Raw genomic sequence first — 72,089 nt, forward strand, 5'->3', positions numbered from 1 at the left:
ATGGATTGAATTGTGTCCTCAAAAAATATATATTGGAATACTAACCCGTATACCTGTGGATGAAGCCCTGGTTGCACAGTGATTAAGAGCTCAGGCTACTAACCAAAAATTCGGCAGTTCAAATCCACCAGCCGCTCCTTGGAAACGCTATGGGACATTCTACTCTGTCCTGTAGGGTCTCTATGGGTTGGAATAGACTCGAGGGATGTGGGTTTTTTTGGGGGGAGGGGGTCATACCAGTGGATGTGATCCTATTTGGGAATAGAGTTTTGTTATGTTAATGGGGCCATATCAGTGTAGAGTATGTCCTAAATCTAATCACTTCTGAGTTATAAGGAGCAGCATAGACAGAAACAAACAACCACGAGTGGGGCAGGGGGAGACACATGCCACATGAAGATGGCCAAGGAACCAAGGAATGCCAGGGCAACAGAAGCTGGAAGATACAGAATGTTCCCCTATAGCCGGTGCCCTAAATTTGGGCTTTTATCCTATGAACTGTGAGGAAATAAATTTCTGTTCTTTACACCCACCGCACTTGTGGTGTATCTGTTACAGCAGCACTAAGAGACTAAGATAATTGGTCATCTGCAAACTTGCCTCTCTTTTTCTTATCAGTTTGCTTGAGTTTTAATGTATTCTCAACCTTAATCCTTTCTGTAATAGATGGTGCAATTATGCAACAACAATTATTTATTCTTACCTATGATTTTATGCCAAGATTTCTGGTATCTTGTCTTTCTTGGATTCAGGTCTGTTTTGTTACTGTATATTCTCGAGTGCTTGTTTTAGAGATAGTCTAAGGGACATAAACTCATTGAGTCCATGTATGTCCCAAAATGCCTTTCATTTGCCCTTGCACTTGAGTATTTGGGGACTGGGCAGAAAATTCTATACTCAAAATCAGAACTGTAAATACACAAATGGAGAATACATTGAAGTTGTCAAGGATTTCATCTTACTTGGATCCACAATCAATGCCCATGGAAGCAGCAGTCAAGAAATCAAACTACACATTGCATTGGGCAAATCTGCTGCAAAAGACTTCTTTAAAGTGTGGAAAAGCAAAGAGGTCACTTTAAGGACTAAGGTGCACCTGACCCAAGGCATGGTGTTTTCAATCGCCTCATATGCATATGAGGCTGGACTATGAATAAGGAAGACTGAAGAAGAATTGATGCCTTTGAATCATGGTGTTGGTGAAGAGTATGGAATACACCATGGACCGCCAGAAGAACAAATAAGTCTGTCTTGGGAGAAGTACAGCCAGAATGCTCCTTAGAAGGGAGATGGCAAGACTTTGTCTCACATACTTCTGACAAGTTATCAAGAGAGACCAGTGCCTAGAGAAAGACATCATGCTTGGTAAAGTAGAAGGTCAGCAAAAAACAGGAAGACCCTCAATGAAATGGATTGACACAGTGGCTGCAACAATGGGCTCAAACATAGCAACGATTCTGAGGATTGCTCAGGACTGGCAGAGTTTCGTTCGGTTGTACATAGGTTCGCTATGAGTTGGAACCCACTCGATGGCACCTAACAACAAATATCCAGTGTAATGGGTTGAATAGTGTCCCCAAAAAATTCATGTCCAACTTGGATATCAGAATGTGACCTTATTTGGAAATAGGGTTTTTGCTAATTTAATTAAGGAACTTAAGACAAAATCATCTAGCTTTAGGGTGAGACTTATAAGAAGAGAAGACGCCACAAAGACAGAGAGACTCAGAGGGAAGACAAAGTCAGCCACTGTCTACAAGTCAAGGAAAGTCAAGGATTGCCAGAAGCCACCAGAAGTTAAGAGAGAGGCATAGGACAGTTTTTTCCTCAGAACCTCCAGAAGGAACCAATCCTGCCCACACCTTGATTTTGGACTTCTGGCCTCCTGAACTGTGAAAGAAGAAACTCCTGATGTTTTAAGCCACCTAGATTGTGATGATTTGTTATAGCAGCCCTAGGAAACTGATACACTCAGGAAGAATATATTCTGGGTGACACTGGATGTAGGAACATAACAGAGCAAAGGTCTTCTTTATACTCAGTAGTGGGATCCGGACAGTGACATCACTAGGGTTGGTGTCACCCAGTAAGATAATTCATTCTATCACCCCTCCCCCATGCTAATAACCACAAAATTGCAGCTAAAACACTAGAAAATTTGACAAAATGAGCAACTATAAAAACACTGGCAGCAATGAAAACAACAGCGTGTGCTGGTCACAACGACGACATTCTAAGTGTCATTGTAATTGGGTAATAATGACAGCTCTGACCAGAGTTCATTAGAAGGTTCAAAAAGTAAGTTAGCATAGAGTTTTAGTTTTATAGGTATATTGATACATGTAAGCTAGCTTACGAAAAATGTTTTGTTGTTATAACTAACTACAGGGATATTTTTATTAAAAAAATAATAAATGTCTTACTAAATAGACAATAGATAAGTGATATCTTTGGTGAAGGGTGAGACAGTACACAATACTGGGGAAGCCAGCACAACTTGTACAAGAAAAGGTCATGGAAGCTCCACAGACACTTCCAAACTCCCTGAGGGACTGAATTGCTGGGCAGAGGGCTGTGGGAACCATGGTCTCGGGGAACATCTAGCTCAATTAGCATAACAGTTTATAGACAATGTTCTACATTCTGTCTTGGTGAGTAGTGTCTGGGGTCTTAAAACCCTGTGAGCATCCATCTAAGATACTCTACGGGTCTCACTCCTTTGGGAGCAAGGGAGAATGAAGAGAACAGGATACAAGGAAAAGATTAGTCCAAAGGACCAATAGACCACAGCTACCAAGGCCTCCACCAGACTGAGTCCAGTACAGCTAGATGGTGCCCGGCTACCACCACTGACTGCTCTGACCAGGATCACAACAGAGGGTTCTGGACAGAGCTGGAGAAGGATGTAGAACAAAATTCTAACACACAAAAAAGAGACCAGATTTACTGGCCTGAAAGAGACTGGAGAAACTCGGAGAGTATGGCCCCCAGACACCCTTTTAGCTCAGTGGTGAAGTCACTTCCAAAGTTCACCGTTCAGCCCCATAAAACAAAACAGGACTGATGAGGCACAACAGTTCAGGGACAAGGACTAGAAGGCAGAAGGGGACAGGAAAGCTGGTGATAGGGAACCCAAGGTTGAGTAAGGACAGTGTTGACATGTAGTGGGGTTGTTAAACATTGTCACAGGGCAACATGTACACTAACTGTTTAATGAGAAGCTATTTTGTTCTGTAAACCTTCATCTAAAGTAAGAATAGCAGCATAACTGGAAGAACATAATCAATGTCACTGAAGTGTGCATGTAGAAATTTTTGAAATGGTATATCTTTGGCTATGTATATTTTCACCAAAAAAAAAAAAGGTCGTGAAGGGAGAGTGTTGACATATCATGGGATTGTTAACCAATGTCATAAAACAATGTGTGTACCGACTGTTTAATGAGAAACTATTTATTCTGTAAACCTTCACCTAAAGTACAATAAAAAAAGGAATAATAATAATAAATTTCTGCTGAAAACACTGCACAAAAATTTTATAGACAGTTATTTTGGTGTCACCCCCTCTGACAGTATCATCCAGTGCCGTTCACACCCCCCTCCCACACCTGACGCTACTGGATCTGGAGTTAGTTCATGTACTGGTCTTTGCCTCTCTCCAGATCCACACCCCAGCGGGAGACCTCTCCAGGCAAGTTAGCTGGAAATTCTCAGGTTTTATCCCAGGAAATCCCCACTGCTACCTTGGGCTTGGAATAAAGGGGAGACTCCCGGTTGGCCAGCCCCTCTGCATGCAGCCCTTTGGCCAATTCCCTGGGCCTTTCCTGCTCTTGGGTCCTCTGGGCCATCTCTTCCTTTAGAGAAGCTTCTAGCTCAGGTGGTTCAAGCCATGGTTCATTCTGTTCTTTGCATTCCAATCCCATCTCCTTTCCATCTTGTCAGGATTCCTGACTGGTTCTGGTCTGTTGACGGTACCATGTTCTGTATAAGTATGTCATTGTTGTTAGCTGCACAATGGAAAAAATGCTGCCCAGTCTTGTGCCGTCCCCATGATTGGTTGTGGATAAAACCATTGTGACCCACGGGGTTTTCATTGGGTGATTTTCAGAAGCAGATCACCCGGCTTTTCTTCTTAGTCCATCTTAGTCTGGAAGCTCCACTGAAATCTGTTCAGAATCATAGCAACACACAAGCTTCCACGGACAGATGGTGGTGGCTGCACATGAGCTGCATTGGCTGGGAATCAAACCCAGGTCTTCCACATGGAAGGCAAGAATTCTACCACTGAACCATCAATGCCCTCTCTATAAGTATAGATCTTGCCACAGCTGTTGCATTGAGAAGCTTAGATTGAAAAAAAAAGAAGATGTTTGCCTATCACCTGTCTGCACTCTCATCCCATCATCACTTGCAGGGGAGGTTGGATGCCCACAGATGGACATTTAAAGTTCCCTTCTGTCTGTCCTGACTTCCAACCTCTCCCAGTTCATCCCACCTCTCCATCAGTTGTGCACGTGGCCCCCAGAGCTGCACACTCAGGCCTCTTCCTTCACCTTCATCTAGGTCCTTCTGCCTTGAGAGTGCTCCCCGACCCTCTTCCTGCAAAGCTTCTCCAGTACCCATCCCATCCCATGCTCTCATAGCACTGACAGGGTGCCCTGGGCAATGACATTCTTAGGACAACCTGTCAAGGGTCTGTCAGACTCAATCATCTGAGAACTCTTAAAGAATATGAGGAACTCACTCCCAAGGCCACCCCTGTCATACTTTTCTTACAAGTCTCTTAGGTGTGGGAGATGTTCTAGCATCATGAGGAGTGGTAGACCAGATGACCCTACCAGGCAGCCATCATTAGATCCAAGTGATAAATTCTGCTCAGACTAGCCTAGGGGAGCTAAGTAGCAGGGGCTTCATTGGAAGGACCTTGTGGTGATGGAGATGGCCAGAAAGCACTCACAGCCTTCACTCGGGATTGGTCTGCCTGAAATCCTGGGTACCATGACCTCCTTTCTTTGAGCAGCTCCTCCCTCTCCCTCCATGGGGTTCCTGTGGTCTTCCCCAGCCAAGGTGACTCACCTCGGGGGCACATGACTCCTGCCAGTCAAGCAGAGCTCTGTCCTTAAGGGGTGGGAGATGCTTCCTACAGCTGAGCTGACGGATCTAAATCCAGAGGGGTCTAAGCCCCCCTCCTGCTGTGAGGAGGAAAACCACAAGGGAGGGAAGAAAGTGGCAGAGGGAGCGTGAGAGAGTGAGTGGGTGGTTGTCAAGATCCCCAGTCCCTGTGGGCCTTTCCTTGTAACACAGCTCTGCCCCTCCCTGGCTCTGCCCTGACCCCCAAGGACTGCAGTTGGCACAGTCCGCACTTGCCACATGCATGCTTTGACAGATGAGCTCACTGATCTTTCAGAGTGCCAGCATTTTCTGACCCGGAGAACAGGATGACTGGGGCTTGTGAGAAACGGTGATCACAGCTCTGAAGGTGGGAGCCCTGGCAGCCTCCCCGGGGCACTGGTGGAACTGTGCCTGAGCACGGCCCTACCTCTGACGGCCCTATGTCGGGACCCCCACCTTTGGCAGGCTCTGGCATTTTTGAACTTGCTGAGGTTTGCTTCCAACTTCAAGGGAGCACTTTCCTCATGAGCCTTTTTGATGGGCTTTCATGGGAGGCAGGGAGCATCCAGAAAGCTCAGCCAGAAATTTGGGGAAAGAAGCTGGTCTGATTACCCAGTGGTGCCAGGCTACATCTAATCAGGGTGAGAAACAAAAAAGCAATGAGTCCCAGGCAGCCACCCCTACTCCCATGGAGGGCAGAAAAAGGTACAGGGTGTGGGGTGGGGCAGGGGGGTCCCTAGTTACAAAGACCACAGGGAGGGGGCTTAGGAGAATCCTTGCTGTGGGAGCCCGGGAGCAGCAGGGAGCCAAGCCAGCCCAAAGGAAAAACAACAAAGCCAGCAAAGGGCCCACCTGCAGCTTCCTTCCCCTCCCACCTCCCTGAAGCTGTCAGGGGCGCCAGGTCTACCCACCTCCTCCCTTTTATCTCCCACTCTGTGCAGAACCTGGAAGCTTCTCTCTTAGGGCAAAATGAGAAAAAACCAGAGGGAAGGGGAAAAAACTCTCTCATTACTGTTGGGAATGCAGAATTTAGAAAACAGTTTGGCAGTTTCTTACAAAGTTAAATATACATTTACCATCTGACCCAGAAATTCTATCTCCTAGGTACTTATCCAAGTGAACTGAAAACTTGTATTTACACAAAAACCTGTACATGAACGTTCATAGCAACCAAGATGCCCTTCACCGGGTGGGTGGATAAACAAACTGTGGTCCATCTATACCATGGAATAATGTGGTGGTTGTTGCTCGGTGCCCTCAAGCCAGTTCTGACTCATAGCGACCCTATGTACAACAGAGCGAAACACTGCCAGGTCCTGTGCCATCCTCACAAAACTTGTTATGCTTGATCCCATTGTTGCAACCGCTGTCTCAATCCATCTCATTGAGGGTTTCCTCTTTTTCACTGACCCTCTACTCTACCAAAGCATGATGTCCTTCTCCAGGAACTGATCCCTCCTGGTAACATGTCCAGAGTATGTGAGATGAAGTCTTGTCATCCTCACTTCTAAGGAGTATTCTGGCTGTATTTCTTCCAGGACAGACTTGTTTGTTCTTCTGGAAGTCCATGGTATATTCAATGTTCTCCATTAACACCATAATTCAAAGGCATCAGTTCTTCTTCGATCTTCCTTATTCATTGTCCAGCTTTCACATGCATATGAGGCAATTGAAAACACCATGGCTTGAGGCAGGCACACCTTAGTCCTTAGAGTGACATCTTTGCTTTTTAACACTTTCAAGAGATCTCTTGCAGCAGATTTGCCCAATGCAATGCGTCGTTTGATTTCTTGACTTCTGCTTCCATGGGCATTGATTGTGGACCCAAGTAAAATGAAATCCTTGACAACTTCAATATTTTCTCTGTTTATCGTGATGCTGCTTATTGGTCCAGCTGTGAGGACCATGGAATAGTTCTGAGCCGTAAGGAGGAACAAGCTACTGATTCACACAACAACATGAATAAATGTTAACTGCATTGTGCTGAGTGAAATAATTCAAATCCACAAGGCTACATAGTGTCGGATCCCATTTATGTGATATTCTGAAAGAGGAACAACTATAGGGAAAGAAAACAGATCAGTGGTCACCAGGTTTGGGGGAAGGGGACAGGATTGGCTAAAAAGGACATATAAAAGATAATATTTAGGGTGATGGAACTGCTGTCTGTATGGTACTGTGGTGGTGGTTGCACCAATCTGTACATTTGTCAAAACTCATAGAACAAAGTATACACTTTACTGTATGAGAATTAAAATAATCAACCAAGAAGTCAGAGATCCCAGGATGGAACATAAACTGTGACAAATGAATCTAACTAGGTTGAAGATGTATGACATAACCTTGCTGAAGTGGTGGAAAGGAAAGGAGCTGACCTAAGTAACTTTGGAAAATGGTGTTTAGGCTGGAAACTATAAAGCTAAAGACAAAATGAACTGTATATAAGCACTGTACTCTAGTTGATAAATTTGTTTCTCACAAAGGTACGGATTAGAAATTCTGTGACTACTTTGTGTGTGTACTAGGGTTGAACCAATAAGCAAATAAATTGTAGATAATGAGAACCAGGTTTTTCACTGTCAGAGAAAGAAATTACAATTAGTAACAATTAAGCAAAGGAGAAAAGGCTAGAATGACTACCCCTCAAGCTAGATTAGAGTTGGAGATATCAGTATGCACTCGTGTTTATTTTAATATGTACAGACATATGCATACAGAAATGAATTTATTATACAGACATATGTCTCCTGGCTCTGTCGTCAGAAAGGGCTTAGAAGCAGTGGCAGCCCAATAGCAGTGAGCACTCCTAGTCCCCAGATTTTGGTTTCTAAATACCATTCTCTAATAAAAGGAACCAGAGCTCCTTGGAGAAATGGATCCTTGTAGAGCTGGGGCAGGAAAAATAGAAGATGAACCTAGAGCATCTTGTTGCACCAAAAACTAAGAAATAGCTAAAAAAAAAAAAAAAAAAAAAATTAAGATCCAGAAAAACTTGGAGTGAAAAATGTCAAAAAATCATCTAGAAAAAAAAATAAAAAAAGAAACAAGGGATAGTGAGTGTCAAAGGGGCACAAAAGGACACAGGAGATCCCAATGGCCAAAGCTGGAACAATTTGAGCAATAAAGTAAATAGCTATTATATTACATTATAACCCAAAGTATAAAATAAATATGTATGACACCATGCTGATATAAGTGATTGAATAGATAAATAAATGCAGGAGAAGGGACAGCTCTTTCTTACAGAAGAATTCCAAATAATCAATGTACTAGAAGTGAGGAAAACAGACAATCACCATCAGAACACCACACAATAACTGCTGCGGCGAGACCCACTGACAAGTGCTAAAATTGGTGGGTAGGCAAAACTTTAAGCAGGAAGAAGATAGCTTCACAGCTTCAAAAGATCTATCCTAAAGTATTTATTAATTACTGTGGCAGTTTCAACAACTGCCCACAAATTCTTGGATGCTCTTCCTTCTGACACAAAAAAACCAAACCAAACCCCTTGCCACCGAGTCAATTCCTACCCATAACCACCCTATAGGACAGAGTAGAACTGCCTCATATGGTTTCCAAGGAGCTGCTGGAGGATTCAAACCGTCGACCTTTTGGTTAACAGATGAATGCTTAACCACCGCGTCGCCAGGGCTCCTCCTTCTGACAGATGAATATTAATTTCCCTCCCATTGAGCATGGGTCGTTATGAGTTCGAATCGACTTGACATCAATGGGTTTTTTGGGTTTTGAGTGTGGGTTGGACTGAGTGACTCACTTCCAAAAATAGAGTAGGAAACGGGAAAAATAGAAACTTTACATTAGACAAGCCTCCTAGATACCACCTTAACCGAGCCATCAAGGTTAACATTATCCATAATAGGTCATATTGATAGCATGTACCCTTGATATAGTGGGATAAGAAGGGCTCCTTACCACTGTGACCTTCTTCCCAAAAATCCATAATCTCAGTCTAATAATGAGAAAACATCAGAGAAACCAAAATGGAGGGACACTATACAAAACACCTGACCAATATTCTTCAAAAGTGCCAATTCATGGAAAGCAAAGGAGACTGAGAAACGGTAACAGACCAAAGAAGACTAAGGTGGCATAGCAACCGAATGCAACGTGGGATTCTGCATCAGTACAGAAACTGGAGAAATTCAAATAAAGCTTACAGTTGAGTTAATAGTAATGAGTAACAGTGTTAATTTCTTCTTTTTGATGAATGCACCGTGGTTATACAATATGTTAACATTGAGGGAAGCTGGCTGGGGGGTATACAGGAACTCTCTGTACTATCTTTTCCACTCTTCTATAAATCTAAGATTATTTTCTAAAATTATTTCAAAATAAAACGTTAAGGAAGGGGGATACTTGTGAAGTTGGCAAATGTCATGACATTGATTTTTTAATGACTACGCTTTCCTAAGCAGCATCTAACCAGATGTTCGAGTCTTGGAATATCCCAGTTGGATTCTCTTCAAAAATATGAACAAAGTCCTTTCATACAGAAATGAAAAACCAAACCAAACCTGTTGCCACTGAGTTGATTCAAACTCATACTGACCCTATAGGACAGAGTAGAACTGCCCCATAGGGTTTCCAAGGCTATAATCTTTACGGAAGCAGACCGCCACATCTTTCTCCCACGGAGCGGCTGGTGGGTTCGAACTGCCGACCTTTCAATTAGCAGTCAAGTGCTTTAACTACTTCACCATCAGGGCTCCTAAGAAATGAAAAAAGTACACAGAAATTTTAAAAATATAATTAATGAGCAAAAATCTTTAGGGAAGATTATAAAAGACATTTGAAAACCCTACAATTTATTTTACATTCCAGATCTTGGAAAACTCCATTTTCAAGAGAATGGTATCAAACCCAAATGGTTTCGTGAATCCCTGGCAAAATGATTGATGTCAGAAGCAACTGAGAAGTGAAGAGAAGTCAGCACTCCACAGGTTGTTCTACTGTGTCCCGTGACAGGAGGCAGCACCGACAAAACTAAAGTCCAATGTCACAAACTGCCTACCACGCAAGGAGGTGGCCTGCCTGTAAGACAGCAATGCATGCCAAAAATCAAAAGAGCTTCACCTCTTCCCAGAGAACTCATAGAAGTTCATCTTTCAGCTGAACCGCTAGTTGTCTTGAAAAGAGGAACGAAGTTTAAAACCACACAAATAGTGCTCATTTTCACAAATTACTAAGTTTTAGGAGCTATTGTTTTTATGTGCCGTTGAGTCAATTCCGACTCATAGCAACCCTATCAGACAGAGAAGAACTGCCCCACAGGGTTTCCTATGCTGTAATCTTTATAGAGCAGATCACCAGGTCTTTTCTCCCTCGGAGCCTCTGGTGGGTTCGAACCGCTGACCTTTCAGTTAACAGCCATGCACTTAACTGTTACACCACCAGAGCTAATGCAGCAAATCCTTTTTGATCCCATGCCACCAAGTTGGAGTTTGGGGTGATTCAGCCTGGAGGAGCCAAGCTTTCCAAAGCATCTAAAAACAGTAGGTCAAGCCAGCTTCAGATCAAGTTAAGGGCGTCCTGCTTCACAGTTGGCTCTGGAAACCACCTTCTGCACTCTCTGGATCCAGGGCCCCTCGTGCCTAAGGGGATGTGGCCTGCTGTGTCTTGGTAAGCTCTACAGGATGGGTGCACACCCTCACCCAGGCCTGCTGTTGGGTGCCTGGCAGTCAAGTACCCCTCCTCCAATCACCTGGTCTCACTGACCACCACCAATTGGTGCCGTTTGGGTGGTGTCAACAAAAAAGACAGAGTTTAAAGTAACATTCATTTCCTGCACAGTTATTCATTGACTGAGATTTGCCATTCAGTCAGCAATTTGAAAAAAAATCCTTCAGCCGCTCCTCCTCTTTTCCTGCATTTGTGACCTTTTGCCAGCAGGAGGCAGTCTTGTGGTCTGAACACAAAACGTCTTGTTTCTCTGAGCAGTGAATTCTAGATACACAGTGAATCCTGGAGAGCTGAAACTCAACAGAGCTGGCTTGTTTCTCCAGATGTTGCACGTTTTCTGCCTTTGACAGGATGCAGTCTTACCACTTTTCTATCGCTGGTTTTGGTGGAAAACATTTGAGTTTCCCCTCTCTGACAGGTTTCTGCCTTACAAAGTTTCCGGCTTCTGCAGGTTTTACTGTATTTATAACCCTGTAGTTTGTAATTAAACAGGTCACTGTTAAGTTGCAGAAGTGGCTGGAGATGGGCAGGAGCCTTTGGTTAACACGGATTGAAGCACCTCCTTCCTCGTCAGCTTTCTGTGGCCTCTGAGCTCTCAGCTCCAGACTGCTCACGCTTTAGAGATCAGAGCCAGCCCCCCACCCCACAATCCCAAAGTTTTATAGATGACCTCAGATTTAAAAAGAAAAACAAACAACTCTTCCCCAGTTATTTCTTTAAAGGGCTGATTTTCCTTACACAGCACGCTGTGAGAAAAATTTAAATGAGGTTTTTGAGTATAGATTCGAACTGGTTACAGGATAACTGCTAACAATGAAAACTTATAGTATTGCAGTCAGGTCATCAAATTCTAATTTTATTTATATATATAATTCCAGCTAGCACGTGTTGTCATTTTTATGTCTGCGAGACTTAGGCTTTTACCCCCAAAGTTGTTTTAATTCTGTCTGGGGAGAATGTTTAATATGAGTTCCACAAATGGCGCTTCTGTGGGCTCCTCTGGAGTTGATGTTTGTCAAGCTGGCATCTGAGAGGTAATTTGTGAAATTCACTGGGGTTCATTATTGCAGATATCAGCAATCAATATTTTTCCCTCAAAAAGGACATCAGTTGGTTCTTAGGAACACGCAGAAAGCTTTCTCCTCTGCTATAAACTTCCCTGGAGTGTTCACCGTGTGGGCTGCTGGTCACTCCTCAGGGGAGTCAGACAAAGCAAGGGACAGGTGAGAGAGTCCCTCAGAGAGACAGAGACAAAGACAGAGATAGAGAGAGACAGAGAGACAGACAGAGAGGGACAGAGACAGAGAGAGACAGTGAGACAGACACAGAGAGAGAGAGACACACACAGTCACAGAGAGAGAGGAACAGAGAGAGAGGACAGAGAGACAGACAGAGAGGGACAGAGACAGACAAAGAGAGACAGAGAGAGAGAGACAGCGAGGCAGAGTCACAGACAGAGAAAGAGAGACAGACAGAGAGAGACAGAATCACAGAGAGAGACAGGATCAGAGAGAAAGAGGACAGAGAGAGCCACACTAAACCATCCTCCCTGCTGAGGCTCCATGAAGAGGCTGAGAACTCACCAGGAAGGGAAATGAGCTCCCCACAAAGGCCATGCACATTGGGAAGCTAAGCGAGCTAGAAGCAGGCCTACCTGTGGGACCCTGAGGAGTCACAGAGGAAAGCTGCACTAGGAAAGTACCCAGAGTGAGGGCCGACGTCCTTCCCGGAGCAGCTTCCACACCAATCCTCGGTGGCACAGGAACATGGTCAGACCCAGAGGGAGCACCTGGCCACAAGGCTGTCCTGGAGCTAGGTAACAGTGACCAGGACTCAGCATGGGCAGAGGCAGCTGGGGTTCCTCTTCCCAGGAGCCACGGGAACCAGAGACATGGGGAGGCAGCATCTCTGTGTCTGTCATTCCAGCTCCAAGCCTAAAGGGCAGACACCATCGTGATTCTCAGCAGCTCTTCCCGTAAGGAGGTGGAGTCTTCTCCCCACCCCTTGGATCAGAACTGGCCTGACTTGCTTTGGCCAGCAGAACTTGGTGGAAACCACACTGCGAGTTCCCAGGCTGGGCCTCGGAGGCCTTGCATGCTTCCACTCTCACTGCAAGAACACTCGAGAGCAAGCCGAGGCACGTGGAGCAGAGACGAGCAGTCCCAGCTGAAGCTCTCCAAGCTCGCCAACCCCCAGCTATGCCAGCAGCTGGACACAGAGCGTCAGAGAGTCCAGCTAAGACCAGAAGATCCACCACTGAGCCCACCTAAATCTGCTGGCCCACAGCATTGTGGGATGGATAAATGGCTGTAGTTTAAAGCCATTGAGTTTTGGGGTCCTTTGTTATGCAGCAAAGACAACTGACACAGGGTACATGGGGTTTAGGTTCACATCATTATTTTATTAAATATTCAGTAGATTAAAAATTCAGTAGAAAAGAAGCCTACTTAGATTTTATGTAAGGTACAAATAGAGATGGATAGATGGCTACTGTCGAGTTGACTGACTCATGGCTACCCCAAGTACAACTGAACGAAATGTTGCCTGGTCCTGTGTCATCCTCACAATGGCCAGCATGTTCGAGTCTTTCACTGGGGCTGTTGTGCCAATCCATCTCACCGAGTCTTTGCTTGCTCTCACTGGCCATCTGTCTCACCAAACACGATGTTCTCCTCCAGCGATTGATCCCTTCTGATGTGTCCAAAGCAAATGAGTTGGACAATGTTCTGTTGTGATCCATAAGGTTTTCATGGGCTGATTTTCCAAAGTAGATCACCAGTTCTTTCCACTTAGTCTATCTTAGTCTGGAAACTCTGCTGGAACCTGTCCACCAAGGGTGACCCTGCTGGTATTTGCAATATGGGTGACAGAGCTTCCAGCATCACAGCAACATACAAGCCACAGCAGTATGACACTCTAACAGACGAGTGGTACAAATAGTAACCATAAAATGAACACCTGAATACCTACCTCCCCACCTGATTTAAGAAAAAAACCAGAATTCCTGAAGCCACCAAATCTATCCCTCCCTCATCCCCAGAGGGGAATACCATCTTGAATTTTGTATTTACCATTTCCTGGATTTCTAAATAATTTCATCAGCAAGTAGTGCCAAGCAACGCATTGTTTGGATTTGCCTGCTGCTGGACTTGGTATAATGGAACCACACTGCACCCATTCTGCCATGACCAGCTTTCTTACTCAACAGGAGGTCACTGAAAGCCCCGTACACTGGCCTTGGTTCCATCATACAGTGTATCCCACTGTATCAGCATATCACAGCCGATTGACCCAGCAGCCCACCACTGCCAGGTATGAGGGTTGTTTTCATTTTTTGCAAAATTACAAAAATCGCCGTGATGAACATCTTTGTACATCACCCCATAGGCCCAGTATAAGAGTTTCTACAGGGCTCCCCACAGGTGTGCTGGGGTACCTAGACGTCCATTCACTCGGCCCTTGGGGTGCCTGGGACAGTCTGGAGGAGTCTCCACTGTTCACTTCATGTTGTTGTTAGGTGCTGTCGAGTCAATTCTGACTCATAGTGACCCTGTGACAGAGTAGAACTGCCCCATAGGGTTTTTTAGGCTGTAATCTTTACAGGTCTTTGCACATTTCATTATAATGTTTTACTTTGTCTTCTCAAGCCACCCTTTGAAATCTTCTGTCCAGCTCTTTTACTTCATCATTTCTTCCATTCACTTTAGCTATTCTACATTCAAGAGCAAGTTTCCAAGTCTCTTTTGACATCCATTTTGGTCTTTTCTCTCCTTCCTATCTTTTTAATGACCTTTTGCTTTCTTCATGTATGATGTCATCCCACAACTTGTCTGGTCTTTGATCATTAGTGTTCAATGCATCAAATCTATTCAATTGTCTCATATGCATGTGAAGGCTGAACAATGAATAAGGAAAACTGAAGAAGAATTGATGCATTTGAATTATAGTGTTGGCAGAGAATATTTAATATGCCATGGACTGCCAGAATAACAAACAAATCTGTCTTGGAAGAAGTACAGCTAGAATGCTCATTAGAAGTGAGGATGGCAAGAGTACATCTCACATACTTTGGACATGTTATCAGGAGGGACCTGTTCCTAGAGAATGACATCATGCTTGGTAAAGTAGAGGGTCAGTGAAAAAGAGGAAGACTGTCTACGAGATGGATTGACACAGGGGCTGCAACAATGGGCTTAAACATAGCAAAGATTGTGAGGATGGTGCAGGACTGGACAGTGTTTCATTCCACTACACAGAGTCGCTATGAGTGGGAACCATCTCGACGGCACCTAACAACAACAATCTTTACAGGAGCAGGTTGCCAGGTCTTCAACCCGCAGAGCTGCTGGGTGGGTTGGAACTTCTGACCTTTTGATTAACAGCCAAGTGCTTGACTGTTGCACCACAAGGGCCCCTTTCACCTCGTGTCCTTTTCCATGTGCAGCCTTGTGGGAAAACACTGGAAACCGCTTGTAGGGAAGCACACCCTGCCATGACTATATTTCACCCAGTTGCTCTCCACAGTGATGGAAACCTACATCCCCTCCTGCAGCCCAGCCTCTCCACATTCTCGTCAATACAACATACTGTCAGACTGTTGAGTTTGGCCAATGTCTAAATGTAAAACGTTTCTAACTGTACTTTTAATCTGCTTTCACCTGAGTATTAGAAACATTTCTCCATTGGCCGGTCTGCCTGCTCCTCCATGCTCAAGTTCCTTATTTTTTTCTTGTTTGTCTATTTATTACTGATTTGTAGGAGTTATTTACACATCCTGGGTACTAACCCTTTGTCAGCTGAAAGCATGGCAAAAGTCTTCTCTCAATTGGTGACCTCTACTTTCCATTTATTTATGGTGTCTTTTGATGAATTTTAATGTAGAAGAATTTGTCAGTTCTTTTCCTTTAGTGTTTGCACTTCTGGTGTTTTAAGAAATTACTCCTTAGCCCATGGTCATAAGTCCGTTCTCCTGTGCTGTTTTACAAAAGCTTTACAAATATTTATATTCCCACTAAGTCCTTACTCCATTTGGAGCCCATTTTTATGTATGGAGTAAGTTGGGAATCCATTTCTTTATAGGTGTTAATATTAACCAATAGTCCCAGCATCAATTGTTGAACAACCTCTTTTTCCACATTAATCCATAATGCCAGCTCTATTAAAAATTTTATATATATATATATGTTGTTGTTCTTGTTAGGTGCTGTTGAGTTGATTCTGACTCATATGGACCCCATGTACAACAAAACAGAACACTGCCCGGTCCTGCACCATCCTCACAATAGTTATTATACTTGAGCCCATTGTTACAGCCACTGTGTCAATCCGTCTAATCAAGCTTCTTCCTCTTTTTTGCTGACTCGCTGCTAACTGGATGGTAAGACGAAAACCAAGCCCATTGCCTTCAAGTTGATTCTGATTCATAGCAACCCCGTACACATGAATGAATAGAACTACCCCGTAGGGTTTCCAAGGAGTAGCTAGTGGATTCAAACTGCCTACCTTTTGGTTAGCAGCTGAGCTCTTAACCACTGTGCCACCAGGGCTCCAACTCAACGGTAGCTAACAACAAATATATACTTAGTTCAATGACTATATTTTTATTCTTACAAATTCTATTTGCTTGTTTTTCTTTTGTTATAATCGGCCTCTTTTATTCACAGTGACCCATTCTTGCCTTACGGTTCTTATCTCTGTAAACATATTTACTTTACAACATCTAAGAATGCTTTATCATCTCTCGTCCTCAGAGTGCACGTTCTCTCATTTCTCTGCCCTCAGGGCCGAGCTTGCATGGTTTGTGTCTTTGACGTGAGCTCACCGCCTTCAGTGGTCGCCCTGATTTGTGGATGTGCCCCTACAGGACTCAGGGGTTTAGTGGGCCTGGACATATTTGCATTGTACTTTCTTTCTGGGTCTTCCCACAAGGCCAGGGGTGTGAATCCCACCTCCACACACAGGCAAAGGAGTCCTTGGTGGCGCGAAAAGTTAAGCGCTTAACTACTAGTCCAAAGTTGGTGGACTACTAGTCCAGAGGCACCTTGGAAAAAAGCCCTGGCGATCTGCTTCTGAAAGGTCACAGCCTTGAAAATCCTATAAAGCACAGTTCTACTCTGCACATGTGGGGTCACCATGAGTGGGAGTCGACTCAACAGCAACAACACACACACCATAATCCGGGCACTTGTTGCCCTCTTCATTCCATCGATGAGCGTCCAGTGGGCGCTGCCTGGTACCAGCCACCTCACTCCTCAGAGGATCTCTGCTCCCACCTGCCCCACAGTCGGCTGACGCACTCGCCCCTTCCCCACACCTGCCTGTGAGCTGTTAGGCTCTCTTTCACGCGGAGGGAGACCTGTGAGACTCCAGACCCTCCACAAGGAGTACATCTACCCAACCTCCTCTGCAAGCCTGGTCCCGTGGCTTCATCTCTGGTGCACCTGCACCCCCAGCCCAGACCCCAAGGCCCACACGTGTGTCTTCAGCAGCTTTTTACCAGCCCCTCCCCTGCTCTGAGCTCCTTCCTTTCAGTCTCCCCCACAGAGTCCTCTAAGGGCATCTCAGGGGGAGGAGGGCGTGTAAGTGAATCGGGCAGCTGAGCGTGTGACATAGACCAGGCCCTGCCCACCCCCACCTTCTCTCACAGCGACCCACCCCCACCCACTATCAAGCCCCTCTGCCCTGCACTCCCTCTTGACACCTCTTTCCCCTGACAGCCAGGTCCCCCTCTGGCAGCCCTCTGAGCCCCCTTAACCCTCCAAGTGTGTGTCAGTACACCTTCTAAGCTCTGATCAATGATAGCCCCGACTCACCCCACCAGCGTGCTGATTCTCTATCCACTCCTCAGCCAACCCCTTTCCTCCCCTCTCTGCACCCCAGCTTCTGGCAGTGTTGGGGACCCCAGTCCTCTCCTCTCTGCACCCCAGGTCCTGCCAGTGTCAGGGACCCCCTTCCTCCTCTCTCTGCACCCCAGTCCCTGGCAGTGTTGGGGACCCCTTCCTCCCCTCTCTGCACCCCAGTCCCTGGCAGTGTTGGGGACCCCTTCCTCCCCTCTCTGCACCCCAGCCCTTGGCAGTGTCTGGCAGAGGGCTGTGCTTGCAGTCATCATCAGTCTGTGATTGCGAGAATGACTTTTACCAGCCGATGCTCTGAGGCCCAGCAGGTCAGTGTTCAGGAAGCGGCACGGCCCAGCCCCCTGACCCCCAGCCTCGCTTTGTCCTTCAGGAGTGTCTGTTCTGCCCTACTGAGCCCTGAATTAGGTCACTGGAACCCCAGATCCTCAGCGGCCTGGGCACCTGTGTCGTCAGGAACATCCAGCACAGACACAAAAAGGAATGAGTCAAGGAGTTGGTGTGAAGCGGGGACTCCACGATCACTCCCCGACAGGGACGGGTTACCCAGTAAGCAAGGTACGCACAGGCTTACTTGTGCGTGATGTGGTGAAACTCATGTGAAATTGTGCACTACAGATGAGTAAGTAAGCACAAGTAAGCCAGTGAGTACCTTGCTTAATCCATCCCTGCTCCCTGACCACTGTGGGGAGTGCTCAGTGCACCCACTGGAGACGTGGTTCCAAGCTTGGCAGCTGCCCCTGTGCAGAAACCCTGGAGGGTCCCGGAGACCCCCCCCCCCAGCCGGAGGGAAGGACGCTCCCTCGTGAGGTCAGAGGGCACACGCTACCTTCCCTGGCACCCCAGGGCCTCCCTCGGGGCCGAGTGCAGTGGGAAGCCGGCACTTGGAGGATACACGTGGAAGCTCCAGCCTCCCCTTCCGGGGGCCACAGAAGTCCAGTGGCCCAACTGTCCATCCAGCGTAGATGGCGAGGCACAAAATTTGCCTTCCTCAAGCGTTTATGGAAATGGAGGAGGCCAGGTTCCGTTTGCGCACTGAGATTGATGCCTGTACCAGGCGGCGGTCCTTCCTCACCCAGATGTGTAGGAGTCTCCGCGTGCCCTACGGGTGTGTTCTCCACGACATCAGAGCAAAGCCACTAAACACGCCAAACCATCACAGACCATGCGCACCAGGTATGAGGAGCCACAGTGGCCAAGGGCTCCGGTGCAGTCCCCTGCCATAGACCCTGTGCAAGAGTAAGCCTCAGTTTCCCCACCTGTGCAATGGGCACAACTCTGCCTCCCAGGCCCCACTGTACATGAGACAGAGTGAACCAAGGTTCACTGCCACCGTGCAGGCCCCACACAGGGGTCGTTGTGTGCAGTCCAGGCCTTTCCGACTCCTGGTGGCCCCGTGTGACAGGGTAGAACTGCCCAATGGTGTTTCCTCGACTGTCATCTTTACAGAAGCAGATCACCAGGTCTTTCTCCCACGGAGCTGCTGGGTGGGCTCCAGCCACCAACCTTTCGGTTAGAAGCTGAGCATTTAACAATTGCACCACCAGGGCTCTCTGCACCTGGGATAAACCGTCACGTTTATAGATGAGGGGGCCGAGCCTCCAGGCAGTAAGCGTGGTAGAGGCGGGAGAGCAGGATCCAACCACGCCAGCCCCTCCCGCGCCAGCCCCTCCCACACCATCTTCCCCTGCACCAGCGCCGCCGGCACCGTCTCTGATGTGGGAAGAGCGCGCAGAAGGGAGATGAGTTGAAGGAAGAGACCCAACGAAGAAGAACTGGGGACCAAACAGTTGGGTCCTCAATTCGAGCTCACTGGAGGAGCCCCACCTACCCATCTCAACCTAGAGGCCCACCTCCCCTCCCTCCTGAGTAGAGCCGCCCACCTGCCCCGGCCCAGCCTCGCCCAGCCTGGGGTTCTGACCACCCCGTTCTCAGGCCCTGGTGTCTGCACTGGGCCAGCGGGACCACCTCCCTGAGTCCTCTGCCTGTGGAGGGCCGACCAGCTGGGGGTGGGGGAGGGGTGGGGAGGGGACCACAGTTCCCGCTGCCCTGCCTCAGGGCCCCCCACACTCTGTTCCCTCTGTCCACATGCCATTCCCTCCGTCCATGCACTGTTCCCTTCAGCTGGTACCTTTCCCCGCCATCCTGCCAGCCCTCTCAGGTCTGTCTCCCCTTTGAGGAGCCCCAACTCTTCCCAGAGCTGGTGTTAGGTGTCTGGTCCACCTGGGGCTGTGTGGTGAGCACTCAAGGTGGGCCTCCTTCGCTGTCACCATCATCACCACTCTGGGACCCCCAGTGTCTACAACTCAATCAGGAGGCTGACAACGGAAGAAGCGCTCTCCCCGGGCTCCTGGCGGAACGGGTCTGTCTGCTCCCGAGTCCCAGCCCCAGGAGAGAGCGGGCATGCACCCCGGTGGCACACGTGAGGAGTGACAACACCCCCCCTTTTTGCTGGCTAGGACACAGACTCTGAGGGGAGGGTGTGCCCGGTCACACAGCCAGAGAGCAGAGGGGCCCGTGTGTCAGCCTCCAAGGCCATGCTCTCTCCCTGAGCCATCCCCCCAGCTGGGGTAAGACCCCCACACCCGCATCCTTGTGGTGCACCATCCTTGGGGCACATGTGTGTGCAAGTGTTTGTGTGTGCATGCATTTGTGTGAGTGTGCCCGTGTGTGAGTGTGTTTGTGTAACTGTACATTAGTATGAATGGTCAGGTGTGTGTGCATGTGGGTGTTTACATGTTTGTGAGCGTGTGTGTATACAGGTGTGTGCCTGCGTTTTTGCAAGTGTGCAGGTGTGGTTTCTGCTTAAATGGACCCTGGGGACACGGTGACTGGTCACCCTCCTGGACTGGAGGACAAGTGGCCAGAATTGCCAGGGAGTAGGGCATTGGAAGACTGCCAACCCGGGGCTCTCAGGAAGGTGAGGGATGGGGCCCGGGCACCAGTCACTGGGCCACTGTGGACCCCGGGTGCCCCAGGAAGTGGTCATCTGAGACTCGTGCACTGAGCCCAGAGCCCCAGTGGGGCACCTCGTCCAGGGCCCCCCAGTTTGAGCCACAGGGCAGGGGGCCAGCCAGGTATGGTTCAGCACTGCAGGACTTCCCCCCTACGGGCAGGACCGCCTCAGGGGCCGCCGCACGGGGCCAGTAGCCGAGGCAAAAACCACCAGGCCAGCCCCCTGCAACAGCTGGACACTAAGAACTCCCTGAGGGTGCCGGGCACCTGCAGGGCTGTGTGAGGCCAGCGCAGCCAGGACCCCAGGATGGCCTCCCTGCCTCCCACCCTCCTGGGCCTAGGCCTGCGGGGCCCTCCAGAACCTGGGTCCTCCTGCAGGCTCCCCCTTACCACAACACACCTCAAGACGCCATGTCGTGTCGGCTCCAAAGCCCCCTCTGGACCCTAGGTCCCTCCAGGAGGAGCGGCCTCGGCTGGGGCCCCAGGGACTGGCAGGGCCCCCGGCCTGTGCACAGACGCCGAGACTGGCACGGACATGGCGGTGAGGGGACCCCTGTGAATTTGGAAAGGTCCGGGGGGGGCACAGTCCCCTCCAGCTGTCCCCAGCCCTGGTATCCTCTGCTCATCTGACTACAGTGAGCCTGTAGCTACTCTCCCACCAAAAAAAAGCCTAAAAATTGGGAAAGGTTCTAAATCGGCATCTGTCGGAAGCGCAAGACCAACAAACTCAATTAGATGCCTCTCGAGGAAGCTGCGGAGAATCCATTTCCTTTCATCACAGAAATAATGGAATTTTCCATATTCCTGCCCCATGATGGGGCTCCCCCAGAAGTGCCACGGGCTGGGCAGCAGCTTAGGGGAGACGCGGGGAGGCACCCCCTGAGTGGTCCGGTGGGCAGGCCGTGCCCGTGGAGCCAGGACCAAGCCCCCTCCTTAGAGACTGCTCACCGCACTCAGCCCCCCTCGGCAGCCCAAGGCCTGTCTGTGCCCGGAGGCCAAGTGGCCCTGCGTTGGTGGGCCTCTGTTGTTGTTAGGGGCCATCAAGTCGGTTCCGACTCACAGTGACCCTCTGTACCACAAAACAAAACTCTGCCCGGTCCTGCACCATCCTCACAATCGTTGGCTATGTTTCAGCCTGTTGTTACAGCCACCGTGTCAATCCATCTCAATGAGGGTCTTCTTTTTTTCCATGACCCTGAACTTTACCAAGCATGATGTCCTTCTCCAGGGACTGATCCCTCCTGACAACATGTCCAAAGTATGTGAGACGTAGTCTCTCCATCTTTGCTTCTACGGCGCATTCTGGCCGTACTTCTTCCAAGACAAACTTGTGTGTTCTTTTGGCCATCCAGGGTATAGTCAATATTTTTTGCCACCATCCTAATTCAAAGGCGTCAATTCGTCAGTCTTCCTTCTTCATTGTCCAGCTTTCGCGTGCAGATGAGGTGATTGAAAACACCACGGCTTGGGTCAGGCGCACCTGAGTCCTCATGGCGACATCTTTGCTTTTTAACACTTTAAAGAGATCTTTTGCAGCAGATTTGCCCAACGCAATGCATCTTTTCATTTCCTGACTGCTGCTTCCATGGATGTTGATTGTGGATCCAAGTAAAATGAAACCCTTGACAACCTCAATCTTTTCTCCATTTATCATGATGTTGCTTATGGGTCCAGTTGTGAGGATTTTTGTTTTCTTTCTGTTGAGGTGCAATCCAGCTCTAGGTTAACAGAAATGAGAGCCACATTCATGACAGTGCTGTGGTGCCGACGCCAGTGTGATCCTCAGAGGAAAGCGTCCATTTCCGGCTTTGCCCCCCCGCCCACGTGTCCCTCCAGGGCGGATGCTGTCCACCTGTGTCTGGCAGGAGGGGCAGAGGGGCAGAGGGAGTCTGCGGTGGGGCGGTGATGCGTCTGCCCACGGGCCTCGAGGCCGATTCTCTCACATGCCTGCAGCACAGCCGGCAGCACCTGGGTTCTGGGGACACAGCACATGCACCCCACACACACACACACAGCCCAGGACGCAGACCCCAGGAAGCCGCCACCTGGCCAGGCCCCAAGGCAGGCCCCTTTGCAGCCCCGACCTGCCTTTGCCTGCATCCTCTCCACGCCCACTGCCCTCTGACCTCATGGTTAGCACTCAGCATGCCCGCTGGCCTCGGCCCCAATCGTCAAGGGAGTGATCACTGAACCCAAGGGACTTTGTGGTTGTCTCACCTGTGGGCCCGCTGGGGAGACCCCGCGGGCAGCACGGAGGGGACCGAGATCACGTGGACGAGCTGAAGGCGGACAGGGGAGGCCACTTCACCAGGGACTCCCGCCCAGATCGAAAAGCCCGCTAGGACCCCCGCCCAGACCACAAAGCTCACTGGGACCCCTCTTCACATGCAGACCACAGGGCCCACCAGGACCCCCATCCCAGACTGCAAAGCCCATCAGGACCCCACCCCCACCCCCAGACCACAAGGCCCACCAGGACCCCCGTCCCAGACTACAAAGCCCATCAGGACCCCACCCCCACCCCCAGACCACAAGGCCCACCAGGACCCCCATCCCAGACTACAAAGCCCATCAGGACCCCCCCACCCCCAGACCACAGGGCCCACCAGAACCCCCATCCCAGACTGCAAAGCCCATCAGGACCCACCTCCACCCCCAGACCACAGAACCCACCAGGACCCCCATCCCAGACTACAAAGCCCATCAGGACCCCCCCACCCCTAGACCACAGGGCCCACCAGAACCCCCATCCCAGACTGCAAAGCCCATCAGGACTCACCTCTACCCCCAGACCACAAGACCCAGGGGCAGGCAGGGCCCCACTACACCCCCTCCTCCTGACCATCCAGCCCAGCCACTCCCCGGAAGACTCAGGCAGACGGCCAGCTGACCCCAGTCAAGGGCACCGACTTCTTTTGGGGGACAAGCAGAAAGGAAGGAGGGGGGTGTCTCATCTGGCCCTCTGTCCCAAGGGACACAGGCGAGGTCTGAGATGGTTTTGGTTGTCATACTGGGGGTGCTACTGGCATCTGGTGGTGAAACCGGGGCGCTGCTCAGCCCCCTCAGTGGTCGCCCTGAGGCTCCGGTGGAACCAGAAGCGGAAGGTATGGAGGCAGGGTGCAGGCCCTGGGCGTCACTCCAGGAGGCGCTAGCGAGCACTTTCTATTGGCCGCGGCAGTTTCTACCTGTGAGAGATCATTCAGCAGTTTAACACTAATTGCCATAGTTGCTTTTCTCGATTGACAGGCCCCTGGTGGGACCATGGGGGGATGCGCTGGGACAGCAAAGCCTGGGCAGACACAGAGGACTGGACTTGGCCACCTGGGGCATGAGGACCTGGCCCCACTGTGTCCTGCCGGCTCCCAGCTAACCTCTCCTCCCGCAGCTGGCCGTTGACGGGTCACCAGGAGACTGAGGGTCAGGAGTGAGTGGCTGACCCCCAACCTGGGGTCGCTGGGGGCAGGGGCAAGGCCACACCCTGATCAACAAGCCGGGAGGCTCCACCTGCATCCGGAACCATCTTCCCAAGTTGCCAACTTGTCCCTGTCATCTCTTCACCTCCCTCCGTGTCTAGCTCCAACCCCTAAACCAAACCACGGCTCCACCCGGCATTCGAGGCCCCCAGGGTCTGACCTGCCCCTCCAGCCTCACGCCCACCCCACCCACAGCACACGGCAGCTGCCCTCTGGGGCCCAGGACCCTTCCTCGAATGTCCCGCTATCCCCCACGGACCCTCGCTGTTCCTCCTCCAGCCGACCTCACTCCACCCCTCCCAGCACCCAGCGTTGTTCTTCTTGGGTGCACGGCTGTGCTCTCCCCATGCAATCACTCCTCGCCCACCCTCAGCCTCCTAAGGAAAGCAAGTCTTAATAATTCAGCCCCAGCAAGAGCGACTCCGAGGCGGCCCTCGGGAGGACGTTTCATTAGCCAGCACAAGCAGAGGAGAAATTCGTTTCTGGGCAGAAAATGGTAACAAAAGAATTAACCCACGCACACAGAAACCTTGCACGGCTGAAAACTGAGATGGCTTTGAGATGCTAATATCGCCCAGCTGGGAGGGCTGGGGGGACAGGGGAGCAGGTGTGGGAAGCCTCATGTTCTCCACGGAGACAGTGACAGCAGCGGGTGCGGCCCAGACAGAGAGGGCCCGGAGAGCAGCCCCTCGTCCTCAGGCACCTTGGCCCTCGCAGGCTTATTCCTGTTTCTTCCCCCTTTGTCCTCGGGCTGGACAAGGGCTTCCCTGGAAGCCACAGCCGCGGCCAATCGTGGGCACCTGCTCTGTGATGTCCAGCTTCTCTGACAGAAATAGCTGTCGGACAGCCCAGCACAGGCCACCCACAGTGAAAGCAGACTCAGGGAGACGGCACTGAGGCCAAGGGGTCCGAAATCGGGGACCTAGCCCCAGGGAGCAGGGAGTCCTCTAGTGTGTTGGGGGGAGGAGACATGCTGAGAACAGTCACGGGGAGTCCTCAGGCCCCCAGAGGACAGCTCAGGGGCTGGAGCAGCCAGAATGCTCCTAGGGGACCATGTGGCTCCTCCCTGCTGCCCGGCACCTGGATGTCCTGGGCATGGTCCAGCCTGAGCGTGTTTATTTCAGGGAACTGACCGATCCAGAGAGTCACTCCACACACTTGTGACTCTGGCAATGCACACATGCACCCACAGGCACGCACACACATCTGTGTGCCTGGCCACACCTAAATATACACATATGTGCACGGTCATGTACACGCACATGCATGCGTACACATACACGTGCATGCACACATACACACACACCGCACTGCACACGCACGCCAGCACGCACAGGCGTGCACATATGCACACTACACGCATGCACTCACAGCACACGTGTGTGCACATGCATGCGTAAACACGTGTGTGCCAAGCTCACACACACATGTTCGCACACACCGTGTCACGTGGAAGTCCAGCAGCACTTCTGACCGTCTCTCCCTGTGGTACCTCCAGGAGTGTATGGGGTCCCAGCCTTGAACACCTCACTCTGGGCCTGCAGGGGAGGCAAAAAGGGGGCTGGTGGACCCCAGCAGGAGGGGCCACATGGCCAGCTCAGCCAGCAGGTGCAAGCCCTGTGCCCACCCCACCCAGCTGGGGGCAAGGCACTTGGGTTTCCAACTGTTTGACCTTCCTCTGAAGAAAGCCTTCAGGGCCCAAGAACAAACAAACCACAAAGAATCAGGATCCCCCTTAACGAAGCCCCAGTCCAGGGGGCTGGCCTTCAGGCCACACCCCCTGACTACCGCCTCTCAGGCTCCTTCCTCAGCCCTTCTGCAACTGAGGGACTTGGGTCTGCCCAGCCAGGGACTGCGGTTCAAAGGGCCGGTCCCACATCCATCAGAAGGGCCCCATAGTGGGTGACCTCTGGACAAGAGTGTGGGGAGTAAAGAGGCTGTTTCTCGTCATCTTCAGACTCGGCAGAACTGGGTTCTGTTTTGTACGAAAGGAAGAGCCCCCTCCTATGGCCTGGGGCTCAGAGTGGGCCAGATCCTCTCCAGCCCCCAGGGAACTCGGCGTAAGCCGCAGCACTCGGGAGCAGAGGGTAAACCAAGCCAAACCTGCATTTGCACAGGGCGTGAGTGACACGGGGCCGTAGGACATCCCAGGTCCCTCCTGGCTCAGTGCGGCCAGGAGCAGCTGGAGGGCGTGCCCTTGCCCCCTGCCCCCTACCCCGCGGCCTGTGCGTACCAGACCCCAGCCTAGACTCGGGCGCAGCCAGCTCATCTGAACTCCCCTCAAAGCCAAACTGTCATTGGATGAATCAATGACACCAATAGCTCAAGAAATGCAACCCCTTTTATTAGTCATTTTGTTGGCGTTCACAAATAATCTGTCACAACTTTTTACTAAAGTAATGTAATTACAGCCACGGTGATTAGGTTGGCTCACTCATGACGTCCCCAGCAGATGTCGGCCCCTCCCTCCCAGACAGGCCTCCCCTCCCAGGCGCTCACTTTGAGAGTGCTAATTTATTTTGTTTATGCACAAAAATGTATTTCTGTGGAGAATTGTGATTACTTTTTGGAGTATAACTAGATACAATTTTTAGCACACATATCAATTACTTATAGAAAATACTGAATTTTTCAAAAAGACTTCCCGGGAGACCAGGCTGTGCCCAGCAAGGAAGCAACGTGAGGAAAATTTTTACGGTGTTTTTTTAACCAGTAAAGCTCTGAAGCCATAGGAGACCCCCAGTACTGTAAACGGTTAAGCCTCAACTGCTATGAAAGGTTGGAGGTTCTAGTCCACCCAGAGGAGCCTCGATAGAAAGGTCTGACGAACTGCTTCCAAAAAATCAGTCACCGAAAACCCTATGGATCACAGTTCTGCTCTGACACACATGGGGTGGCCACAAGTCAGAGACGACTCAGTAACAACCGGCTTTTTAAAGCCCTGAAAACAGATTGGCTTCATCGTCTTCCGAAAGCACGGGTTTACCCAGCGGTTGCAGGGGTGCAGTAGTGGTTGTCCCGGGCACATTCTGGGAACATGGGGACGCTGTGTGCCCCAAGGCCTGGAGGAGCAGCGTGACCCCGGAGACAAGTCCCCGCCTCCCACACTCATCCACTGTGACCTCGGCACCTTACCTGGGCCCGCTGAGACCCAGAACCTGGTGTCTTAGTTACCTGCTGCTGCCGTCAGAGAAGTACCACCCAGGGAGGCTCTGAAGAACAGGAATTTATTTTCTCCTGGTTCCGGGGGCTCGTCTTCCGAATCACGGTCTCTGTAGTGTCCATTCCTTCTGTGGCCTCTCTGCTGCTCTCCAGTGTCTGCCAGCGATGTTTGTTTGAAAATAGAGGTTTTCTTTTGTTATGTTAACATAACAATAATGAAAAAAAAAAAAGGTTGCCGTGGAGTCGATTCCAACTCATGGTGACCCTGTAGGACAGAGTAGAACTGCCCCATAGGGTCTCCAAGGAGTGGCTGTAGGATTCGCACTGCCAACCTTTTGGTTAACAGCCGAGCTCTTAACCACTGTGCCACCAGGGCTCTGAACATAATAACAGCAGTAATATAATAATAATGTAACAGTATTATTGTGTTGTAGACGCACCCTCACACGACATCAGTCTTCTCCCTGTGTGTGTCTGTGTCTGTCCTGCTCTTTTTATAACTCAGAAGTGATTGGGTTTAGGACCCACCCCACTCAGATATGACCTCATTCACACATCAAAAGAAAACCTCTATCTCCAAACAGGGTCGTGTTCAGGATACTCACGTTAGGACTTCCACACGCGTTTTGGGGGCACAATTCCACCCACAAGAGTGGAGAAAATGAGGGTTGGCCACAAGAGCCCATGCTAGGATACTGCAGTGAGCCGTCAACATGGTCCTCTCACCCTCCAGCCCCTCCGCCTCTCCACCACCTCACACACAGCCCTTTCCTTTGCCAGAGACCCTTCCTCCTGATCCTCTCCAGAGGCATCGTCCAAGTTGCTGACCAAAATCCAGCTCCTCCCTGAAGGGAGGTGAGGCAAGCCCCCACCTGCACCCCTTACCACGCCACCAAAGGCAAGTCCCTTGAGCCAAAGAAAATTAGTGTTGAAAGAATTAATGCTTAGCCTGCTGTGGGGCCAGGCACAGAATAGCTGCTGAATAAAGAGGGTGGCTCTGTCTCGGTTCACTGGGGCATGTCCTGGACCCTGGGTCCCAACCTAACTAATGGGTCCCTATGGCCAATAAGTCATATGCTTATCCAGTCAATGCACATGTGTTGGGCTTGACTGAGTAGCCATTCCTGTGACTAAGGACAATATAACGTCATCGTCTTACAGAGAGTCACTGTAGCAGAAAGAATTGGTCGACATTCAACCATTTCAGGAGGTAACATATGATCAGGAACAGACAGTACTGAAGGAGGAAGTCCAAGCTGCACTGAAGGCATTGGCAAAAAACAAGGCTCCAGGAATTGATGGAATACCAGTTGAGATGTTTCAACAAACGGATGCAGCGCTGGAAGTGCTCACTTGTCTATGCCAAGAAATTTGGAAGACAGCTACCTGGCCAACAGACTGGAAGAGATACATATTTCTACTCATTCTAAAGAAAGGTGATCTTACAGAATGCAGAAATTATCAAACAATATCGTTAATATCACACACAAGTAAAATTTTGCTGAAGATCATTCAAAAGCGGTTGTAGCAATACATCGACCGGGAATTGCCAGAAATTCAAGCCGGATTCAGAAGAGGACATGGAACAAGGGATATCATTGCCAATGTCAGATGAATCCTGGCTGAAAGCAGAGAATACCAGAGAGATGTTTACCTGTGTTTTATTGACTATGCAAAGGCATTCGACTGTATGGGTCATAACAAATTATGGATAACATCACGAAGAATGGGAATTCCAGAATACTTAATTGTGCTCATGAGGAACCTGTACACAAATCAAGAGGCAGTTGTTTGGACAGAACAGGGGGATACTGGGTAGTTTAAAGTCAGGAAAGGTGTGTGTCAGGGTTGTATCCTCTCACCATGCTTATTCAATCTGTATGCTGAGCAAATAATCCAAGAAGGTGGACTATACAAAGAAGAACAGAACATCAGAATTGGAGGAAAACTCATCAACAACCTACTATATGCAGATGACACAACCTTGCTTGCTGAAAGTGAAGAGGACTTGAAGCACTTCCTGATGAAGATCAAAGACCACAGCCTTCAGTATGGATTACACCTCAGCATAAAGAAAACAAAAATCCTCACAACTGGACCAATAAACAACACCATGGTAAGTGGAGAAAAGATTGAAGTTGTCAAGGATTTCATTTTACTTAGATCTGCAATCAACACCCATGGAAGCAGCAGTCAAGAAATCAAATGACGCATTGCATTGGGCAAATCTGCTGCAAAAGACCTCTTTAAAGTGTTAAAAAAAAAAAAAAAAAAAAAGGGAAGACGTCACTTTGAAGACTAAGGTGCACCTGACCCAAGCCATGGTGTTTTCAATCACTTCATATGCATGTGAAAGCTGGACGATGAAGAAGGAAGCCCAAAGAAGAATCGACGCCTTTAAATTATGGTGTTGGCGAAGAATATTGAATATACCTTGGACTGCCAGAAGAACCAACGAATCTTTCTGGGTAGAAGTACAGCCAAAATGCTCCCTAGGAGCGAGGATGGTGAGAGAGACTTCGTCTTACATACTTTGGACGTGTTATCAGGAGGGACCAGTCCCTGGAAAAGGACATCATGCTTGGTAAAGTAGAGGGTCAGCGAAAAAGAGGAAGACCCTCAACAAGATGGATTGACACAGTGGCTGCAACAATGGGCTCAAGCATAACAACGATTGTAAGGGTGGTGCAGGACCAGGCAGTGTTTCATTCTGTTGTACATAGGATCACTATGAGTTGGAACCGACTTGACAACACCTAAGAACAACATCGCCATCATGCCCTAAACCCACCAAAGGGAGGCTATGGGTTATTAATGGGTGGGTAACTGAAAGATTGGTGGTCGATTCATCCAGAGGTGCCTCAGAAGAAAGGGCTGGCAATCTTCTTCCAAAAGGTCACAGCCTTAAAAACCCTAGGGAGCAGTTCTACTCTGCACAAGTGGGGTTGCCATGAGTCGGAGTTATCTCCACAGCAACTGGTTAGGTGTGTTGACAGGGAGATGTGGGTTACTAACAGGTGAGTTTGGCCGTTAGGTGTGTTGGCGGGCAGCTGTGGGTTACTAATGAGCAGGTTTGACCTTGCTGAGGGCGTTGGTGCAGCAGCTTGGTTACCAGCATTGATTCACACAATAACTAAGTGGAGCCCATTTGACAAGAAAATGAGCCAACAGAGTTTAAATTAATAAGCTTGTTTTCACAGGAAACTCCACTCCATGGCCCTTAACCCAGGCCTGTCGCTCACCCATTGATTCTCTCTACTCTGCACGTCGATCTTAATGCAGCCACGCGCAGACAACCAAATCTATCAGAGCTCCCACCCCACACCCGGCTGCTCACAGCGCTGAGAAGAACCAGAGCCTGGTTGGACCCCTTGCCAGGGGCCTGCTGGCAGCTCCCCAGTGGATGCTGCCTGGGCCAAGGGGCCAGATAGCTGGGAGAATGTCCAAGGACCCAGGGAGGCCCTAGGCGAGGTGCCCCAATGGGGGGGTGCACTCAGGCTGCTGCCGAGGGAACTCGGGACTCTTCTGCACCCACTGGACCCTTGCCACCCAGCCCAAGCCCTGAAGCCCTGGGTCTGGCCTCCCCTCCTCTGAGAAGAAAGTCCTCTGCGTGGCTTCTGTTTTCTCCTTTTGCATGGATGGTTGCCAGGTGAGAGAGAGATGAGCGGGCTGAGAATAGGAAGCTTGAAAGGAAAATGCAGCTGCTCTCACACAAGAGCTCTTGGGGAAGGTGGATGGAGGCAACCCACAAGGATGCTGGGCGCCACTCAGCGCTGAGGCCCCAAAGCCAGGTCGTGACGGGTGGAACTGCCTGAAGGGAGTAAAAGAGGAATTCCCATACACATAGGAGGGGGCGGTGGGAGGAGCTGGGGGCTACATGGTGAGTCAAAGGCACTGGGCGCCTGGGTGTCAGGCTCCCCAGCTACCTCCGTGGCCTCTCCTTCCCCGAGCTGTGCTGGCCTAGGGCATCCCCCACCCCTGTAGCTCAATCACCCCCAAACACTGAGGTCTCCAGCCCAGCGGTGCCCACCCAGCCCTCTGCCCTGAGCTCCAGAAAGACTCTGTGCCTGGGAATGAGCATCCTGCATGTCAAAGGTGCACCTGGCCAAGGAACCTGGCCACTACGCAGTGCTGAGTTAGAAATAGAACAAAGTGGCTGTAAGCGGTTGCAGTGTGGAGGGTTAGAGCATGAGAGGGCGTGCTCTTTCCATTCAGGAATCACATGAAAATATTAATGGACTAACCACTGGGGGAAGGGATTGTAAAAGATGCTGAGGTTCTCCCTTTTGTGTTTGTTGGTGAGTTTTTCGCACTGAGCATACTTCCACTCACGGCTGGAGCAGGAGACAAAGAGGGCCAAGGTGAACATAACCAGATAAGGGGGGCTGTGGACAGCATGATGAAATGCTTCAGGATCCAGAAGGCAGAGCCACGTGGTTCACCATCTGTGAGGCCTCCTCTGGGCCCAGTAACCAATGCTGGCTCAACAGTGCACCTTCGCCTCTGTCCCTATGGGCCAGCGAGGTCTCTAAGGTACAGACCAGTGCTGCGCTCAGAGCCGGTAAGGCAGGAATTCCAGACATGTCTGCTAGACAGATGAATGGATAGACAGATGGATGAATGGGTGGAGGTGGGTGGGTGGGTGGACAGATGGACAGAGAGGTGGATGAGTAGACAAATGAATGGATGGATGGATGGATGGATGGGTGGATGGATGGATGGATGGGCAGGCAGGTGGACAGATGGACAGATGGTAGATGAGCGGACAAGTGAATGGATGGACAGATGGACAGGTGGATGGATGGATGGACGGATGGAGGGACGGATGGATGGATGGGTGGATGGATGGATGGAAAGACAGATGAATGGATAGATGGATGGGTGGTTGGATGGATGGAAAGACAGATTAATGGATAGATGGATGGGTGGTTGGATGGATGGATGGATGGATGGATGGATGGATGGATGGATGGATGGATGGATGGATGGATGGATGGATGGATGGATGGATGGGTGGATGGATGGGTGGATGGATGGATGGATAGAAAGATAGACGGATGGATTGATGGATGGACAGACAGATGGGTGGGTGGATGGATGGGTGGGTGGGTGGATGGATGGATGGATGAATGAGTGGCCTCTATGTCTTTGGGAAAGGGCACTGAGTTCTTCAAGGTCTGAACAAGGAGGCTGAGGGACAGAAAAGACTGGTGGTGGAAACCAAGAGCTCTGTGCCTCCATGGACGGCTCACTCCAACAATGCTGACTCCAGCCACTCCTTCCCTCTCTCCCACATCCTGTGCTCCACTGAGCTGACCACCCCGAGTTGGCCATGCCCACCAGCACACCTACCACCAGAAATTGGCTCAGATATCTCTCTCAGCCGGACACCCCCTCCCTCTTCCACACTGCCTTTTCCCCGCAGTCTTCCTCCACACAGCAGTCCAGCAGAACGTCCTTCTGCAGCCAGCTGTGGGCTGGATGCCCCTGTCAGGGGGAGACCTGGAGATACCGAAAGATAACAAGTTGGGAGTCCAGGGCAGGCTCTGCCCAGCTCACCCAGCCTCCCTCTGCATGGATGGCCTAGCCCTGAGAGGGCCTGAATTCAGGGTGCAGGACACATGAGGGGCCCATCACTGGAGGGACTGCTGTTTGGCCTGCGTGGGGTCTCACCGGCAGCCTCTCCCTCCCGCCAAGGGCAGGTGCCACAGCCCGAGGACATAGTTATGCTGTGCACCATTAAGAGCCCAGCTCTCTGCACCTGGCATAGCCCAGTCCTGCTAGACCCCGATGCACCTCAAGGACAGCCTCATGCCCAGCCAGCAGGGGGCAAGCTTGTGAAAGCAACCTCCCCCTCATTGATTGGAAAGCAGCAGAAGTGGAAGTCGGATGAGCAGGGGCATGCCGGGAACCGCGGCCGGCCCTGGGGAACAGGCAACGGGACCTGCAGGAATTGACCAGTGCCAAGTATGGGGGGTGGGAGGGTGCAGTGACCTCCTGCAGCCAGGGAGGCAGGGAAGGGGTTTGGACGGCACCCGTCAGTGGCCCCTGAGCACTGTGACCCCCTATATCAGTGATTCCTCCCACCCCGGCCTCCAACACCACAACAGCCAGGACCTCCCTGATGGCTCTGCCGCCTTGTTCTAGCCAAGCGAGATCACCCACATCACCTGCAGTGCCCCCAGCATCCCTGCTTCCAGAGGCTCATTTGTCTTGATTATCTCTTCTTCACACTGCAGCCAGCCTCATTTCCAGAAGGTTCCTGAGCCCAAGAAGGGGATTAAAGGGAAAAAATCAGCAGGAACAGCTGCCGCCCAGCCTGGCCCTCCCCACCACACCAGTGGTCCCAGCTCTCAGGGGCCAAGGGGGCTGCAAGAAAGACCAGCAGAGCCAGACAGGGCGGCGTCACTCCCTGTCAGCCCAAACCCCAGACGGGGCCTGCATGTGGATGCTGCCGGCCCACAGGGGGCAAGGCGGTCCGCTCTGGAGGAGCCTGGGTGCAGAAGGAGGTTTTCAGGGCCCCCAGCCACGGAGGCGCCCAGCAAAAGGGAGCTGGGTGGGCCACAGAGAGCCAAGGCAGCATGGGGTGAGCAAGGGCCCTGCAGGTCCTGTGGCCCAGAGCTTCTGGTTATCGGACCCCAGCATGCCCCCTGCCGCCTCAGCTCAGGAGAGACAGCTTTCAGCTCCGACACCAGACAGATGCTGCGGTTGCTACGGGCAACCAAAAGAGGAAGGACCCCATCACTCTCTTTCCTGGGTGCAATGGACCTGCCCAGCTCCAGGTGTGGGGGCGCTCAGCTCCAGGTGTGGGGGCACCCAGCTCCAGTGTGGGGGCGCTCTACTCCTGGTATGGGAGTGCCTAGCTCCAAGTGTGGGGGTACCCAGCTCCTGGTATGAGGATCCCCAGCTCCAGGGGTGGGGGCTCCCAGCTCCAGGGGTGGGGGCTCCCAGCTCCTGGCATGGACACTACCTCAATGGTTCTCCTTGGCAGGCGTTAGGGCTGCAGCCCATTATTTTGAAAACTGATAAGTAAAAAGGAAGAATGAAACCTCTTACCTGACTTTTCTATACAAATTTTATCTTGGAGCGATGAATAGTTGATGAAGGAACAGAGAACTCCAGCCAATAAGCCGGGAAGGATTGGCAGGAACTGAGCGTAGCCGTCTTGCAAAGTCCCACGCAGGAATGGACCTGGTCACTGAGCAGCGGCATGCCACACGCCCCCGAGGAAGGTGCACAGGCCCACCTGTGACCGCCTCTTGCCAAAAGAGCCAACCCTGAAGACCTTCGACAGGGACGGAGACCCATGTTGACCACCGCAGAGTGCAGCCAGCAAAACCTCAAACGCGGGGAGGGCTGCAGGACAGGTGAGTCCGTTTCTTCAACAAGTAAACTCCAAGGTAAAAAGAAAAATTCTGAGACATAGCAGGCCACGCATGGATCCTGATTTGAACAAACCACATTTTACAAACTGAGGTTATCAGGGAAATGTGTATACTGACTGGGTATTTGTTGATATCAAAGAGTCACTGGCAATTATTAATGATATTGTAGGTCCCTGAGTGGAGACAATGGTTTGCTGTCAGCTACTAACCAGAAGGTTGACTGTCTGAATCTACCCAGCAGTGCCGAGGAAGAAAGGCTTGGTAATCTGCTTCTGTAAGATTACAGCCAGAGTCGGCTCTATGGCAATGGGTTTGGGCTTGTCGTTTGATTTGTTTGTTTTTTTAAGATATTGTGTTTACATTTTTAAAACAGTTTTCATCTTTTTGAGGTGCCACTTGGAATTTATTAAGAGGAAATGATCTGAGGTCTGGTATTTGCTCCAAATTATTCCAGTGAAGGTGGTACTGGGGTGGGGTGAAAAACAAGATTTTCCAGAGGGCGTGGGGGTGGTGGGGATATTGATGAACTCAAGCATCCACAGGATCATTCTTGAAGTGGGAGATGGGTAGACTTGTTGCCATGGAGTCGACACCAACTCACAGTGACCCTGTGTGTGTCAGAGTAGAACTGTGCTCCATAGTGTTTTCAATTGCTTATTTTCGGGAAGTAGATTGTCAGGCCTTTCTTCTGAGGCACCTCTGAGTAGTCTCAAACCTCCAACCTTTAGGCTAGAAACCAAGCACTTAACCATTTCACCACCAAGGCAGATGGGTTGTTGCTGTGGTTGTTAGGGGCCATCAAGTTGGTTCCAACTCATAGCAGCCCTGTAGGACAGAGTAGAACTGCCCTATAGGGTTTCCAAGGAGTGACTGGTGGATTTGAACTGCCGACGTTTTGGTTAGCAGCCGCTACCATAATGAAAACATTTTTTAAATCCTTGGGAGGGGCTCAGACTGGCTCAGGAGCTCTCTCAGCCCGGGCACAGTGTCCAGGAGAGGGGCAACGTGCAGAATTTGAGAAAAGAGACAGCCCCCACTCCAACAGCATGGTCAGGGCAAGAGGAGATTTCTCAGAGTGGTGTGAGGTGTGGGACAGGGGTGCAGCTCTGTGCAGATCGAGCCCCAGACACCCCCGTGAGCCCTGTCCCAGCTCAAAGAGCCACTTGTCAGTCACCATGAGGAAGAGCCAGTGGGCCGGGGGAGCACCTGAGACGCAGCCGCGTTCCCTGTCTCGGCTCTCGTGGGAGAAATTTGGAAGGTTCACTGCATAACCCACAACTTCTCCCTGCAGAGACACGAAGAGCTGCTTCCAGCAAGCCCCACTCCCTGTTTCCGCTAGGCTCCTGACCCTCTGTTGCCCTTCTCCTTCTCGCCCCTGGGCTGGCAGACGCTGGGGACAGGGCTGTTGGAGACCAGAAGTGAGTGACCATCGGCTCCTGGGCTGATGTCTCCGGCCCTGCAGTTGGGGAGAGGCTGAGTGAGCTGTGGATGTCGGAATTAAGGGCAGAGCCTCGAGCGGGTTTTGATTATGCATCCTGATGACATGAAATCAAATTCCCCGAGTCTATGGTGTAAATTACCGAGAGCAGCGCGCCGAGTCAACGTGACCATCGCAAGCCACCGTGCCCAGTGCAGAATTTCACGTTGTGTATATTTATTTGGAAAAGGCCTGGGCTGCTTGTGGCATCTTGCCAAGTCAATTTGAAAGGTATCAACAGTTTAAATGACATCTTCACCTTCAGCAAATACATCTCTGCCTGCTCAGAATGGCAATGCCACCCTGCCATGGGCAAGCGGAGATACAGTGGCATCAGAAATAGGTGTCAGCTCTCATTACCTGCTCAAGGATAAATCCACACTTATCGGGCCCTGCAGAGGACCAGCCATCCTGAAATCCATCCCAGGCTCCAGCAACCCCCTGCCCCCACCGCTCCCATCACTCTGCGGGATGCTGCTCAGAGATGCTGCTGGGGTTTTCAATTGCTGAGTTCATGTTGGGTATGAGGAGCCATACAGGCTGCGGGCACGGTGGAACGGAACACCGTATGTTATCAAAGGTTATCAGTGTCACAGTTGAGGGATTGAGCACCATGTCTGTCTGCTCTCACCCCAGGAAATTATTCATTTTCAAAGAGAAATATTCAGAAGCAAATGTCTCTGGGCTGCAGGCTCAGTTACCCAGAAGAGCGTTCTTGCTAATCACAGAGGCTGACAAAATGAGAACCCCGTGTGTTCACAGGACCACGAGAGAACAAGAAAAGCAGGATGACAGTCCAGGGAGTGTCTCAAGATTCAGAAGAGAACATAAGGGTTTGTATGGGCTTCGGTCACGTCCATTCCCCGTTCCTCCTGCACCCCCGACTTTGGCAAGACCACCCGCCCTGTCTCAGTCCCCTGGCTCTGCTGAAAACAGAAACACGAGCCGGGGCTTTAAAGAACAGACGTTTATTTTCTTGCAGTTTTGAATTCAGGGCCCCAGCTGAGGGGACGGCACTCCGTCTGTCAGTGCCAGGGGAAGGTCCTCGTCCCGACTTTTGCAGCCTCGGCCTCCCTTGGTTCCTTGGTGACCATCACCGGTCCTCTGTCTCCTTCCTTGGTTTGTGTTTGCTTTTTTCTCTGCGCCTAGCCTGCTCTTTTTATCCCTCTGAAGTGATTAGGTTTAGAAGCCATGGCCTCCTCATCAACATAACAAAGAAAACCCTATTCCCAGATGCGATTACCACAGGTATAGGGAACAGGATTCCAACGCATACTTTGGGAGGATGCAGCTCAATCCACAACTTCCCTCCCCTGGGCCTCAGCTCTCTGGACACTTCCTCTCTCAGCCACATGGCCATCTGCCTACCACTCTGATACATTCCCTGAGACTGGCTTCAACTCAGAGACCACCGCCTCCCACCACCCAGGGGAGGGACTGAGGGGAGCAATCCTAGCAAGCCCACCACCAGCCAAGTCGCCAATTTCTGGGGTCCAGGAAGAAAACCCTGAGCGTGTCTCCAGCGCCCCTTCATGGGTGCTCATATATCAGACACCCTGGGGCTGAGAACCCTAGAAATGTCATCCCACAGACCTGCCTCCCCCACGTCTCTGCTTGCACCCCAAGGCCTCACTGGAGCCTGCCCCTGCCCCAGTCAGGTTAGAGTGGGTGTGCCCCCCAGTCAGCTGAGAGTGAGCGTGCCTGTCTGTGATGCTTCCGTCTTTGTGTGGGATTCATGGTCGGATTATTGGGGGCATGTGGGTAAGCAGCACAGGCATCAAGGGAGGTAGCACTGTCGCGGCCTTTCCGCAAGACTCAGCCTGCTCCATGAGGGTGTGTGGGAGAGAAAGGGCTGTGACAAGCTGCAAAAAAAACAAAAACCCTTGCCATCGAGTAGATTCCGACTCATAGTTACCCTTTTGGCTTGAATACCCCGGAGGAGCTGTCTTCCCAGAGAGGTGCTCCAACCTACAGCAGGGGAGGGGGTCTGGCATGAAGAACCTGGGGTGCTGGGGGGGCAGAACTCAGGCTTTGGACCAGGCTAGGACCACAAGTCTCAGCTGTGTGGTGTCAGACACGCCTTCACCCCGCCACTGCAGCCATGTGGTGTAGGACACGCCCTCACCCGGGTGTCCGCGGCCGTGTGGTGTAGGACACGCCCTCACCCGGGGTGTCTACAGCCATGTGGTGTAGGACACGCCCTCACCCTGGGTGTGTGCGGTCGTGTGGTGTAGGACACGCCCTCACCCTACCCCTGCGGCCATGTGGTGTAGGACACGCCCTCACCCGGGTATCCGCGGCCGTGTGGTGTAGGACACGCCCTCACCCGGGTGTCCGTGGCCGTGTAGTGTAGGACACGCCCTCACCCCGGGTGTGTGCGGCCGTGTGGTGTAGGACACGCCCTCACCCGGGTGTCCGCGGCCATGTGGTGTAGGACACACCCTCACCCCGGGTGTCCGCGGCCGTGTGGTGTAGGACACGCCCTCACCCCGGGGGTCTGCAGACGTCAGTCAGGATTGCTGTACGTCCCCCTCAGGTCGTCGGGAGGCTGAGTGAAGGTGAACCACCCACCACGGAGTGGGCACAGCACAGGCGCTCACCTGGCGTTGGCTCCTTTAACTAGTCCAGGAGGTTAAGTCCTGGTCGAGCTTCAGCTTCCTCAACTCTAATGGTCTCTAAGGTCCTTCTGGCCTTCATGTCCAGAATTTTTAGGATTCTGAGGAGACTGGTTGGAGCGGCGGGAAGGCCTGAAGACTCAGCCACCGCCGCTGAAGTGGGCCATTCACTTGCAGAGCCTGAACAGAGCCCGGAGAGTCGCGGGCACTGTCCGCGGTACGGCCTATGGTCCTGCCTGTTCTGCCCTCAGCCCTGACTGCTGCCGCATACAAGGACTGGCCTGTCTCCGTCTGCCCTGAGAGTGAAGGGAAGTCCATGGTGGGCTGGACGCACACTGGCACCCGGGCTCTGTCTCCATCACTCCGCTCTGCCTGGTCTCCCTTCTCCCATACTCCGAGGGTCTCCTTAGACCCAGGGAGGAGGCTTCTGGTGGTTCCATGTTGGTGTTCCGCAACCCCTGGCCCATAGTCTCTCTGCTGGAAGAGGACTGATAGTCCCATGAAGGTTCCTGAATCAGCTGCTGGCCAGAGGGAGGGTCACTCTGAACTGCCAGCCTGGTCATGAGGTGGCCACTGGGGAGGGGTTAAGTGCTGAAATAAGCAGCCCAGCCCTTCAGGACCAGTGAAGTGGAGGGGTAGGGTCCCCAAAGGGAAGGATGCTGAGCCTACCCCTAAGTCCAGTAACCCCTCACCCAGACCCAGCTCTGTTCCTTGGCAATGTCTCCATCACCACCCACCTCTGGCAGCACCCTGCCCAGACCCCTGCCATCCTTGGCTCAGAGGACTGTTTGGCATTCGACAGAGAGCAGGGACTTTGAAATCTACAGGTCTCTGTCCAAAACTTCACTGCCCACTGCTTTCTGGGGAAGTCCCTTATCTCCTTTGGGCTTCAGCTGCTGCAAGGGTAAAATAAGGATGTACTGTGTCCCTCTGAGGGCTGACAGGGCACATGCAGGCCTGGCATGTGGGCAGCGCCCCACAAACAGCAGTCATGGTTTGAGGGCTCCTGGCTTGGCTTCGTCTCTGACGTGTCCTGCAGAGGCCTGAGGATACCCCTTCAGCCCCCATACAGATGCTCTTACAGGGAGACATGGAAGGCAGGACAAGCTAGCGCCTGCTGGGGCTGCAGACGAAAAATGAGCTACACCACCCAGCCTTTCTGAGAGCAAAGCCCTCGGTTGGCCAAGTCACTTCAAACCCGGGACACTCTGGCTGCAGTGACCTGCCATGCCCACGGACGGCTCGACACTGGCGTTCTCCATACTCACTCACTCAGCCAACATCTGGGTCACTGGAGAAACAGCCCCTCACCACACAGTGTTTCATGGTCTCCAGGTCTTGCACAGACATGACTTCTCTTAATTTTCACAATGCTTGTGCAAGAGACAGATCAGAGATTACCATCACCACTGAAGAAACACGTCTGTCAGTTTGTTGTACTGTGGGGGCTTGCATGTTGCTGTGATGCTGGAAGATATGTTACCAGTATTCAGTTACCAGCAGGGTCACCCATGGCCAACAGATTTCAGCTGAGCATCCAGACTAAGACAGACTAGGAAGAAGGACCTGGCAGTCTACTTCTGAAAAGATTAGCCAGTGAAAACCTTATGAACAGCAGCAGAATATTGTCTGATATAGTGCGGGAAGAGGAGCCACTCAGGTAAGAAGGCACTGAAAAGATGACTGGGGAAGAGCTGCCTCCTCAAAGTAGAGTCGACCTTAATGACGTGGATGGAGTCAAGCTTTCAGGACCTTCATTTGTTGATGTGGCATGACTCAAAATGACAAGAAAAAGCTGCAAACATCCATTAATTATTGGAATGTGTAATGTACAAAGTATGAATCTAGGAAAATTGGAAATAGTCAAAAATGAAATGGAATGCATCAACATTGATATCCTAGGTATTGGTGAGCTGAAATGGACTGGTATTGGCCATTCTGAATTGGAAAATCATATGGTCTACTATGCCAGGAATGACTAATTGAAGAGGAATGATGTTGCATTCATCGTCAAAAAAAATTTCAAGATCTATCTTGAAGTACAATGCTGTCAGTGATAGGATAATATCCATACGCCTACAAGGAAAACCAGTTAATATGACTATTATTCAAATTTACCCACCAACCACGAAGGCCAAAGATGAAGAAACTGAAGATTTTTACCAACTTCTGTCTGAAATTGATCGAATATGCAATGAGGATGCATTGATAATTACTGGTGATTGGAAAGTGTAAGTTTAGACAAAAAAGAGGGATTGGTAGTTGGAGAATATAGATTTGGTGATAGAAATGATGCTGGAGATCGCATGATTGAATTTTGCAAGACCAACAACTTCTTCACTGCAAATACCTTTTTTCACCAACATAAAAGGTGACTATACACACGGACCTCGCCAGATGGAATACACAGGAATCAAATCGACTACATCTGTGGAAAGAGATGATGGAAAAGCTCAATGTTATCAGTCAGAACAAGGCCAGGGGCCAACTGTTGAACAGACCATCAATTGCTCATATGTAAGTTCAAGTTGAAACTGAAGAAAATTAGAACAAATCCACAAGAGCCAAAGTATAACCTTGAGCATATCCCACTTGAGTTTAGAGACCATCTCAAGAATAGATTTCAAAGGGTGGCTAGAGAAAACAAAGTATTGTAATGACATGTGCAAAGACCTGGAGGTAGAAAACCAAAAGGGAAGAACACACTCGCCATTACTCAAACTGAAAGAACTGAAGAAAAAATTCAAGCCTCGAGGTGCAGTGTTGAAGGATTCTACAGGGAAAATATTAAAAGAAGTAGGAAACATTAAAAGAAGATGAAAGGAATAAACAGAGTCACTGTACCAAAAAGAATTGGTCTACATTCAACCATTTCGGGAGGTAGCGTATGATCAGGAACCGATGGTACTGAAGGAAGAAGTCCAAGCTGCACTGAAGGCGTTGGCAAACAACAAGGTTCCAGGAATCGACGCAATACCAACTGAGATGTTTCAACAAATGGATGCAGCACTGGAAGTGTTCATTCATTCATGCCAAGAAATTTGAAAGACAGCAACCTGGCCAACCAACTGGAAGAGATCCCTATTTATGCCTATTCCCAAGTAAGGTGATCCAACCGAATGCAGAAATTATCAAACAATATCATTAATATTACACTCAAGTAAGATTTTGCTGAAGATCATTCAAAAGTGGCTACAGCAGTATATCGACAGAGAACTGCCAAAAATTCCAGCTGGATTCAGAAGAGGACGTGGAACCACTGATATCATTGCTGATGTCAGGTGGATCCTATCTGAAAGCAGAGAATACCAGAAAGATGTTTACCTGTGTTTTATTGACTATGCAAAGGCATTCGACTGTGTATATCATAACAAATTATGGATAACATTGTGAAGAATGGGAATTCCTGAACCCTAAATCGTACTCACGAGGAACCTGTACACAGATCAAGAGGCAGTCACTGGAACAGAACAAAGGGATACTGCATAGTTTAAAGTCAGGAAACATGTGCATCAGGGTTGTATCTTTTCACTATACTTACGCAGTCTGTATGCCGAGCAGACAATCCAAGAAGCTGGACTATATGAAGAACGGGGCATCAGGATTGGAGGAAGACTCATGAACAACCTGCATTATGCAGATGACACAAACTTGCTTGCAGAAAGTGAAGAAGACTTGAAGCACTTACTGATGAAGATCAAAGACCACAGCCTTCAGTATTGATTACACCTCGAAAAGAAAAAAAAATCCTCAAAACTGGACCAATAAGCTACATCATGATAAACAGAGAAAAGATTGAAGTTGTCAAGGATTTCATTTTACTTAAATCCACAATCAACGCCCATGGAAGCAGCAGTCAAGAAATCAAAAGACGTATTGCATTGGGAAAATTTGCTGCAAGAGACCTCTTTAAAGTGTTGAAAAGCGAAAATGTCACTTTGAAGACTAAGGTGCGCCTGACCCAAGCCATGGTGTTTTCAATCGCCTCACATGCATGCAAAAGCTGGACAATGAATAAGGAAGACCGAAGAAGAATTGATGCCTTTGAATTATGGTGTTGGCAAAGAATATTGAATATACCATAGACTGCCAAAAGAACAAAAGAGTCTGTTTTGGAAAAAATACAACCAGAATGCTCCTTGGAAGCAAGGATGGCGAGACTGCATCTCACATGCTTTGGACATGTTATCAGGAGGAATCGGTTCCTGGAGAAGGACATCATGCTTGGTAAAGTAGAAGATCAGCAAAAAAGAGGAAGACCTTCAGCGAGATGGATTGACACAGTGGCTGCAACAATGGTCTCAAGCATAATGATTGTGAGGATGGCACATGAGCAGGCAGTGTTTCGTTCTGTTGTACGTGAGTCGCTATTAGTAAGAACCGACTCAATAGCACCTAACAACAACAACCACAACAACACTGAGGGAACATCTAAGTCCTCTCCCCAGGAATTCTAGTCTAATAAGTGATGGCTTTGGAAGAGATGTTTTTTGACTCCCAGCCCAGGCTGTTCCTTGATACAACGTGCAGAAATGGCATCTTATTCTTTTGTGTATCCTCAACAGCACCTCGCACCATCTCAGGCACACGGCAGGTGCCTAGTGCACATTCGTTGGCTCCTGGGCTAAGTGACTCAGTCATTCAATGAATCTGTTTCACATATAATTCACAGACACACCCTCCTTTGTGAGCCTAATATATTTGGAGCTGTCATTACAACTGTACAACAAGAATGCAGATTAAAGACAGAGCCAAGCGTGTGGATAACCTGACGTTGTGTAATAAACTCATGCATCCAGGTCATTTACGTTTGGTGCCTCCCACCTCCCTCCCCATCCTCGCCAATCAGGACAGCCTCGCCTCCAGTCATGCAGAACAACCAGTACCAGCTGCCATCAAGTAGATTCAATTCATGGCGACCCCACATGTGTCAGAGTAGAAACGTAATCCACAAGACTTCCAATGGCTACTTTTTCAGAAGTAGATCACAGGCCTTTCTTCCAAGGTGCCCTCAGTGGAAGCGAACCACCAACACTTCTGCCATCAGCCAAGCCTGTTCACCGCGTGCACCACCAGGGACTTTGCGATGCAGACTAGCGAGGCACTTGTTCCACAAAAGCATTGGGTCTCTGGCCTCAGGAACCCAGAACTAGAAGAATGAGACCTTGGTTTTGGAATGGACTCTAGTTCCTGAGTGACTCTAGGCAAGCCTCGTCCTCTGAATTCCAGATCCCTCGTCCACATGGTGGGAATGCTGGGTCCTCCCCGCATAGCTAACAAGGGTGTTGCCAGGATACAGTGAGGTTCCTCTAAGAAACTACGGCAGGTGTTTGCACTTGACTGTGTTCTAAACATGGCTCTCCTCCAATGATCAGCTCGAACGCTACCTGGCCACGAAGCATCTGGCCCCAGGGGTCCCTTTATCCAGACCTCTCAGGTCGCACACCAACTCCGTTTGTGTAAACGTCTTACTTCCCAAACCAGGCTCCAAGTTCCCACAGAAGAAAATGGATGGATGGATGGATGGATGGTTGGATGGATGGATGGATGGATGTAGGCTCTACCTGAAGCCCCCAATGGTTCAAAGTTTAGGTTGGGAATGCCTGGTCCAGGAGCGCAGAGGGATGGATAGGGAGACCTTCTCCTGCTGACGCAGGACAGGGGATTTGAACCACAGACCTTCTAGTCCCAAACTCGCAAAGCACTGTGTTACTGCACTCAGTAAGGGCTTCCAACAAAACTCCCTTTGAGCAAGATGGAGTAACAGGACTAGATTTGCCATCCCATCTGAAACAAATGAAAACAGGACAGAATTAATGAAACTATGGTTTTTGAGACGTTGAACATCAGGCACCAAGTGTCAGTGACGCCTGAGAGATGAGAGGCAAGCAGTGGCCCTGGGATTGCCCACCTATGGCCTGGAAAGCATCCAATGGTCTCCCTGGGTTGGGAGACAGAGCTGAGTGTCCATATTCACAAGACAGATACCCGAGAAGTGAGAGCTGCCCAGCGGGAGAACTTTGATGTCTGCAGAGGGGTCCCCTTGAGTCCTCATCTGAGCACTGAGGAGCACCTACAGGTGAGGAAGTCCCCGAAGCCGAGAAAGGAACTGAGCCGGCCAGAGTCACCTCCTTCCTGGGTCTGTCGGCTTTCCTCGGCAGACAGACAGACTTGGCTCTTCCATTTTGAACCACAAGGACCTGTGGTTAGAAGGACGTGAAGCAACAATATCAAGGGACACAGAGCAGATCTGTCGTCTGGGGTTCCTCCAAGCCCCTCCCATACCCCCTCTGCCTCCTAGCAGAAGTGAGGGCCAAGATAGGGGGATGGACCCTCACTCCCCAGCAGGGCCCAGGGGGCTGAGGAGGCTGTGATGGGGCCACAAGGGTGGTAGAGGAGCCTGAGAGGGAGCCAGATGCAGAGACCCCGGAGCCAGGACGGAGGGACGACAAGGCAACCCCTGTGCAGACGCACAACCAGACACCAGAGGGGAAGGAGCACTCCCAGTGGATGCCAGAATGGGCGGAGTGTGGCAATACCAGATGCCCAGACACCCAGACACACCCAGTCACACAGACACACGCACACAGTCACACACGCCCATACATACATGTAAATATCTGCAGACACACACATATACACATTACACCCACAAAATAACCACAAAGGGATACAAGTGCATACTGCTGTATAAAGACAAACACACACCCAGTCACACAGGCACACTTGCACACATATAAACACACCTGCATTACATGCATGCACACAGCACACAGGGACACAGGCATGCACACACACACCACACATATACCCATGCATACACACATATCATATGTATACACATTACAGCCACACAATAAACACACAGAAACACACATACGACCATATAAACACATATATATGCATACTCACACTCACACTCAGATCCACACATGTACACACGTAAACACACACGTATATACTGACACAGGCACACATACGCATACATCATAACATATATACACATACACACATGTAACTTATACTTGGACACATACACCTATAAAGACATATGATTACACATATATAAGCCACACAAACACATGTACACACTCATATACACACGCACACACATACATACTTATACACATAAACGCATGCAACATACACACAGACACAGGTCCACATATACGCACAATGGCATCTGTGAGGGATCCCTAGATGCACCCCAGGGGGTGGAGAGCCCCACATGACCCAGGGCCTGGCCCCACTGTAGCTGCTGCCACCAGCCTCCTGGACCCAGCTCACGTCACCTGGTCTCCAAAGTTCTAATGAAAACCTGCTCTGCGCTAGGAGAAACAGGGAGTAACCTCAGAGCCAAGGAGCACCCACGGGCTTATCCGCCTTAATTTATTGTCATATTCACATCTGGATTTTGTCTGGGAGCCGGACGCAGCAGCCACACGCTCTCCCCACGGGGTTGTGACCCCAGGAGCAGCCCATTCCCCGTCGCCCGCCTGGGCAAGGGATGCTCCAGACTGCCAATTTGATTAGGAGATAGAATAACGCCGCAGTGAGAGAGTATGTAATTTATTTAAATGGAACAAAATGTGACACGCTTTCGCTGGGACCCAGGCTATACCTGTAGGAGCTTATTTGACACAAATTGAGATTTCAAGGTTTACAGATATTGCAAATGAAAACTCCCCGTAGGGTGTCAATAAGAGTTCACTGGTTCCTTTTATTTGGTTTGAATTAATCACAAGATAGCTTTTATTTTTTGAGGGCTTCTTAAATAAAATCATTCTAAGAAACGTATACTTCTTCCGGAGATATAATTAAATTCCTAAATTGAAGTTTCCAGCTTTCCCCCTCTGGAGTCAGCACATGGAAGGAATCTTGCTGGCGTTTGGGAAGTGGAGAAGCACCAGCTCACCCCATAGCCCTTCCAGCCTGCAGCAACAGAGCCGAGAGGCCCTCAGCAACCTCAGGACACCCAGTGGAGAGGGCTGTTGTTGAAGCTGAAGCAACGTCAATCCCGACTCATGGTGACCCCACGCACAATGGGACAAAACGCTGCTTGGTCCTGCACCATCCCGTGAGGGATTGTGGATCAGACCGTTGTGATCCATAGGGTTTTCATGGGCTGATTTTCAGAAGTAGATCACCAGGCCTTTCTTCCTAGTCTGTCTCAGTCTGGAAGCTCCGCTGAATCCTGTTCAGCTTCCTAGCAACACGCAAGCGTCCACTCACAGACAAGTACTGGCTGTGCATGAGGTAACTTGGCTGGGAATCAAACCAGCCTCCCATGTGGAAGGCCAGAATTCTACCACTGCACCATCCCTGGGCCCAGTGCAGACCTCATGCAAGAAAGCATGAACCCTGACTGAGCGTGCACCGTGCCTTGGGAAAAGCCAAATCTGATTAAAGGTATTTCAAGGCAAATGCTTGCAAACGGCGGAAAAGCCTGCTAGAAACACACACTTAGTCTACTCTGATCTTTTTAAATATTCCATTTGTTTAAGGCAAAGGCCGGTGTCTTTAACAGACTGATCTGCTGAACAGTCTCCCCACGGAAGACCTGAGCTGTTCACCGTCAGGTTTACATCTGTCCACTTTTACATCACTTGAGGCCTCTCGGCAGAATAGCTCCGACTATTCTCAGTCTTTTAGGGGCGACATAGTCCTTTCTTTCTGATGTGTAATCGGCAACCCCACACAGAAAGTCGGTTTCCAGACTCACAGGGAATCAGAGGCATCAGACTTGCCTTCATCAACGTTCGTAGCCGTACCTTTTCACAGGTCACTACTGCACACGTGTTTCTCCTGAGGAGCCATTTGGATGAACATGTGCTAAATTAACCCAAAATATTCATCTCAGCTTCACGTTTGAGTGCTTTTACATTAAATGCCAATGAATGTTTTTAAGCTGTGTGTTTAGCATTGTGGGTTTGAAAACAAATGCAAGGAAAAGCATTTGAATGAGAAACAACCTATAGAGAGACAAAATATTCACACCTTTCGGTCAGGTGTTTCCCAGGAAAGCGAGGCATAAAAGACTCACGGATTTTTCATGTTCAGAGAAAACTGTTGTTGTTAGCAGCCGTCAAGTTGGCCCCCCATGCATGACGGAACAAAAGGGTAACCAGTCCTGCGCCACCCCCACGATCAATTGCAGGTTTTCATGGGCTGATTTTCAGAAGTAGATCACCAGGCCTTTCTTCCTAGTCTGTCTCAGACTGGAAGTTGCACTGAAACCTGTTCAGCATCATAGCAACAGGCAAGCCTCCACTGACAGATGGGTAGTGGCTGCCCATGAAGCCAGAATCAAACCCAGGTGTCCTGCATGGAAGGTGCGAATTCTACCCCTGGACCAACAACTACTTTAAGAAGTCTTCCCCTGTGCTATGAGAGGGATGCAAGGGCTGGACTGTGTGTAGAGGGGGCGAAAGGTGGGACTAGGGTCAGCCCCGTCCTTGGGTGGATCATGGAGATGGCATTGTGTGTGGGGTCACCGTGAGCAGGGGGCCAACTTGACGGCAGCTAACGACAGCATCCTCTGAACGTGAAAATCTGTATTTTTATGCCTCTCTTTCTGGGGAAACACCTGACCGAAAGGTGTGAATAGTTTGTCTCTGGACAGGTTGTTTCTCACTCAGATGTCTTTTCTTGCTTTTGTTTTCAAACTCACGATGCTAAACACACAAATTAAAAACATTTATTGACATTTAATGTAAAAGCACTCATCTGGCTCAGACCTCAGCCAGCCAAGAGGTGCCTGGTTTGCACCACCTTGACGGAGGGCGGGGCTCACCACCTGAACAGGTAAGAAGCACCTGGCATGTGCCAAGAAGAGCTGGCTGTGCATACACTGTGGGAACATTCCACGGGGAGGAATTCCAAAGGAAAGGCTGTGGTGTGAAGGGGGTGAGGATGAAGACAGAAGTAAGAACTACTCTTTCATTCATTGGGTTTGACGGTGAGCACAAAAAGGTCCCTTCCAGCGGTGTGAAGGGGGTGAGGATGAAGACAGAAGTAAGAACCACTCTTTCATTCACTGGGCTTGACGGTGAGTACACAAAGGTCCCTTCCAGCGGTGTGAAGGGGGTGAGGATGAAGACAGAAGTAAGAACCACTCTTTCATTCACTGGGCTTGACGGTGAGTACAAAAAGGTCCCTTCCAGTGGTGTGAAGGGGGTGAGCATGAAGACAGAAGTAAGAACTGCTCTTTCATTCACTGGGCTTGATGGTGAGCACAAAAAGGTCCCTTCCAGTGGTCACCAAAGGTCCCTTGGTGGTGCAAACGGTTCGCTCTCGGCTGCTAACCAAAACGTTGGCAGCTCAAATCCATCCAGTGACCTTTTGAGAGGTGGCAGTTTGAAATCCCTATGCAGCGGCCGCACTCTAAAACACACGGGGTCGCCATGGGTCAGAATCAACTTGAAGGCAACCGGCTTTTGCTGTTTTTAGTGGTCAGGAGGGATCAGTCCCTGGAGAGGACATCATGCTTGGTAAGCACAGGGTCAGAGAAAAAGAGGAAGACCCTCAACAAGATGGATTGACACAGTGGCTGCAACAATGGGCTCAAGCATAACAACCATTGTGAGCGTGGCGCAGGGCGGGGCAGTGTTTCGTTCTGTGGTCCACAGGGTCGCTATGAGTCAGAACCGACTCGACAGCCCCTAACAACAACAACAACAGTGGTCACCAACTCAGGTGAAGACTGGCCAAGAAAATAGAGCGAAGGTACAAATTGCCCATATCAGGAAGTACGGGGGCACATCACCACAGAACCCACCCACCTTACAAAGGAATAAATGGTGGATGAACGATTTTATACCACTTGAGGTAGGACGGAGCCCTGGTGGGTGCAGTGGTTAAGAGCTCAGGCTGCTAACCAAAAGGTCGGCAGTTTGAATCCACTAGCCACTCCTTGGACACCCTATGGGGCAGTTCTACTCTGTCCTGTAGGGTCTCTATGGGTCAGAATCATCAACGGGTTTGGTTTTTGGTTTGGAGGTAGAACGCAAATTGGCCACAACACTTTCAGCAACTCCCTCCAAGAGGTGGGGTCTTTGCCCCCTTCCCTTGAGTCTGAGTGGGACTTGTGACTCACTCGGACTGAAAACACAAACCTGCTGCCGTCGAGTGATTCAGACTCGTGGTGACCCCATGTGTTACAAAGCACAACTGCTCCATAGGGTTTTCTTGGCCGTGATCTTCACAGAAGCAGATCACCTGGCCTTTCTTCCAGGGTGCCACTGGGTGGGTTCAAACCACCAACCTTTAGGTTAGTAGTTGAGTGCAAATCATTTGTGCTACCAGGGACCTCTTGGACCAACAGGCTGCGTCAGAGTAACACTGGATGTGCTCCAAGCCTAGGCCTCAAGAGGACCCACAGCTGCTGCCCTCGTTCTCTTGGAACCCCATGAACCCAGGCAGAGAAGCCCAGACCAGACTGTGGGGTGATGAGAGATAAGTCCCCCCATTCTCCCACAGACAACCAGCCAACTCCCAGGGGCAGAGACGCCTCACTGACCAAGAGGACCGCAGATGCATAAAGGAGCCAGGCCAGACCAAGAGAACTGCCCAGCTAACCTCAGTCCAAAGTGACCGAGAGAACTGCCCAGCTAAGCTCAGTCCAAAGTGACCAAGAGAACTGCCCAGCTAAGCCCAGTCCAAAGGGACCAAGAGAACCACCCAGCTAAGCCCAGCCCAAAGTGACCAAGAGAACTGCCCAGCTAAACCTAGTCCAAAGTGGCCAAGAGAACCACCCAGCTAACCTCAGTCCAAAGTGACCAAGAGAACCGCCCAGCTGAGCCCAGTCCAAAGTGTCCAAGAGAACCACCCAGCTAACCTCAGTCCACAGTGACCAAGAGAACCACCCAGCTAACCCCAGTCCAAAGTGACCAAGAGAACGGCCCAGCTAAGCCCAGCCCAAAGTGACCAAGAGAACCGCCCAGCTAAGCCCCTAAAACAACCTTCCTTGCTGAAAGTGAAGAGGACTTGAAGCACTTACTGATGAAGATCAAAGAACACAGACTTCAGTATGGATTACACCTCCACATACAGAAAACAAAAATCCTCACAACTGGACCAATAAGCAACATCATGATAAAGGGAGAAAAGATTGAAGTTGTCAAGGATTTCATTTTACTTGAATCCACAATCAACACCCATGGAAGCAGCAGTCAAGAAATCAAAAGACGCATTGCACTGGGAAAATCTGCTGCAAAAGACCTCTTGAAAGTGTTGAAAAGCAAAGATGTCACCTTGAAGACTAAGGTGCACCTGACCCAAGCCATGGGGTTTTCAATTGCCTCATATGCATGTTAAAGCTGGACGATGAATAAGGAAGACCAAAGAAGAATTGATGCCTTTGAATTACGGTGCTGGCAAACAATATTGAATATAACATGGACTGCCAAAGGAACGAACAGATCTGTCCTGGAAGAAGTACAACCAGAAATCTCCTTAGAAGTAAAGATGGCAAGACTACGTCTCACATACCTTGGACAAGTTATCAGGAAGGATCAGTCCCTGGAGAAGGACATCATGCTTGGTAAAGTAGAGGGTCAGTGAATAAAAGGAAGACCCTTGATGAGACAGATTGACACAGTGGCTGCAACAATGGGCTCAAGCATAACAACAATCATGAGAATGGCACAGGACCAGGCAGTGTTTCACTCTGTTGTACGCGGGGTCACCATGAGTTGGAGCCAACTCAACACCACCTAACAACAACAACTAACCCCAGCCCAAAGTGCCGACCCATCAAATCATGCACCAAATAAGAGCTTTGTTCTTTTTAGGAGATAAATTTTGTGCTGGTTTGTTACATAGCAAAAGCTGATGAACCAATAAATTTGAAAGTTTAGATGACAGGGACAAATCTATAGAAAATTTACTAACAATGATACAAGATAAATCAAAAAACTGAATGATCTTTTGTCTATTAAAGAAATAAAATCTTCAATTAAAACTTTCTCACTGAGAAACCTCCAGGCCCAGACGGTTCCCCAGTGAATTGTTACTAACATTTAAGGAATAAATAACCCTCAGTTTATATAAACTGAGCCAGAGGATTGGAAATACGCATCATTATCCAACACATTGTCTGATGCTAGTATTACCTTGATACCAAAACCTGACAAAAGCATCAGAAGAAAGGTTATTATGGGTCGAGCTCTCCTGAGCATAGATGCAAAAATTTAAAATAGTATCAAATTGTATCCAGTGATATCTTAAAAGGATCTCAGAAAAGCAAACCCACTGCCACTGAATCAATTCCAACTCATGACAACCCCATGTCTTACAGAGTAAAACTGCTCCTTAGGGTTTTCTTGGTTGTAATATTTACAGAAGCAGATCACCAGGCGTTTCTGCTGCTGGGTGGATTCAAACTGCCAACCTTTCGAATAGTAGTCAAGAACAGTTTATGGCAGTCAAGGACCTGTCTTAAAATGATAACTCCTTACAATTGAATTATTCATTTTTTTCTTACTGATTTTATTCAACATTAAACAAATACTCTTTAGCTGGCTTTAATAACCTATTTCACCAACATATTGAGCTTTTAATTGCAATTAGTATGCTTCATTTTTAATATTTCTGCTTTGTTCTTTGTCTAGCCAGCTCTTCTTGTTTCCTAATATTCTTTTCTTGTTTTATGGATGATACTTTTCCTTTGTCTCTTTGAAGATTAAATTTTGAGTGGATTTGTTGTGAAATTCCTTTCTGATTATTTTAATTACTTCTAGTTTCTCCATTGTAAATTGTCCCGTTTGTTAAGTCTGCTAACTCCTTCATGGAGTGGGACATTCTTGGATATTTTGTAATTATTGCTTTTGAGTTCATCTTTGAGGAAGTTATTTTTCCTGGGAGATTTCTCCCACAAGTGCCCGGGGTACAGAGATCTCCATCTTACCCTTTTACTCAGCTGCGTCTGCTCTTGTTCTCCTTTATGGATTGAATTGTGTCCTCAAAAAAGATATGTTGATGTCATAACCCCTGTACTTGTGAAGATGTTATTAATTAAGTTAACACGAGGTCATACTGGGGTAAGTTGGGTCCTGATCAATTAAGTTAACATGAGGTCGTACTGGGGGAAAGTTGGGTCCTGATCAATTAAGTTAGCACGAGGTCATACTGGAGTAAGTTGGGTCCTGATCCAGTATGACTGGTGTCCTCATCAGAAGAGGGGATGGACACAGAAGGAGGACGCCATGTGACAGTGGAGGCAGAGATTGGAGTGATGCATCTACAAACTGAGGATCGCTGGCATCACCAGAAGTTGGGAATGAGGCATGAGACAGATTTTCCCTCAAAGCCTCAAAGGAATTAACACAGCCAACACCTTATTTCAGACTCCTACCCTTCCAGATGGTGAGACAATAAATTTCTGTTCTTACAGTCCACCCAGTTCGTGGCTTATAAGGCATCTAGGAAATTAATAGATCCTCCATGTCTAGTTGAAGTACTTCAGGGTTACAAATCTGTGCAGATGACAGCTGGGTTCTCCCTGCAGCCACAAGTCAGCGGGGTGAGATGGCCCCATTCCTGGCCAGGTAACATGTTCTTACCCCTGGCTTCAGTGGGAGCTCAGCACTAACTCCCGGGGTCATGGGCAGACAGCTTTGGCTCTCTGTGTTTGCTTCATGAAAGTTCCAAGCTTCATGAAAGCAGCACCTGTGTTGGCTGTCTCCATTTCTTCATCCCCCAGGTCTCAACCCAAACACCTTTCACTGACGGCTTACGTGCCCATAACCTTATTTTCATGCTCTTGCTCAACAACTTGGCAGCGTTAACTCTGCTCACGGTCCTCTCTTTCCTGAGATACTCTTCTCTTGGTTTGCATAACACAATCCTCTCCTGGTTTCCCTCCTGCTTCTCTGACTTCTCTATTTGCTTCTCCTCCTCTTTGGAACTACAGACGATTTTGCCCTGAGCCCTTTCTTCTTTTGCCTTCACACTCTCTGCCCCAAACTAACCCAAAGCAACAAAAACCACCTCTCTGCAAATTAGTCCCAATTCATAACCTAGGACAGACCTCTCCGCTGAACTTTAGACCAACATCCAACAGCTACAGGGCAGCTGACCTCAGATGTCTCAGAGGCGCCTCACACCCAATATGTCTAAAACAAATCTTTCGCACAAGCTTAACCTCCCTTCGTTCTTCCTGTCTCGCTGCACAACATCACTATCTGGGTTAGTCTACAGCTTCCAAGAAGCAGATGCCAAGATGGAATTAGACATGTGGGAGATGTACTGGGGGAAACGCCTGTGAGGGAAGGGGGAGGCAGCCCGGGGGCCGGAGAGCCATCAGACCACAGTGCAGGTCTGACCCCTGTAAAGGGGAAAAGGAAGGAAAGGAGACAGGGAGAGAGGACGTCAGCTCCCGCTCCCGCTCTTTCTTCCATGTCACCTCTGCCACATTCTTGGGAAAGCCTTCCCACATCTCCCTGGTGTGGCCTGTGGTATGACGCCCCCACCTGGTGGCACTCACACATTGCAGCTTTCCTATTACATTAGCTCTGCAAAGGCCGTGACTGCAGCCACCGCTTGTCCAGTCATTTCCCAGAGCCTTGCCCAGGCACCGAGCAAACGTTTATTGAATGAATGAATGCATTGATGAAGAAATGCATGTATTCTCAAGGCCTAACATGGTGGCTGGCACATAGGAGATGCTTATTAAGTACGTTCTGCATGAATGCATGAGTGGATGAATCCATACAGAAAGTAAAATATATAGGGTACTGGATGGTGACTTGCCCATTACAATGTAAAGTCATGCCTTTAAGCCAGCCAGTGTTATGCATTGAATTGTGTCCCCCCAGAATACGTGTTGGAATCCTAACCCCTACACCTGTGGATGAAATCCCATTTGGGAATAGAGTTTTCTTGGTTGTGTTAATGAGGCCATACCTGTGTAGCGTGTGTCTTATGCCAATCACTTTTTTCATATAAAAAGAGCGGATTAAGCACAGAAGCAAACAAGCACAAACGGAGAACGATTGATCCCACGTGGGGATCGACAATGAACCAAGGAAGAGAAGCTGAAAGAGACAAGGATTTTCCCCCAGAGCAGACAGAGAAAGCTCTTCCCTAGGGCCAGCGCTCTAAATTCAAAGGTCTAGCCTCCTAGACTGGGAGAAAATAAATTTCTGATTATTAAAGCCGCCCACTTGTGGTATTTCTGTTATAGCAGCACTAAGAAACTAAGACAGCCAACCTACCACCAACTCAGGAATCAAACAACAAGGGAAAAGAAAGAGCTAGCCTCGGAACTTTTCAGAACCGCTGAAGAGGAACACATCATAAGCCAAAGACAAAAATACATGCACTCACTTCATGATGTGGAGAAAAGTAACTATTTGGGGGAAAATAAGTTACCGTTTAACCTCCTACTCTACAGATACCAAACAATTGAGTTAAAGTTGAGTGTTTTAACAATGAAACAATAAAACCTAGGAAAAAATGTAACTGACTCTACAATTGTTGGGGATTATTGTACATACAGTTGCTATGAGTCAAAACCGATTCGACAGCCCCTAACTACATTAAGTTAGAAAGTAATGGAATAAGTGACAAAACGTGGTTGATTTTTTTACACTTTTTAAAATATTGATTCAAAAAACATCATAAATAGAATTTGAAAAGAAGGCAAAGAGAATAGGTTACATTAACGGTGCACCCATGTTGCTGTGGGTGTCTTCTGTGTATTGACACATCTGATTCTCCCAGTATCCTATAAGGCGGAGGTACTGTCCTCCATACACGGCAGATAAGGACACTGAGGCCTAGGAAGTTCCAGTAACTGGGTGGTCCAGGGGTGAGTGACACAGGCAGGATTTGAACCCTGGCAGTCCAGTGTCTGTGTTCTTTACCTCAGAATTGAACAGCTCTCAACAGAGATTCACCATCACCCTGAAAGGCAAAGTGCCAGTGTTCATAATATAGAACTGGCTCTTAAAAATACAAAGTGTCCTGCTAGGAAAATAACATAGCCATATATTTCCTTCCCCACCACACGTCTGTCAGTCTGTCATACTGCGGTGGCTTGTGTGTTACTATGATACTGGAAGCTATGCCTCCCGTATTCCAAATACCAGCAGGGTCACCCATGGTGGACAGGTTTCAGCAGAGCTTCCAGACTAAGATAAGGAAGGAAGGCCTAGTGATCTCCTTGCGAAAATCAGCCAATGAAAACCCTATGGATCACAACAGACTATAGTCCAATATAGTGCTGGAAGACGAGACCCCTAGTTTGGAAGGCAGTCAAAATACACAGTGGCTGAAACAATAGACTCAGACATCAGTGATCATGAAGACGGCTCAGGACCAGGCAAAGTTTTGTTCTGCTGTGTGTGGGGTATCAGCATCCTCTCTTCACATCAATACTTTTATGTTTTGGCACATAATTGGGATCAATGTGTGTGTGCACGTGTGTGTGTGGTTTTGACCGCTTTTCACTTATATTGCACTGTGAGAATTTAAGTCAGTATGTCAGTAAAACCTCCTCTAATATTCATATTTAACATAAATTTGATCTTCCACATTCTGTTGCGTATTGAAGAGTGACAGACAGTACCATCTTACAGATGTTCCACAATTTGTATAGAAATGGCTTTTTTAAATGCCTTGCCCTTTCTGTATATTTATTTTGCTCTCCGGTGTCATTATTGTAAACTTCTTTGTTGTGACTTTGATCCCGACGGACGCACTTTTCTGCTCCCATGCTTGTCACCCTCTCGACCCCAGGCCGGGACAGTCACCCAGGAGCCCCCCTACCCCCAAGTCCGGGAGAAGGAACGCGTCCAGGCTCTGAAGACACGTTACTGAATCCCAGTCTACATCCAACTGTGTGAAGATGTCGGCTTCAGGGAGACCTCGACAGCACGGAGCATCTTCCTTTGTGGAAGCTTTGCCAGTGGAAAGAGCACATGTTTCCATTTTGGTTGATGCCAAGATCCTCTGAACGAACTGTTTCGAAGCGGTGTAAAAAACCCGTTGCCTTTGAGTCAGCTCAGACTCATGGTGACCCCACATGTGTCAGAGTAGAACTGTGTTCCATGGGGTTTTCAGTGGCTGCTTTTTCAGAAATAGATCACCAAGCCTTTCTTCCGAGGCACCTCTGAACTTGAACTGACAATCTTTTGGTTAGCAGCTGAGCTAGTTAACCATTTGCCCCACCCAGGGACTCCATTTACTGACTTGCTCTCCACGCAAGCCCCGTAAGGGGGTGCTATGATTGTCCCATCTTACAGGTGGGAAGTGGGGGGCCCAGACGTGGGCAGTGCAACATCAGCCCTGCCTTAAACCACATCTCAGTTCCTGGGGCCGCTGTAATAAAGCACCACAAGTGAGTGGCTTTAAAGAACAGAAATCCAGTCTCTCACGGTCTGGAAGCTGGGAGTCCGAGATCAGGGTGTCAGCCATGTTAATTCCTTCTGAGGCTCTGAGGGGAGTGTACCCCATGCCTCTCCCCCAGCTTCTGGTGGCCCCAAGGGGCCTTGGCTCGTAGCTGTAGCATTCCTGGCCCCCTCCGTCTGTCTCCCTGTCTCTGTGCCACTCCTCCTTTATGAGGACACAACTCTATAGGATTAGGACCCACCCTGCTCCACGGTGACCTCCTGTTAACCTAACTGAAGAAGCTTCAAAGATCCTGTTTTCAGGCAAGCTCAGGGTCACAGGTACTGGGGTGAGGACTGCTTTCTGAGGCACAACCAAACCCTCAATGACATCACCCCACTGCTCTGCCATTTCTGCTGCCCTTAGGAACTGAGCACCACTCAACCCCTGGGGCACCTGGGCCCCTCCCAGCCCCTCCCAGCACCCCCCAGCACCCCCAGTCCCCCAGCCCCCCAGTCCCTCCCAGCCCCTCTCAGCAAACCCCCAGCCCCTGCCTTGCAGAAGCTCTTTTCTTCCCTGGAGCTCATTCCTTGAGCCGCTGCTCCCCCCGATGGGCTCCCCGAGAACTACGTGCAGCCCTCGTAAGATCACTTCTCCCCTTATGAGGGGCCTGGGGCATCGGCAGAATGAACGCAGGCACAAAGGAGACCACCATCCCCTTGAGGACTGACTCGGAGCACCATCGAGAGGCCAATCACCCTCCGTGGCCGACCCAGATACAGTGTCCCGATTCCCCAGGGGTGGCCTCCTGGGCTGGGCTGCCACGTGGAGGGGGCGTGACCTGGGGCCCGAGCACAGGCAGCGGGGGCAGGAGCTCCAGCTGCGAGCAGAGAGCGGCCCCTGCAGGCCTCCAGCTGCCCCAGACCCTCCATCAGACGGGTCTAATGATTGACAGGTGGCACTTAACCCCAAAACCTGGCCCAGAGATCTGGGTACCCCGAGGAACCTGCAACCTGGTGTGGGGGGTAGGATTAGGCGTGGAGTTCCCCCATCCCCCCCCCCCGGTTCTCCTTCCCTGCGTCCTCTCATCTGTCCACCAACCCGTCATAGTCATTGTCATCGGGCAGGTCCCTGCCGTTTGCTTTTGTCTCCGGCGGGTCTGGTAAGGAAAGGAGAACCTGGACAAGATACTAGGCGTTTGGTTCAGGTGTGCAACGAGCTTAGCCACATGGGAGATGCATTTGCTAGGTACGATTTCTGCTTATTTGTTTTAGCGCTAGTGTAAATGTTTCAGATCCGTCTCTTCTTGCTTCCTCTCTCTCTCTCTCCCTCTTGTTTTCTCTGTCTCTCTCTCCATCTTTTTCTCTTCTCCCTCTCCCTCTCTTCTCTCTCTGTCTCTGTCTCTCAATCTCTCCATCTCTCTGACTCTCAATCTCTCTGTCTCTCCATCTCTCTGTCTCTCAATCTCTCCGTCTCTCCATCTCTCAATCTCTCTGTCTCTCTCTCTCTCTCCCACCTCTCTCTCTCACCTCTCTCTCTCACCTCTCTCTCTCACCTCTCTCTCTCACCTCTCTCCTTCTCTTTGCCCACCACCACCCCACCCCATGGACTGGCTTCATTTCCTGTTGGGCCACTGGCAGCTTGAGGCCTTCGTCCTCCTCACTTGGCAGCCCAGAAGGAAGGAAGACCACCTCTCTCCCCTATAATGTGTCTCTTGCAAAGCCTCTAAAGGATGCTGGCCAGGGTGCGAGCCCATTCCTGGCCAGCCCTGAGCAGAAGGGCAGCCCCCAGAGGCCAGGAGGAGAGCAGCGTTCCACAGCAAGGAGATGGGTGGAGCGCAGGGGCTGGTGGAAACCAGATGACATTAGAAATCAGGTGTCTGAGTCCGAGGCAGCCTGCTGATGTCCAGCAGAGCAGGACAGAACGTGCAGTGTAGACTTCAACTCAACAGTCTGATGGAGAAGACAGCCAGCCTGGAGTTGAACTCCCAGCACAGAGGAAAGTGGGGGTTAGTCCTGCCTTCATGTCCCCACCCCCACACCACAAGCTGGTGCACCCAGAGCAGAAGCAAGGCTCCCTGCACTTGCTGAAGGGACCTGGTGGTGTGTTTTTGAGCAGACTATGGAATTCTGTGATCGCCAGAGTTGTGTGGCTGGGTTTCTCCCACCTCCACAGTGCCTCTCCCCCTTCTGACATCTTTTACGAACAAACAAGCTCTCAGAGCCTTGGGGAACCTTGGAGATCACTGGGTCCCAACCACCCCCTCCCCAAAGCAGCACTTTCCTTGACCTCCTGGTGGCGCCTCCTCCCACTGCTGTGCCGCCCCCCCTCCCCAAGCCTGGAGACTGGCAAGGCCCTCAACGCATTCCTGGTGGGACTGAAACACGGTACAGCCTCTGTGAAAAACAGTGTGGCCGTTCCTCAAAAAATTAAACATAGAACTAACATATGACCCAGCAATTCTGCTCCTGGGTATATACCCGAAAGACTTGAAAGCAGCAACTCAACCAGCTACTTATACACCGGTGATCATTGCAACACTGTTCACAATAGCCAAAATGTGAAAACAACCCAAGTGTCCATCAACAGATGAACTGATAAACAAAATGTGGTCTATACATACAGTGAAATATTATTCAGCCATAAAAAAAATGAAGTCTTGGCACATGCTACAGCATGGACGGACCTTGAGAACATGGCGCTAGTGGAATAAATCGGACGCAAGAAGACAAATATGAACAATCCCACTCACGTGAGGCATCTAGAATAGACGTTTGTACAGAGACAACAGTTGATCGGCGGTTCCCAGGGGCGGGAGGGAGGAGGAGTTAGTTCTGACGGGGTACGAAGTGTCTGTTTAGGGGGATGAGAAGCATCTGGAAATAGTGGTGATGGTGGCATGACATGATGAAGGTAATGAATGTCACTGAACGGTGCACCTAAAAGTGGTTGAAATGACAAAATGTTTGTTACACGTATTTTACCACAATCAAAAACAACACTACCACATATCAAGTCTTGGTGCATTGTTAAAAAACAGTATCCACAATTATTCCAACTGGCTGCCCTCGGAAAATACTACAAACTGGGGGGCTCGTAAGAACAGAAATTTGTCCTCTCTGGGTGGAGGCTGGAAACCTGAGTTCAGAGCATTGGCAGGGCCGTGCTCTCTCCAAAGGCTCTAAGGGAAGGCCCTCCCTTGTCTCCTCCAGATTCTGGTGGCCCAGGCGTTCCTTGGCGTGGAGATGCATCTCCACGTGGCATCTTCCTCTGTCTCTCTGTGTTTTGTCTCTTATGAGGACACCAGTCATGTTGCATTAGGACCCACCCTGCTCTAGAATGATCTCGTGTTAACATGATAATTGATGTCATCTTCAAAGACCCTATTTCCAAACAAGGTCACATTCAGAGGTACCAGGGTTAGGACTCCCACATGTCTTTCTGGGGGACACAGTTTAATCCATAACAGCTATTAAAATGCTCCCGTGTTTTCCAACTTCGTATACTGTGTGAAGTCAGATTTTCTTCATATGCTTAAAGCAGACCGAGTGCAGAAGCAGGCATGAGAGTTAAGCTGTCTTCTTAAGCCAGATGTTACAGTGTTGTTATTGCTGTTGTTATGTGCCATCGAGTCTGTTCCAACTCATAGTGACCCCAGGTACAACAGAATGAAACATTGCCCGGAGCTGCACCATCCTCACAATTGTTGTTATGCTTGAGCCCATTGTTGCAGACACTGTGTCAGTCCATCTCATTGAGAGTCTTACTCTTTTTCAATGACCCTCCGCTTTATCAAGCATGATGTTCTTCTCCAGGGACTAGTCCCTCCTGATAACATGTCCAAAGTATGTGAGATGTAGTCTCGCCATCCTCACTTCCAAGGAGCATTCTGGTAGTACCTCTTCCAAGACAGATTTGTTCATTTTTCTGGCAGTCCGTGGTATATTCAATATTCTTCACCAACACCACAATTCAAAGACATCAATTCTTCTTTGATCTTTTTATTCATTGTCCAGCCCTCGCGTGCATATGAGTTGATTGAAAACACCATGACTTGGGTCAGGCGCCCCTTAGTCCTCAAGGTGACATCTTTGCCTTTTAACACTTTAAAGAGGTCTTTTGCAGCAGATTTTCCCAGTGCAATGCATCTTTTGATTTCTTGACTGCTGCTTGCATGGGTGTTGATTGTGGATTCAAGTAAAATGAAATCCTTGACAACTTCAATCGTTTCTCCCTTTATCATGATGTTACTTTTTGGTCCAGTTGTGAGGATTTTTGTTTTCTGTATGTTGAGATGTAATCCATACTGAAGGCTGTGGTCTTTGATCTTCATCAGTAGGTGCTTCAAGTCCTCTTCACTTTCAGCAAGCAAGATTGTGTCATCTGCATATTGCAGGCTGTTCATGAGTCTTCCTCCAATCTGATGCCCCCTTCTTCTTCATATAGTCCAGCTTCTCGGATTATTTGCAAAAATACAAAACTGCCACTCTTCTCACCTGATTTTTAGTTTTGGAAAATATAGTTACTTTCATAAAAATGTGTTATTTGTGTTAACACATAATAGATTTATTATTTTTAGTGAATTAAATACATTTTTAAATATTTTTTCAGTTTTAATTTCTAATATGGTAAATAGCTATAGATGTTAGCCACATAAACAAAAGCTCTTGGGGTCTTCAGTAATTTTTAAGAGTGTTAAATGGCCCTGAGTCAAAAAAAATGGAGAATTGCTGCTTTTGAGTAAACAGGAGCCCAAGGACATCCCTCCAACTGGAGCAGGGCTGGGATCTGACTGAAGTGTCTCTGATGCAGGAAGCACAGAATCTCTGCTACGAAAGATCAGAGCCAGAGTCGTTTTTACTCTAGAAATGGCCTAGAAGCCAAAGCAAACACTTCACAGAGCCCATGGAGTCTCACTACACCCCACATGGGCTGGAGGCTGCTTCTGTGCTTGGAGCTACTGTGCTGGTTAAAAGGTCCCAGTAAGACATGAAAACACAGTCATCATCATCATCCACCTTTCTCCTTCAGCTTCCCAAGCCAGCAGCCCAGTCTCAGCACAGAGCCGGGAGGCAGGGTATGTGTCCTTCTGGTCTTCACATTGCTCAATTATGACTTCAGAAAAGGAAATCTGGAGAGCAGCACCGATCAATCAGCAGCTGTCATGGTGTTACTTCGGGTGCTGATGGGTACACCAACACCAAACCCACTGGCATCAAGTTGACTCCGGCTGTGAACTCCTGTGTTACAGAGTAGAACTACTTCATAGAATTTTTAAATATAACTTAGTTGATTTGTTGTTGAAAACATACACCAATTCAACAATTTCTACACGTATAATTCAGTGGCTTCATGGGTTTTTCTTGGCTGTAATCTTTGCAGAAACAGATCACCAGGCCCTTCTTCCATGATGCTGCTGGGTGGGTTTAAAGCACCAACCTTTGGGTTAGCAGGTGAGCACAAACCACCTGCACCACGCAGGGACCTTGACGGGCTCGCAGAGGGAGAAGACAGGCCCCGTCCTCATGGGGCTCAGGGTGGCTGGGGACTTGGGGTGCCCCCACGCAGAAGATCTGTGATGGGAAGTCGTTCTTGTTTTTCTTTGATTCTTAGCAAACTGGAATCTGATACAGCAGCTCAGCAGGGGGACAGAGAGAGCCCTGAGAACCAGGTGGCCGGGGAAGCTGCCAAGGAAAGGCAAGCCGAGATGGGCAAAGAGGATGGATGAACGTCCAGGTGAGGGTACCTCGCCTGCAGGGCACAGAGGCCACAAGGCACGGGGGTCTGGGGCAGTGGCTACTGGAGCGGAGAGGCTGTGTGCGGGGTGGAGGAGAGAGATGGAAGAGCGGCAGCCACCATCAGAGAGGTCTTGGGGCTGGACTCTGTCCTGTGCTGAGGCTGAGACACTGAGCCAGAGTGGCATGGCTGTGATCACACTTGAGGATATGGTGGCCCGTGCAAGCACGATGGGGAAGGGGTGGGGAGGGGCACTCCTTGACTCAGGCATTACACAGGTGTTGTGGTAACACCTACCCCCTCATAGGTATTTTTATCCCCATATAGGCAATGGGAGGAACCCTGGTGGTGCAGTGGTTAAGAGCTCAGGCTGCTAACCAAAATGCCGGTGGTTCAAATCCACCAGCCACTCCTTGGAAACCTTATGGGGCAGTTCTACTCTGTCCTACAGGGTCGCTATGAGTTGCAATCGACTTGACTGCAATGGGTTTAATGGCTAATGTGGCGCAGTGGTTAAAGAGCTTGGCTACTAACCCCCACGTGTCTGTCAGTTTGTTGTACTGTAGGGGTTTGCGTGTTCCTTTGATGCTGGAAGCTATGCCACCAGTATTCAGATACCAGCAGGATCACCAATGGCCGTCAGGTTTCAGCTGAGCTTCCATACTAGGATAGACTAGGAAGAAGGACCTGGTAATCTACTTCTGAAAAGAATTAGCCAGTGAAAACCTTATGAACAGCAGCAGAACATTGTCTGATACAGTGCTGGAAGATGAGCTCCCCAGGTTGGAAAGCACCCAAAAGACCACTGGGGAAGAGCTGCCTCCTCAAAGTAGAGTCAACCTTAATGACGTGGATGGAGTCAAGCTTTTAGGACCTTCATTTGCTGATGTGGCATGACTCAAAATGAGAAGAAACAGCTGCAAACATCATTAATAATCGGAACATGGAATGTACGAAGAATGAATCTAGGAAAATTGGAAATTGTCAAAAATGAAATGGAATGCATCAACATCAATATCCTAGGTATTAGTGAGCTGAAATGGACTGGTATTTGCCATTTTGAATCACATAATCATATGGTCTACTATGCCGGGAATGACAACTTAAAGAGGAATGGCATTGCATTCGTCATCAAAAAGAACATTTCAAGATCTATCCTGAAGTACGCTGCTGTCAGTGATAGGATATTATCCATACTTCTACAAGGAAAACCAGTTAATATGACTATTATTCAAATTTACACACCAACCAGTAAGGCCAAAGGTGAAAAAATTGAAGATTTTTACCAGCTTCTGCAGTCTGAAATTGATTGAACATGCAATCAGGATGCCTTGATAATTACTGGTGATTAGAAACAAAGAAGAAGGATCAGTAGTTGGAGAATATGGCCTTGGTGATAGAAACGATGCCGGAGATCACATGACAAAATTTAGCAAGACCAATGACGTCTTCATTGTAAATACCCTTTTTTACCAACATAAACGGTGACTATACACATGGACCTCGCCAGATGGAATACACAGGAATCAAATCGACTACATCTGTGAAAAGAGACAATGGAAAAGCACAATAGCATCAATCAGAACAAGGCGAGGGGCCGACTATGGAACAGACCATCAATTCCTCATATGCAAGTTCAAGTTGAAAGTGAAGAAAATTAGAACAAGTCCACGAGAGCCAAAGTACGACCTTCAGTATATCCCACCTGAATCTAGAGACCATCTCAAGAATAGATTTGACACTTTGAACACTAATGACCAAAGACCAGACGAGTTGTGGAATGACATCAAGAACATCATACATGAAGAAAGCAAGAGGTCATTAAAAAGACAGGAAATAAAGACCAAAAAGGATGTCAGAAGAGACTCTGAAACTTGCTCTTGAATGTCAAGTAGCTAAAGCAAAAGGAAGAAATGATGAAGTAAAAGAACTGAACAGAAGATTTCAAAGGGCAGCTTGAGAAGACAAAGTATTATAATGACATGTGCAAAGCAAAAGGGAAGAACACGCTCGGTATTTCTCAAGCTGAAAGAACTGAAGAAAAAATTCAAGCCTCGAGTTGCAAAAGTGGAGGATTCCATGGGGAAAATATTAAAAGACATAGGAAGCATCAAAACAAGATGGAAGGAATACACAGTCATTGTACCAAAAAGAATTGGTCAACGTTCAACCATTTCAAGAGGTCGCATATGATTAGGAACCAATGGTACTGAAGGAAGACGTCCAAGCTGCACTGAAGGCATTGGTGACAAACAAGGCTCCAGGAACTGACGGAATACCAACTGAGATATTTCAACAAATGGATGCAGTGCTGGAAGCACTCACTCGTCTATGCCAAGAAATTTAAAAGACAGCTATCTGGTCAACCGACTGGAAGAGATCCATATTTGTGCCTACTCCGAAGAAAAGTGATCCAACAGAAAACAGGAATTATCAAACAATATCATTAATATCACACGAAGGTAAAATTTTGCTGAAGATAATTCAAAAGGGGCTGCAGCAGTATACCAACAGGGAACTGCCAGAAATTCAGGCCGGATTCAGAAGAGGAAGTGAAACAAGGGATATCATTGCTGATGTCAGATAGATCCTGGCTGAAAGCAGAGCATACCAGAAAGATGTTTACTAGTGTTTTACCACCTATGCAAAGGCATTCGACTGTGTGGATCATAACAAATTATGGATAACACTGCGAAGAATGAGAATTCCAGAACACTTAATTGTTCTTATGAGGAACTTGTACACAGATCAAGAGGCAGTCGTTCGAACAGAACAAGGGGATACTCCGTGGTTTAAAGTCAGGAAAGTTGTGTGTCAAGGTTGTATCCTTTCACCATACCTACTTGTCATGGATTGAATTATGTCCCCCAAAAAATGTGTGTATCAATTTGGCTGGGCCATGATTCCTGGTACTGTGTGATTTTCCTATATGTTGTAAAGCCTGCCTCTACGATGTTAATGAGGGAGGATGGGTGGCAGTTGTGTTAGTAAGGCCGGACCTGATTACAAGACTGGATCGTGTCCTGAGGCAATCTCTTGAGATATAAAAGACAGAAGTGAGCAGTGAGACAGGGGGACCTCATACCATCAAGAAAGCAGTGCCAGGAGCAGAGTGTATCCTTTGGACTGGGGTCCTTGCGCCAAGAAGCTCCTAGTCCAGGGGAACAGCAAAGAGAAAAAGGCCGACAGAGAGAAAGTCTTCCCCTGGCGCTGACACCCGGAATTTGGACTTTTAGCCTACTTTGACTGTGAGGAAATAAACTTCTCTTCGTTAAAACCATCCACTTGTGGTGTTTTTGTTATGGCAGCACTAGATGACTAAGACACTACTCAATCTGTATGCTGAGCAAATAATCCAAAAAGCTGGATTATATGAAGAAGAAGGCAGCATTGGGACCGGAGGAAGACTTGTTAACAACCTGTGTTATGCAGATGACACAAGCTTGCTTGCTGAAAGTGAAGAGGACTTGAAGCACTTACTGATGAAGATCAAAGACCATAGCCTTCAGTATGAATTACACCTCAACACAAAGAAAACAAAAATCCTCACAACTGGACCAATAAGCAACATCATGATAAACAGAGAAAAGATTGAAGTTGTCAAGGATTTCATTTATTTGAATCCACAATCATCACCCATGAAAGCAGCAGTCAAGAAATCAAAAGAGACATGGCACTGGGCAAATCTCCTGCAAAAGACCTCTTTAAAGTGTTGAAAAGCAAAAATGTCACCTTGAAGACTAAGGTGCGCCTGACCCAAGCCATGGTATTTTCAATCACATCATATGCATGTAAAAGCTGGACAATAAGGAAGACTGAAGAATTGACACCTTTGAATTGTGGTGTTGAGGAAGAATGCTGAATATACCACGGACTGCCAAAAGAATAAACAAATCTGTCTTGGAAGAAGTACAACCAGAGTGCTCCTTAGAAGCAAGGATGGTGAGACTACGTCTTACACATTTTGGACATGTTGTCAGGAGGGACCAGTCACTGGAGAAGGACATCATGCTTGGTAATTTTGTATATGGTGTGAGGTATGAGTCTTGTTTCATTCTTCTGCAGATGGATATCCAGTTTTGCCAGAACCATTTGTTAAAAAAGACTGACTTTTCCCCATTTGATGGACTTTGGGCCCTTGTCAAAGATTAGGTGATTGTAGGTGGATGAATTTACATTTAGGTTCTCAATTCTGTTCCCTTGGTCAATGTATCTGTTGTTGTACCAGTACCAGGCTGTTTTGACTACCGTAGCTGTATAGTAGGTTCTGAGGTCCGGTAGTGTGATTCCTCCTACTTTATTCTTCTTCTTTGATAGTGCTTTACTTATCCAGGGCCTCTTCTCTTTCCATATAGTTAATGATTAGTTTTTCCATCTCTTTAAAGAATGTTGTTGGTATTTGGATCGGGATTGCATTGTACTTGTAGATTGCTTTGGGTAGAATTGTCATTTTCACAATGTTAAGTCTTCCTATCCATGAGCATGGTATGTTTTTCCATTTATGTAGATTTCTTTTGGTTTCTTGCAGTAGTGTTTTGTAGTTTTCTTTGTATAAATCTTTTACTTCCCTGATTAGATTTTTTCCTAAGTTTTTTTTTTCAGGGGCTATTATAAATGATATTATTTTCCTGATTTCCTTTTCACCATTCTCTTTATTGGTGTATAGGAATCCAGTTGATTTTTTTATGTTTATCTTGTATCCTGCTACTCTGCTGAATCTTTCTATTAGTTCCAGTAGTTTTCTTGAGGAGTCTTTCGGGTTTTCTATGTATAGTATCATATCATCCACAAATAGGGACAGTTTTACTTCTTCATTACCAATTTGGATGTCCTTACATGTTTTCAATGCTTATCAGCAATATATTTGTTCATTTTCTCTGAATTATGAGGACATTCTCATAGTTTTCTTCCCACCTCCTGATTTTGTTAAGAATACCACCAACTGACTTTGTTAAAGTAGTCCCCGTTTCCATTCTGTTCTCTAACAATCCTCTAAGTTCTTCAGTGAATTGGATCAATTGCTCACCACTGCCCTGTCAGAATTGACTCAACAACAATGGGTTTGTTTTGTTTTTTTGTTTTGTTTTGGTTTGGGTTTTTTGCCCCTTCCTCACAGCCTCTTCATTCTCTTCTTTTTCATTGGGCCAACCATTGTCACCTGGACTTTGCTGTTGAGTTGCCCTAATAATCATTACTTTTTTTTTTAAAGCTCACTCAATTTTTTAATTCAAGTCCCATTTTTCTTCCATTGCATTTTAAAGTAAATTTCTTCTCTGCTGTATATTCGTTCTCATATTCAGGAATAACAAATACATTGGACTCCCTTTCTGTGTCCTCTGAAGGTCTTGTGCCTTTATTTAAAAAAAAACACACACACACATATATATGTTGCTGTTAGTTGCCTTCGAGCCAGCCCCCGACTCCTGGCAACCCTGTGCACAACGAAATGAAACACTGCCCCATCCTGCACCATCTCCATGAATGCTTACCGGCCAGACCATTATGATCCATAGGGTCTTCATTGGCTGATTTTCAGAAGTAGATCGCCAGGCATTTCTTCCTAGTCTGTCTTAGCCTAGAAGCGCTGCTGAAACCTGTTCAGCACCATAGCAACATGCAAGCCTCCACTAACAGACGGGTGGTGGCTGCGCATGAGGCTCCTTGGCCAGCAGTCGAATCCAGGTCTCCCACATGGAAGGCAGGAGTTCCACCATTGAGCCACCACTGCCTCGGTATAGATAGATGGACGGACGGACGGACGGACGGACAGATGGACGGACAGACAGATAGATGATGTTTGTCCCTCTCCACGTTGTTCTGTGTGGGTCTCAGGCCCTTCCATCCTTCCCTGCAGTGTTTTCAGTCCTGTTGATCCTATTCCTGATTTCCCAAAGTGACTTTCAGCTCTGCGGTGTGGCTACGTTTCTCTGTCATTCTTTTGTCCTGAATGTCGTCAGCTCACATTTAACGTCCGTTTGTTGCTTCTTTCTCGAGAAGCATCGAGTTGCACGTCATCTCCTTGAGGAAATGGAGAGCCTTTCTTTCCTCGGATCACACCCCGTGGCGTGGCATGGCATGGCGTGCACTCCTTCCAGGGGTGCTGGGAACTCCCCAGCAGGATCCTCTCCGTTTGACTTGGCCAGCTCCTTATCTAAGAATAGTGGGGAGGGATGAGCTGGGTGGGGAGTGAGCTGGGAGGTCTGCAGCTTCATCCAGGTAGGGTAGGAAAGACTCTGACATTGGGGCTGGGAAGTGGCAGCCCTGTGCACAATGAAAACCCTCAGGAAATTGTCACCTGCACTATCTTGAAAACAGACAACGTTCCCTAATGAGCTGATAGTTCTAGGGTGGTGGTTGGGGTAAGCCAAAGTGACAGCATATGTTGGCATATAGTTTTGCTTTTGTTTTTAGCAAATAACTTCAAGAAAGATATGAGCTCAAGACATAATCGGCCAGTTTGCAAGCAAAAATAAAAAGAAATAGAAAGGACACAAAAGGCACTAAGTGTAAAAGAAAAATGGAAATAAATTAGAACTTCCCCAAATAGATGTATCGATATCTGTATATAGATCCTCACCAATTGACCAAAAACAACATCATGATAAGCGGAGAAAAGATTGAAGTTGTCAGTACTTGGATCCACAAACAGTGCCCATGGAAGCAGCAATCAAGAAATCAAACCACGTATTGCATGGGGCAAATCTGCTGTAAAAGACCTCTTCAAATTGTTAAAAAGCAAAGATGTCACTTTGAGGACTAAGGTGCACCTGACCCAAGCCATGGTATTTTCAATTGCCCCATATGCATGTGAAAGCTGGACAATGAATAAGGAAGATGGAAGAAGAGCTGATGCCTTTGAATAATGGTGTTGGGGAGGAATATTGAATATACCACAGACTGCCAAAAGAACGAACAGATCTGTCTTGGAAGAAGTACAGCCAGAATGCTCCTTAGAAGGCAGGATGGTGAGACTTTGTTTCATGTACTTTGGACATGTAATCAGGAGGGACCAGTCCCTGAGAAGGACATCATGCCTGGTAAAGTAGAGGGTCAGCAAAAAAGAGGAAGACCCTCAACGAGATGGATTGGCACAGTGGCTGCAACAATGGGCTCAAACACAGCAACAATTGTGAGGATGGCGCAGGACCAAGCAGTGTTTCATTCTGTTGTACGTGGGGTTGCCATGAGTCAGAACTGACTCCATGTCACCTAACAACAACAGCACATATAGATGTATAGATACACACATACATATGTATGTATATAATATACGACCGACCTTTTGGTTAGCAGCCGAGTGCTTAACCACTGCACCACCAGGGATCCCTATATACACATACATATGTATATAATTGTATAAGGAGCCCTGGTGGCACAATGGTTAAGCACGCAGCTGCTAACTGAAACGTTATCAATTCGAACCCACCCAGCGGCTCCATGGAAAAAAGACCTGGTGATCTGCCTCCCCAAAATGATTACAGTCAAGAAAACCCTATGGGGCAGTTCTTCTCTGTCATATGGAGTCACTATGAGTTGGAATTGATTCAATGGCACCCAATAACAACGTATAATTGTATACAGAATTTAAAATGAACTCGGACAACTCAATAATAAGAAGACAAATACATCAATTAAAAAGGGCAAAAGACTTGAACAAAGATTTCATGGAAGAAGACAGACAAATGGCCCAGAGACCCATGAAAAGATGCTCAGCATCGTTGGCCATCAGGAAAATGCAAATTAAAGCTGCAGGGAGATATGCTCTAAGCCCAGAGGGCCTCTCCAGCCTCCTCCCCACACACCGCCCGAGCATGCTCTCCCTTTCCCTCTCCCTCTCCAAGATGTCCTCCTGCCCCCAGCAGCCATCTCCAGCCCTTGGCCTGGGCCGAGCATTCTGTCACATGAAGCTGCCCCTGGTGTAAGGCGGCCCCGGCTACAGAGACATCACGACGGAGGTGTGGGCTGGAAGACATTCCTCCGTGCCAAACCCGGGGCTCCCCGAGGGAGCAGAGGGAAGGCAGGGGCTCCGGGAGAAGGGGAGCCTCGGCTTCCAGGGTGGGGAGGAAGTGGGGAGCAAGCGTTTGGTCTGCCCCCAGCCTTACAGCCCTGTGAGCACCCCCCCGACACACACAGGGCCCCTCCAGCCTGTGGACGCAGCCCAGCCTGGATGTGATCTGTGGAAGCACAGCAGAGACTCCTGCAGGCCACATCCACAGATGGGTGACACTGGAAAATGTTGAATGACCCACGTGGAGCGGCAAGGACAGTGGCGATAAGGAAACAGACATGGGGGCACTAAAGTATAACCAAAGGTTGGCGCTTCGAACACAGCCAGCGGTGCCACGAAAGAAAGGCCTGGCAATCTGCTTCCATAAAGACTACACCCCAGAAGTCCTGTGGAGCAGCTCTACTCTGTAACACATGGGATCACCATGAGTCAGCAGCGTGACTCAAGAGGCTGCAGCGCAGGCCTGGACAGAGCCTTCCCAGAGAGGCCGGCCGTTCAAACAAGGAGGGGACTCAAGGTCACTCAGAGGAAGACTTGGGCAAGGGGTCTTGACAACAGATGGTGGCATGGGGGCCTGACGGTGGCCTCAGGGCTCTGACACTGGCAGGAGAAAGAAGGAAAAGCTGTGCTGGGCAGCCCCACTCTGCTTCAGTCAGCGGAAGAAAGAATTTTCCAGAAAATAAAACTACTCAGAAATAGAGCAGGCACCCATGTGAAGTAGTGAGCTCCCTGTCAGCTCTAACTCCCGGAGCTGCAGATGGATCCAAGTGGGACCATCAGGAACCTCCTGGCCCCAGCTGGGTGACCTCAGGCAGACCCTCCCCTTCCCAGGCCACAGTGTCCTTGTTCCCAAAGTCGCCCTCCATCTGTGAGGCGAGTCCTAAGCACGGTGATGGATTTTCTGCTGCCTTTGACAGGAATAGCTCACAGCTGCATGTCTGTGTTGGCAGCTCCCCCAAGCCAGTTATTTATACCCTCTTCCCAAGCGGGAATGTAAGGAAATGTGTTAGCAATCTTGACTTTATTTCATAAAGCACAGGATGAGGCCAAATGGGAGGCCATTTTTGCGTGAGTGCAGATTATAGGTCTGGAAAATGTAGTGCACTTTCAGCTGCAAATTTCGTTTAGAAAAAATTTCTTGTTTTGTAAAAAGAACCTGCATGTTGACAAATTACTTTCCCTCGCACTCCAGAGGGATTCTTGCCTGAGTCAGTGTGCTGCCTGTCGAGGCGAGGAGAGGGGCTCACGTCCCACCCACCCGAACACCCGGCCCCAGAGCCCGCCCG

The sequence above is a fragment of the Trichechus manatus genome, unplaced genomic scaffold (genome assembly GCF_000243295.1).
Source record: "Trichechus manatus latirostris isolate Lorelei unplaced genomic scaffold, TriManLat1.0 scaffold00069, whole genome shotgun sequence".
In the NCBI taxonomy this organism is placed as follows: domain Eukaryota; kingdom Metazoa; phylum Chordata; class Mammalia; order Sirenia; family Trichechidae; genus Trichechus; species Trichechus manatus.